Source organism: Somniosus microcephalus, chromosome 7 (assembly GCF_052327205.1).
Source record: "Somniosus microcephalus isolate GS21.2 chromosome 7, FLI_Smic_1.0, whole genome shotgun sequence".
Classification (NCBI taxonomy): domain Eukaryota; kingdom Metazoa; phylum Chordata; class Chondrichthyes; order Squaliformes; family Somniosidae; genus Somniosus; species Somniosus microcephalus.
In genome coordinates this window covers 92,113,567-92,185,655 of record NC_140993.1, presented here as the reverse complement: position 1 = coordinate 92,185,655, position 72,089 = coordinate 92,113,567, and the positions used below count along the sequence as shown (strand labels likewise).

Below are 72,089 nucleotides of genomic sequence, written 5' to 3'. Positions count from 1 at the left end.
AGACATCCTTGTTCCTGTACTCAAACCCTCTCGCTACGAAGGCCAACATACCATTTGCCTTCTTAACCGCCTGCTGCACCTGCATGCTTACCTTCAGCGACTGGTGCACAAGGACACCCAGGTCTCATTGCGCTTCCCCTTCTCCCAATCTATTGCCATTCAGATAATAATCTGCCTTCCTGTTTTTGCCACCAAAGTGGATAACCTCACATTTATCCACGTTATATTGCATCTGCCATGCTTTTGCCCAATCACCCAACCTGTCCAAATCATCCTGGAGTTTCTCTGCATCCTCCTCACAGCACACACGCCCACCCAGCTTTGTGTCATCTGCAAATTTGGAGATATTACATCTAGTTCCCTTATCTAGATCATTAATATATATTGTGAATGGCTGGGGTCCAAGGACCGATCCCTGCGGTACCCCACTAGTCACTGCCTGTCACTCGGAAAAAGACCCGTTTATTCCAACTCTTTGCTTTCTGTCTGCCAACCAGTTCTCTATCCAAGTCAATACCTTGCCCCCAATCCCATGTGCCTTAACTTTACACGCTAATCTCTTATGCGGGACCTTATCGAAAGCCTTCTGAAAGTCCAAATACACCACATCCACTGGTTCTCCCTTATCTATTTTACCAGTTACATCCTCAAAAAATTCCAGTAGATTAGTCAAGCACGATTTACCTTTTGTAAATCCATGTTGACTTTGTCTGATCCTGTCACTGTTTTCCAAGTGCTCTGCTATTACATCTTTTATAATGGACTTTAGCATTTTCCCCACTACCGATGTCAGGTTTACTGGTCTGTAATTCCCCGTTTTCTCTCTACCACCTTTTTTGAATAGTAGGGTAACATTAGCTACCCTCCAATCCATGGGTACTGTTCCAGATTCCATCGAATGTTGGAAGATGATCAGCAATGCATCTACTATTGCTAGGGCCACTTCCTTAAGTACCCTAGGATGTAGATTATCAGGCCCTGGGGATTTATCGGCCTTCAATCCCATCAATTTCCCTAACACCATTTCCCTACAAATACTGATTTCTTTCAGATCCTCCCTTTCATCAGACCCTATGTTCACCGACATCTCTGGGAGGTTATTTGTGTCCTTCTTTGTGAAGACAGAACCAAAATATGTATTTAATTGGTCTGCCATTTCTTTGTTCCCCATTATAAATTCCCCTGATTCTGACTGCAAGGGACCTACGCTTGACTTCACCAATATTTTTCTCTTCACATATGTATAAAAGCTTTTACAGTCAGTTTTTATGTTCCCTGAAAGCTTACTCTCATATTCTATTTTCCCTTTCTTAATTAATCCCTTTGTCCTCCTTTGTTGAATCCTAAACTGCTCCCAATCCTCAGGTTTACTGCTTTTTGTGGCCAATTTATATGTCCTCGCCTTGAATCTTATGCTATCCCTAAATTTCCCTTGTTAGCCACGGTTGAGTCGCCTTTTTTGTTTTATTTTTATGCCAAACTGGGATGAACAAATTCTGTAGTTCATCCATGCGGTCTTTGAATGTTTGCCATTGCCTATCCACCATCAACCCTTTGAGTGACATTCTCCAATCAATCCTACCCAACTCGCGCCTCAGACCATCGTAGAGTATGGGAAGTCAACATAGGTTTTCGGGCCGGGATACACCCCACAGGTCGCAAAATCTATGTGGACGGTTCCAGCACAGTATCTGCTGGGAAACGACTCACAGGGAGTGGAGTTTATGACCCAGGGGCAGACATTGCCCTGGCAATTAAACTCCCCGGCACTATGAGCGCCCAGCAGGCTGAACTGGCCGCGGTAATGTACGTGGTTACACACCCAGAGAAATTCCCTACCCCATACACGATTTGCTCGGACAGCATGTTCACGTGCAATTTGTGTACGGAATACCTTGCCATCTGGTCCCATCGGGGCTACACCTCCGCCGACGGGAGACCCCTGGCAATCAAGCCTTGCTGGAGAAAATCATGACAGCCATAGGGGAGGAAGGGAAGGTCTATATCCATAAGGTTAAGTCCCATTCAAAGACAGAACTCATGAGGGAGGGTAACCAAAGGGCAGATGAATTGGCCAAGCAGTGAGCTAGGGAAGGAGAGTTTTGGGACCCCTACCAGACAGGTTCGGTAGCCGCAATCCGGGACAAGGGAGGCACACAAGAGGTAGCCTTGGTCCTGGACCTAAAGCAGGCCCAGGTAAGGGATCCCATCCTCAGAGCCGTCTTGAACGCGCTCACAAAAGGGGAAAAGGTAGAGGGCCCGTACGGTACTGCAGCCATCACCGTCAAGGAAGGCATGCTGTTCAGGGGGGAACAATGGGTAGTGCCGCAGCAGCACCAAAGGGAATTCCTCCAACTGGCCCATGAGGGTCCAGGAGCGGGGCATCCCGGGCCTGAGGCCACCTGGCAGCGGGTGGAACAGGCAGGATGGTGGCCAGGACTGAGGGAACAGGTCCGCGAGTTCTGTACCAGCTGTCTGGTGTGTGCTGCCAATAACCCTGACCCCCAGAAAAGGAAGGTATCTTTGGGACACACCAGGAGGATAGAGGGACCATGGCAGTCAATCCAGATCGATTACATCGGGCCCCTACCCACTGCCCAGGGAGGCTACAAGTACTGCCTAGTCCTGGTGGATGTGTTCTCAAAGTGGGTCGAAGCTTTTCCCTGCTGTACAGCTACCGCATTGGGTACAGCTAAGATCCTGGTCAGGGAAGTGTTCTCACGATGGGGACTCTCACAGTATGTGGAGTCTGACCAAGGGAGTCACTTTACCGGACAGGTCATGCAAGAGACCCTCATGGTACTCGGCATTGAAGGGAAATGGCACGTCGCCTACAACCCACAGTCATCGGGTCCTGTGAAGCGTTTAAACCGCACTATAAAGGAAAAGCTGCGTAAGGAGGCGGGAGACTCACCCAAGAAGTGGGTGGAAGTCTTACCGTTGGTCCTAATGGGGATCCGAGCCAGCCAGTCAAAAAGCACGGGGTATTCCCCACACGAGCTGATGACTGGCAGGGTTATGCAGACTCCCACCCATGTGCTAGCCCCGGTGCTCACAGAAGGTCAGCTCAGAGAAGGGAACCGGGACAGTTTTGTCAGGAATCTGTTTGAACATCTTAAACAGATTCACTGGCAGGCTGCTAGCAACATGGGAAAACAGCATCGGAGTAACCGATTGCTGCTGGAACCCAACAGGCACCACGAGTGGGAGATAGGGGAGTAGGTCATGGTGAGGAACTTTGCCTGGTTGGGAAGTTTCGAACCATTGTATCTGGGGCCGTACAGCATTGTGGACAAGGCAAGCCCCATGGTGTATCTCATCAAAATGCCCCGCTGCACAAAGTGGTTCCACATTAATCAATGTAAACTGTTTAAAACTGAGAATGGAGAACGGCCAGCAAGGGCGAACCGTGTTAAAGTTAGAGAGCAGCAGCCTGCAGCTGTGGCAGACTCACAGACCGCAAAGGTGGGGGCAGTGACGTGTGTGACTGGAGAGGCCCTCCCACCAATTAAGTGGGATTCAGGTACACACCCAGTAGCCGGAGCCTTAAGAAGGTCTCCTCGCACACCACAGCCTAGACTACTTTGGTCACCCGAGTATCATTTTAAACGGTCCAGCCCCAGGAGAACCCTTAACAAAAAGGGAAAACCAAAGGTCAGGGACAAGTCTAAAGATACGGATCCCCAGCCTCCAGCCTCAAAGGTGAGGGACTCACAGGAGAGGTAGTGTTGGGCAAAGAGAGAAGGGTCCCCAGCCTGCGGCATCAGGCTGCGGGGAACCCACAGGACAGGCTAGGGACTCGGCAGCCACACCGAAGGGGGTAGTGTGTTGCAGCACAGGAGGGCACACTCCCCTGGTTAACTGGGAGTCAGGGAAACTCCCAGTTGTTTTAAGGAGGGCTCTCCGAGTCCGGTGGCACAGGTCACCTTACGCCCAGGCGTACAAGCTGCCCAGATTCCATAAAAGGCAGAGGCCTAACAGGAATTAGCCTGGCCGTCCGGAGACGGGCGGTAGATGTATATAGCTTTCTGAAGTATTTTAAATGGGGTTTTTTCAGTTTCTTAAGTTTGGGATTTTAGTGGTTTAATTTTGGTTTAGTATAAGTTGAAGTTTTGAATTTTGATAACTGTGTCAGACCAGAGAACCTTCTCAGGACATGGCTATTTTGTTTGCGTGTCCCTGCAGAAAGGAAATCGGGATGAGAAACATTCTGCTCCTGCTCGCCCTGGTAGGGGTGAGCATTGGTGATCGAGGAGACGTGGAGAACTTCCACATCTATGGTTGCTCAGGAGAAAGAGCACCGATCGTTACCGCAGGGGGTGGCGAACGGGGTGTGGAGGAGCTCGCCATCTACTTCCACGAGGGAAGGTGGCCAGGGTGGCTAGGGTCTAACTCGACTCAGTACTCCAGCCAGACCGGGTTCACGTATGGGGAGGACTCCATCCCGTGCCCCAGGGTACAGGTCGTTGCCACAAGGGTCAGTGTCACCGTGGGGAAACGTGTGTGTTTGACATGTAAGAGACGGATTCTTTGGATAGGTGGTGGTGGCTCAGAAAGCTGAGCAAGGATATAGGAAACCCCGCAGTCGATTGGGAACGATTGGGGAACAATACCCATCGGACGATTACAGGGACCCGAGGGAGATAGAGTGTGTGCTGGGACAAGTGGTGGGAACCGGATCAAGGGATTTATGTCTGTATGTGGGGTTCAGAGAAGGTCTGCCCCACAGGCATATCCATCATTTTCCACCGGCAATGGCAAGATGCCGGGGAGGGGATGGAGTGGGATTCCAGCCTGCATGCGTGTGCGGTCCCACACTCCCTGATCCCAGTGAATGCCACCGAAGTTGTGACCCGCCCCCGAAAGCCCCTGCCCACGACCATGACATCACGGACTATAGTCCAGAGGTGTCCTACCACCACCAAGGGACCAGGGAATGGGTTAGTCCTAGTGCCAACCGATAAGTTGCTGTACCAGGGGGTACACTATGCAGTGGCCTCAGTGATCCTGACCTGACCGAGGTGCACTTACCTGAGTGGTGCCCTAAAGAGACAGAACGGTTGTACCAAACCCTGTTGAAGGAAATATTTAGAACATTTTATGAATTCGACTTTGCCAGGGTAGACAAAGCGAAACTGTACAGTTTAAATCCTGAACATAATATGGGCATGGGGAGACAAAGAAGGGGGACCTGGAGTGATATTTTCACCGCTTATAGTACAGGATCCGCAGTGATAAACAGCCTAGACGATATAGAGCTGCAAACCCAGATAAATGGTTTAAAGACCCAGTTAAGAAAACTCCTAGCAGAGGAGAGCACAGTGGTCGGCTCAGAGCTTCATGAGGACCAGGCCATGACGGTCCATTTAAAGGAGATAATAGCCGAGCTGGAGAGACACGTCAAAACAGTAAATGCACTTATATGGGAGGACAGGAATGCTTCGGATCAAGCTGCATAGAATGAGGTGTGCGTGCTATACGGGGCATGGTTGCTGGGCAAGGGCCGCAGCAACCTGGAGGATTTAAAACAAGGTTTAGTCCCCTCCTGGATTAGCAACAAGCAGCTCGCAGCTCTCCACCCGTTTAGTAATTCGCTGAGCCCGTGTCAGCTCCGTCCAGCCTGTGAAGCCTACCCTGTCCCAGTGGATTGTGGATGTTCCAATCACACTATCATGGGGATAGTAGTGAGGATGCCGGTCATGGGTGGGACAGCCCGACCCGCACCGATATACAGGGTGGAGAACATTGGGATCATTCAAGGGGGTGCACACATCCGCTTTGCAGAGGTCCCACCTTATGTCATAAAGTGGGAGCACGCTATGACAGGTACAGACCTCTCCGGGTGCCGGAGCCGGGGAGCACACATAATACTGTGTCCCCAGCACTTGAATGCCTATTTGAGACCACAGTGCGGGTTTAAAGCTGCTGGCGCACAACCTGTGAACTGTACCATGGAGGTAATGGCACAAGACCATGTTTCCCCACAGGTAGCATTCATAGGGGGTGGGACATATTGTGTCACCACAAGTGCGCCCCACTACCGGCATGGACTGCACATCTGGTGTCCAGTGAGTGACAGCAGTTTCTGTTTTAAACCCGAGGCAGAAGTTCAAGTGACCCAGGAACGGATTGTACCCATTCCTGAACCCTCAACTGTTCACCTCACTGTCAGGGAAAACATTACCAACCTGCAAAATTACGTAACACATTTCGGCTATGAAATTCCCCCTCTACCAGAACATCTTACCGCCCTATTAAAAGCAGTGGTCATCTCACAGAAACATTTCTATACATTAGAGCAGAAGACAGTCGAGATAGGGGCCAAGATCTTGGACATTGTAGTTCCATCCTGGTGGGACATTTTTGAAAATATAGAGGTCCCTTCGTGGATTAGACTGGCTTCACACATTTTAGTGGTTTGCCAGCTCGGCAAAGTTTTCTACCTGTTGTGTACAAAGTGCAAAGGAAGGGACCAGATGCTCCGCTCTCAACATGAGGGAGCATGGGACAAAAACAAAAATAAAGTCTATGACCAGGTATAAAACCAACCTTGACCGTTATTAAAAATAAAGTTTGACGAGTGTGTGTGTCATTTTATTTTTTCTGATGTGTATGTAACTTTCTTCCAAGTGGTACAGGGGTGTTGGACCCCCTCCGTGCTTGGATGTGAATGTAATAAAAGTTTTCGTATTTTTGTTAAACACTACACCTAAAGGGAACGGGAGAGAGTGTTTTGTTTTGGGTTTTAGTTTAGATAATACAGGGGAAGGTTGGCTCCCGAGGATCAGAAAATTTTGCTCACAACTGCATGATACTATAGTGATAAAGTATCACAGGGGGGTGTGTAAAGCTCGCAAAATTACACAATTACACAATTTCCCCCAAAGTAAGAAAGGAGAGATATTGGACTGTTTGAATTAATATTGGGCCAAAGGGGCTTAAAATCAAAACCCCAGGAAGATTTGGCTAGTTTTAAAAGACATGTTCAGGCCTGCGAAAAACTGTGACAAAGGGGAGGTGGGATGGGCCCCACGAAACACAGACAGTTTGAGTATTGGGCCGTCTGGGAATGTTCTGGGCCACCCCAGCCTTTACATAAAGACAATAAAAACTGTTCCCGCCGAAACTCACAGAGCCACCAAGAACATGAATAAAACAATACATGCCAACAGTCAACAAAAGAAAGAACATGGCCCCAGCAGGAATAAGCAATCAAACAGCAGTTTAAAACCAATCAGAGAGACGTCCAAACGTTTTACACATTTTAAACTGGTTTCAAGGCAATCCTGAAACCAGTTAAAAGCCAATTAAAAATAGATGGACCATCCCCGAAGCTCGTTAAGGATTTAAAACATATTAAAAATAACGAGCCTGCCAAAATTAACAAAGGAACCAGAGATTTGGCGGTCAGATAAGCCAGGCCTCAAACCAGTATAATTGAGGCCTGCTTGTTGAGTGAAACAGTACAGGCAGCATGTTCACGCTCAGTGAGATCAGAGCACACAGTCAGCACGTCAAGTTCAGTACAGGAGAGACCAACATCACCGTTGCGACAGCACAGGAGAACCGGAGACTTGAAGAAAGAAGAAGAAACAGAAGAAAAGGAAAGTTGCGGCAACCAAAGGCTGCAAGAAACCAACAACTACCAATATTACCACCAACCAGGTAATATTGGGCCACCGCGACCAACAAGAAACCAACCACCGAAAATTCGAAAATCAAAAACTTGTTTCCACTCTACAGGCTAGTCTGACTTACCCCTGGGTAAGATTTGACACAAAAGACCCTAAAAACTTCACCTAACCAAAGAAAATTGGGTACTTACCCGATAAATCCAACTACGCAGCTAACCGCATCAGTGGACAAACCTAGACTGAAGACCCAACGCAGGTGCAGTCTTCTACCACGTCCGGGGTATGGCAGGCCCGAACCGCCACAACTAAAGAGAACCCCGAAATCGCGAACCTCTACAATCTGTCAAGAAAGTCGTTTGGTGAGCATTTCCTAGTCCTCTGGATTTCAACCTAGTTAGGATAGTGGGGTTGGGAGGGTAAGGGATTTTGTTTATTGTAATTCTCCCTCGCATATTCCGAGTGTTCCCCACCCTTTTAGAATATAAGTTTTATTGTATTGTATATTTTCCTGTCTCAAAATAAAGATCTCAATTCTTTTGACCAACCCAGGTGTCTGTTGCAATTTCATTACAACCCTCAAATAAGTCCAAAGTCTAGAACCAAAGGAGTGGGAGCGATTCGAACCGCGCAGGGAGTCAGAGGTAAAGCTGACCCCTTACATGCTGTGAGGCAGTTTACACTTAGTGAGCCTTCAATCTTCGAATCCTCAAATCCCCTCTACAGTGGTTGACACGGCCCTTGACCGTGTCCGTTCTATCTCCCGCACTTCTGCCCTCACACCTGCCCTTCCCTCCCAGAACCACGATAGAGTTCCCCTTGTCCTCACCTTTCACCCCACCAGCCTCCACATTCAATGGATCATCCTCCGCCATTTCTGCCACCTCCAGCGTGATCCCACCACGAAACACATCTTCCCCTCACCTCCCCTTTCAGCATTCCGTAGGGACCGCTCCCTCTGTGACACCCTAGTCCACTCCTCTATCACCCCAACACCCCTTCCCCTTCGCCCGGCACCTTCCCGTGCAAGCACGGGAGATGCAACAGATGCCCTTATACCTCCCCCCTTCCCACTGTCCAAGGCCCCGAACACCCCTTTACTTGTACTTCTTGCAATTTAGTATACTGTATTTGCTGCTCACGATGTGGTCTCCTCTACATTGGGGAGACCAAACGCAGATTGGGTGACTGCGTTGCGGAACACCTCCATTCAGTCCGTAGGGGGGACCCCGAGCTTCCGGTCGCCTGTCACTATAATTTACCACTCCACTCAGACCTCACCGTCCTCGGCCTCTTGCATTGTTCCACGGAAGCTCAGCGTAAGCTCTGTAAGATTCTCAAAATTCACAGATCCCCCAAAGCTAGAAGAAAACCCTAAGGAAAATGACTTTGGACTCTTTCTAAACAAGTTTCAGGATGATAAAATAAAAAGGCATGTTTGGACCTGTTGAGGGAGAAAAGGCTGCAACAGGAAATGGGATCAATCTCTGTAAAGACAGTTTGGATATTGGAGTAAATCAAATTGTCTGGGGAACTGTGTAACCTCAGTCTTTACAGTAGAAGACACTAAGAATATCCCAACACTGGACAAACAGGGGGCTAAAGGGGGGGAGGAGCTAAACACGATCAAAATCACTAAGGAAGTGGTACTCGGTAAAATAATGGGACTCAAGGCGGATAAATCACCTGGACCTGATGGCTTACATCCAAGGGTCTTGGGGGAAGTGGCGGTAGGGATTGTGGATGCCTTGGTAATAATTTTCCAAAACTCCCTGGACTCAGCAAAGGTCCCGGCAGACTGGAAAACTGCTAATGTAACACCCTTATTTAAAAGGGATAGTAGACAGAAGGCTGGAAACTATAGCCTAACATCTGTGGTAGGTAAAATTTTGGAGTCCATTATTAAGGAGACAGTAACAGGACAGTTGGATAATCATAATTTAATAGGACAAAGTCAGCATGGTTTTATGAAGGGGAAGTCATGTTTGACAAATTTGCTGGAGTTCTTTGAGGAAGTAACATATAGGGTGGATAAAGGGGAACCAGTGGACGTAGTGTATTTAGACTTCCAAAAGGCATTTGACAAGGTGCCACACAAAAGATTATTGCTTAAGATAAAAAATCACGGGATTGGGGGTAATGTTCTGGCATGGATAGAGGATTAGCTATCTAACAGAAGGCAGAGAGTTGGGATAAATGGTTCATTCTCAGACTGGCAATCAGTAACTAGTGGTGTTCCGCAGGGGTCAGTGCTGGGTCCCCAACTCTTTACAATCTATATTAACGATTTGGAGGAGGGGACCGAGTGTAACATATCAAAGTTTGCAGATGATACTAAGATGGGAGGGAAAGTAGTGAGTGAGGAGGACATAAAAAACCTGCAAGGGGACATAGCCAGGCTAAGTAAGTGGGCAGAGATTTGGCAGATGGAATACAATACTGGAAAGTGTGAGGTTATGCACTTTGGCAGGAAAAATCGTAGAGCAAGTTATTATCTTAATGGCAAGAAACTGGAAAGTACTGAAGTACAAAGGGATCTGGGGGTCCTGGTGAACGAAACTCAAAAGGTTAGTATGCAGGTGCAGCAAGTGATTAAGAAGGCCAATGGAATGTTGGCTTTCATTGCTAGGGGGATAGAATATAAAAATAGGGAGGTATTGCTTCAGTTGTACAAGGTATTGGTGAGACCGCACCTGGAATACTGCGTACAGTTTTGGTGTCCATACTTAAGAAAGGACATACTTGCTCTCGAGTCAGTACAAAGAAGGTTCACTCGGTTAATCCCGGGGTGTAGTGTATGTACCCGTCTACCTTTAAGGGAACTATTGAATGTAACCGTTCACCTTTAAGGGAACTACTTTAGGTGTGGCACTATTTGTTTGGCTTCTGTATACTGTAATACCGATAGTGACCACACCAGTGTATAAGTGTTGTAGCAGGATTTCTGGGGCAGATTCGCCCGGACCTTCGAATAGTAAAGACCTGTTTGTTTGTTACTTCTGAAGTCTGTGTATTTATTAACTGCACAACCCACAGACTTTACAGTGGCGACGAGTCCGATCGTACCCTGCGGCAAGATTACCATAAGCAACGAAGAGCGTCGAAGAGAGACAACCGCCCTCGTCGTGCTACCAAAAGAAAACACGAGGCTGCAACAACAGGAAGCAGGAAGACTAACAACAAAAGCTGTATCAGCAACAGGCACTGACTACCCTTCTGCCACGGTGCGGAGTGAGCCGACCAGCAAGAAACAAGGCGGCCGAAGAGACTGTGAGTAGGGGAAGGTGTAGAAGCATCCGGAGGATAAGGGCAGAGCACTCGACCTTGGTCGAGGGGGAGCTGTGCCGGCCAACAGTCGGGTCCAACGGCGTCGGGTGACAGCCGGACCGCGATCGGCGGGACAATCGGGGCAGCGACCGCAGCCACGAAGCGCTGAGCCTGCGAGCAGGCGCGGGAAGAGAAACCCAGCCGCAGCCGGGGAGGGAAACACCGGTTTGCGAGAGGGCTGGGGGAGGCGAACGGGAACCGTGCGGGTGAGAGCCGGGTGCGGAGAGAGAGACTGCGAGGAGCCGGTCCAGCGGCTGAGCTGTTCTCCACCAACGGGGTACTCAGAGCCGGCAAAGCCGAACGTGCGGGAGTGGGTGAGAGACACAGCCGAAAACGGGGTGAGAGACTGCGCGAGAGCCAGTCCAGCGGTGAGCTGTTCTCCACCAACGGGGTACCCAGGGCCGGTAGCATCGAACGTGCGGGTGAGAGAGACAGAGCCGGGTACGGAGAGAGAGACTGCGCGAGAGCCAGTCCAGCGGCTGAACTGTCCTCCGCTAACGGGGTGTACCCAGCGCCGGTAGAGCCGTGCGGGCGGGAGGAAAAGACATAGCCGAGTAAGGGGAGCTGTGCGGTAGCCAGCCAGCGGCTGAACCTGTCCGCTGAGGGGGAAGCGTACCCCTTCCACCGGGAAGCCGCCATTAGGCGGAGAAGACGCCAGAAGCGGGAAACCGCCATTGAAGTGGGCGGGGCGAGAAAGGAAGAGCGGGAAACCGCCATTTTCGCGGGAAAACCGCCATCTTGATTGGCATACCGCCATTGAAGTGGGCGGGGAGAGAAGGAAAGAGCGGGAAACCGCCGATTTCGCGGGAAAACCGCCATCTTAGAAACAAATAAATAAATAAGAAATACTGGTGCTGCTCCCAAGGGAAGAAAGATGCCTAAGCGAGGGAATATTAACGACTTTAATTCTGAAATAGAAGACTGGGCCACGTACGTGGAACGCATAGAGATCTATTGCGAAGCCAACAAAATAGAGGAAGACGACAAGGCGATAACATTGCTAAACTCGATGGGGGCAAAAACATACGGGCTCTTGAAGCATCTAATAGCACCAAATAAACCAGCGGATCAGACCTTCGAAGAGATTGTGGCTGTGCTGAAGGACCACTTGAACCCCACAGCTGATGCTGGCTGAACGATTCAAATTCTACGCAAGAACGCAGAAGAAAGACGAAAGCAATGCGGAATACTTGGTCGAACTGCGTAGGCTAGCGAAATACTGCCAGTTCGGAGGGAATCTGACAGAAGCGCTGCGGGACAAGTTCGTATGCGGATTGTCCAAAGAAGGGACGCAGAAGCGACTACTGGAAGAGAATGACCTCACACTGGACAGGGCTGTCCTTATAGCTGCATCGCATGAAGCCGCAGCGAAAGGAACGGCGGAAATGCAACTAAAGGCGGCGGCACTCGGGGTGGACCAAATTACTTCAAGCACAACAAAATGCTACCGTTGTGGGAAGACAACGCATGACCAGAATCAATGCTGGTTTAAGAACCAAGAGTGTAGGAAATGTGGCAAACTGGGTCACATCGCGAAGGTATGCCGGTCCGGGAAAAAGATCAATAATCAAAGGAAGCCACCACCAGAAAAGTACAACAAGGTACACAAGGTGGCTGAGAAGAGTTCAGACGAACAGAATTCAGACTCAGACCCAAACAACCAGGAGCTGGGTAGTCTGAGAATCCACAATGTGGGTAAAGAAACGGATCTACAGGCCATCTGGGTCATACTAAAAATAGCTGGAGTCCAAATAAGAATGGAGCTGGACACTGGATCAGCTCTATCAGTCATCAACCGAAGGGACTACCACCGGCTATTCTCTCACATACCTTTAAGAAATACCAAGTTCGTATTACAGACATACACGGGGCATAACGTATACCCCATGGGGAAAATAAGAGTCAAGGTGAGGGATAGGGGTAAAGAACACCCAAGAATGAGCTTGTACGTATTACCTGAGGGAGGACCACCACTTCTAGGACGGGAGTGGATTAAGAAAATAGACATGGAATGGCATTACCTAAAAGCCATAATGAGGGAGGACTCGGTGCAAGCTATTAGCTCAGATTCTGAAATGGATGATGATAAGACCAAGTCGAAAACGAAGACAGGCAGAAGGACTTATGGTACCAAGAAGAATAAAGCTGCAGAGCAGAACTCCAGGTTGACAGAGAATTCTGAGCCTGTTCAAGCAAAGGATTCATCCATGACGGAAGAACACCGAGCTCGGACGCAAACTTATGTCAAAGTACGACAACAATTAGAACAGTTGAGTGATCGTCTCGTACAGGAGATGAAAAATATGGAAAAGTTCTGGGACACCGAATGGGGGAACCTGGAAAGACTACAGAGACAGCTAGCTCAAGCAGAGAGCGACCATAGAGCCATCATGGTCAAATACCAATCACATTCCCCTGATGCTGTTCAGGAACTAGAATATTTACAGAATGAACCAAAGGAAGAGGAATCTTCAGGGAGCCAGGATTTTATTCCAGTTCTTCTTTACGACTCCTTACAAGCAGAGTGTGAGAAGTTGAAAGAACAGTATGAACAGGCCCAGGCTACAATTCAGAAGGGGGTTAACTCGGCAGCCTCCGAAAAGCTAGTTTCAGTAGAAGCATATGAACAACCAAAGGTTGAACGTGAGCAAGAAGTCCAAAGGCTGCAGGAAATTCTTGATGAGCTCAAGGCCAAGACAGACTCATCGATAGGAGCTCCATCCATAGATGAGCAATTAGAGGTGAAAATCATGGCAGAGCATGAAAGACAGGATGTCCAAGAACTTATAAAAACATTGAAGGACACCCAAGACAAATATGAGGCGGCAATGTCTGAGGTTCAACAACTTGAAGAACAGATTCAACTGGGAATCCTTGCAGTGGAAGAACAGGACACTGTAAGAATGGTCCCTGAACATGAACTAGAGAGCATCAGGGCGCAACTTTTCCGAGCGCTGAAAGCCAAAGTTCAAGAGGAACGTAAGGTGGAAGTATTGGAGAAAGAGGTGGATGAAATGGAGAAGACTCTGATCCACCGTGTTCCCAGGGAAGAGTTAACGGTCGGCCAACTCCTTCATATGCTGAAGGACAAGACTCTACAAGGGGAACAATCTGAACACGAGCTTCAATCTTCAGGGGGAACGAGTTCGGAGCTCTCAAAAGTCACGGAGATAGCTGAGGTGGCAACACAAATTTTACAAGGATGCCAAAAGTACATTGAATCATGTCAAGGTGAACAGAAGAAGGTGGAAACCGTTACTTCAGTAGAAGGGTTAAATAGCCTGATAACGCAATTACCGGTGGAAAGGAAGGTATTGAACTCACAAATGAGGTCCGTCGTGAAGGAATGGCAGATAACCCAGGAAGAGCGGGATGAATATGAATGCATGAAGAAGGCTTTTCAAGAAAGATGTTTAGGGAAGGAACCACCGTCAGCTAACGTCCAGACGGGTGAGGAGGAAGAAGAAGTCTCTCTCGCTGGCCTAACTCAGGACGAACCTGAATATTACCATGACCTGTTGAGTGACACTGAATATTATGAGCATGTGGTCTACCCAGCTTGTGATGAAAACTCTCAAAGTGCTGAAATCCGGATTAAGCACTTAAGGTCTAAGGAACATAGAGAGTTGGTGGCCCTACAGCTGGCAGCCGAGAAAGGAGCTCCGAGAGTTTCAAAAAGGCAGAAAAGAAAAAGAAGAAGCAGAAGATAATAACTGTCTAAAATATTAGCACTTCTACTATTCCAGGCGGGACATTACGAAAGGAGCTAAATTAGTTGAAAAACTGGTAAATGTCAAGACAGCCAGTTGGTTGTCAAAGTCCGCACTGCTGGTTCAACAGGACGAAAGTTCAAGCTGCTACATCAAGAAAAAGGCTATGGAGGAGTCACGCTAGCCAGGTGAACCGGCTACCCCAAAGAAATGTTGTTCGGAACGAGTCAAGATCAGAGACTGAATCTATGAACTGTTTCCGCAGAGACGGAACCTGTGAACTGTTTCCACCGAGATTATAGCTGTAATTTGTTTTATAGGAAGTTGAAGATATGTATGTTTAACGGGGACTCTGTAAGTAATAAGCTAAAAAGGGAGGATTGTAGTGTATGTACCCGTCTACCTTTAAGGGAACTATTGAATGTAACCGTTCACCTTTAAGGGAACTACTTTAGGTGTGGCACTATTTGTTTGGCTTCTGTATACTGTAATACCGATAGTGACCACACCAGTATATAAGTGTTGTAGCAGGATTTCTGGGGCAGATTCGCCCGGACCTTCGAATAGTAAAGACCTGTTTGTTTGTTACTTCTGAAGTCTGTGTATTTATTAACTGCACAACCCACAGACTTTACATGGGGATGAGGGGATGGACATATGAGGAGAGGTTGAGTAGATTGGGACTCTACTCATTGGAGTTCAGAAGAATGAGAGGTGATCTTATTGAAACATATAAGATTGTGAAGGGGTTGGATCGGGTGAATGCGGGGAGGATGTTCCCGATGATGGGTGAAACTAGAACTAGGGAGCATAGTCTTAGAATAAGGGGCTGCTCTTTCAAAACTGAGATGAGGAAGAACTACTTCACTCAGAGGGTGGTAGGTCCATGGAATATGCTGCCCCAAAAAGCTGTAGAAGCTACATCATTACATAAATTTAAAACAGAAATAGACAGTTTCCTAGAAGTAAAGGGAATTAAGGGTTACGGGGAGCGGGCAGGAATTTGGACATGAGTCTAGGTTCGGAATGGTCATGGCCCTGTGGGTAGCGGAGCAGGCCCAGGGGCCATGTAGCCTGATCCTGCTCCTATTTCATGTGTCTAATTCTGTTAGATTCAGGAGATGGCTCTGTGATAGTGGATTGGCGGTTAGGATCAGATCAGCCATGATCTTATTGAATGGCGGAGCAGGCTCGAGGGGCCGATTGGCCTACTCCTGCTCCTATTTCTTATGTTCTTATTAATTCATCCTAACAATCGATCCATGAAGGAGCAGTCCCCACCCAAAACACAGGACCCATCCAAAACATGCATAATGCAAATCACCTCGCCAACCTACATTGAAATCTCAGGCTCAGACAGGATACTTGAAACCTGAATATAACTATGACAATGAACTAGGCGATCAACAACTCATTGACTAAACAGTACAACATCCCGAAACCATTTTTCACATTATTAATCAAGTTACCTTAACGAGCCCACCCAAATCAAACAATAAACCGGGACTGATTTGGCGCGCAGATTAGGAGGCCCCAATTAGTATAATTAAAGGCCTGTTTTCTAAAGAAAGTCAACTCTCCAGAAGTTTGAGTCAACTCTCCAGAAGTTCGAGACAACTCAAGAAGTTCTCTCTCAGAAAGCTCGCCCCAGAAGCAACACACAAGAGAAACCGAAGCATCGAAACGGGGCAGCATTCTACCGTATACCCAAGTTCAACAGCTTCAGTGACCCAGGACATCGTCAGACACCCCGTGGCAACAAGAGCCTTACGAAACTACCAACAAAATATTACCACCAACCAACCCGGCAATATTGAGCCACCGCGACCAAAGAAAAACTCAGGAGAAAAAAAAAAGATTCGAAAGTTTCCACTCTACAATCTATTCCTGACTTACCCCGGGTAAGATTTTTACTTAAAAGGAACTCTAAACCCTATCTCTACCGAAGAAAAGTGGGTACTCACCCCATAGATCCAAAACGCACCCTACCGCATCAGCGGACTCGCGAAGACTGACCAGCAGATAATCGAAGTCCTCTACTGCGTACGGGGTACGGCAGACACCGACCAACACATCCAGCGAAACCCAAAACCGTGTACCAGCTCAACTGTCAAGGATTCGTTTTGGTGAGCATTATCCCTGGTCCTCTAGAGTCCAACTTAGCTAGGAAGTGGGATTGGGAGTGGTGAGGTATTTTTCTATTGTATTTTCCCTCGTATGTATCGAAGTGTTCCCCATTTTCATTAGAGTAGAAGATTGCTGTGTTATATTTTCTTTCTTGAATAAAGATCGAAGTTTCTTGCACCAAAACCAGTTGTCTGCTGCAATTTTGTCACAACCCCCAAATAAGCCCAAGGTCTAGAATCAAGGGAGTGGGAGCGATTCGAACCGCTCAGAAGCCAGAGGGGAAGCTGACCCACACACCACCCCCTACAGCTTGAGGAACAGCACCTCATCTTTCGATTAGGCACTTTACAGCTGATGCGCCATCAATTACTCAAAAGACTGAGGTTAAGCGAGTAACAACCAGGCTTTTATTAACTAAAGAATGAAGGTCTTGTCTCGAGTGGTCGACCCGTCCAGAATACTAAGGGACTGGGAGGTAGTCACTTATATACCTGGAATAGTGGGAGGAGTCAGCCGAGGCATGTCCAGACCTGTACCTAGTGGAATACACGTACACATACAGACAGGTATACAGTGGTTCACCACATTCACCCCTTGTTTAAAAATGAGTCCGGCGGGGTGAAGTGTATTTAAAAGTTCGTGTATTGGAGTCTCTCTGGAGGTCTTGTCTGCCGCTGTGATCGACGTGGCGACGGCAGGGGTGGTGGAGCTTCCGGCGTCGCGTCCCGTGTAGGCTGGGGCCCTGGAGTGTAGTCCTCGTGGGTGACGGTCCAAGGCGAGCCGGCTGCTGGGGTTGGATATCGGGTCGTGGGGGGGGTGGTAATGGGTAGTGGGTTACAGCGGTCCCCGAGGGTGCGAGGTCTCGTATGGAGACTGTGTCCTCCCGTCCTACAGCGGTCCCCGAGGGTGCGAGGTCTCGTATGGAGACTGTGTCCTCCCGCCCGTCCGGGTACGCAATGTAAGCGTACTGGGGGTTGGCGTGGAGGAGGTCGACCCTCTCGACCAGGGGGTCCGTTTTATTGGCCCTCACGTGTCTTCTCAGTAGTACCGGCCCTGGGGACGTCAGCCATGGTGGTAACGATGTCCCCGATGTGGGCTTCCTTGGGAAGACAAACATTTTCTCGTGAGGGGTGGCATTGGTGGCAGTGCAGAGCAGTGACTGAATCGAGTGGAGCGCATCGGGGAGCACCTCCTGCCAGCGGGAGGTCGGAAGGCCCCTAGACTTTAAGGCTAGTAGGGCGGCCTTCCAAACTGTTGCATTCTCTCTTTCCACCTGTCCGTTCCCCCGGGGGTTGTAACTGGTGGTCCTGCTTGTGGCTATACCCCTAGCGAGCAGGTACTGGCGGAGATCGTCGCTCATAAACGATGAGCCCCGGTCGCTATGGATATAGCTGGGGAAACCGAACAGGGTGAAGAGGCTGTTCAGAGATTTAATGACCGTGGCACTGGTCATGTCCGAGCAGGGGATAGCGAACGGGAAACGGGAGTACTCGTCAATGATGTTGAGGAAGTACACATTGCGGTCGGAGGAGGGGAGTGGCCCTTTAAAATCGACGCTCAGGCGTTCGAAAGGGCGGGTGGCTTTTATCAGGTGGGCTCTGTCTGGTCTATAAAAGTGCGGTTTGCACTCAGCGCAGACTTGGCAGTTCTTGGTCATGGTCCTGACCTCCTCGATGGAGTAAGGCAGGTTGCGGGCCTTGATGAAGTGGAAGAACCTGGTGACCCCCGGGTGGCAGAGGTCATTGTGGAGGGCCCTCAGCCTATCGGTCTGCGTGCTGGCGCAGGTGCCACGCGATAGGGCATCTGGGGGTTCATTGAGCTTCCCAGGCCGGTACAAGATCTCGTAGTTGTAGGTGGAAAGTTCGATTCTCCACCTCAAGATCTTGTCATTTTTGATTTTGCCCCTCTGCTTGTTGTTGAACATAAAAGCAACTGAACGCTGGTCAGTGAGCAGGGTAAATCGTTTTCCGGCCAGGTAGTGCCTCCAATGATGCACAGCCTCCACAATAGCCTGGGCCTCCTTCTCGACCGCGGAGTGTCTGGTCTCCGGGCCCTGGAGGGTTCGTGAGAAGAATGCCACAGGTCTCCCCGCCTGATTAAGGGTGGCGGCCAGGGCGAAGTCGGACGCATCGCTTTCCACCTGGAAGGGGATGGATTCGTCCACTGCGTGCATGGTGGCTTTGGCAATCTCCTCCTTGATACGGTGGAAGGCCAAGCGGGCCTCTGCCGTCAGGGGAAAAGAGGTGGATTTGATCAGCGGACGGGCTTTGTCTGCATAGTAGGGGACCCACTGGGCGTAGTAGGAAAAAAACCCTAGGCACCTCTTCAGGGCTTTTAGGCAGTGGGGCAGTGGGAGTTCCATAAGGGGAAGCATCCGGTCCGGGTCGGGACCGATGACCCCATGTTCCACAACACAGCCAAGGATGGCGAGGCGGCCTGTGCGGAATATGCACTTCTCCGTGTTATATGTCAGGTTCAGGAGTTGGGCGGTGCGGAGGAATTTCTCGAGGTTTGCGTCATGGTCCTGCAAGTCATGGCCGCAGATGGTCACATTGTCTAGGTAAGGGAAAGTGGCCTGCAGCGCGTTTTGATCGACCATCCGGTCCATCTCCCTTTGGAAGACGGAGACCCCGTTGGTAACGCCGAAGGGAACCCTAAGGAAGTGATAGAGGCGGCCGTTTGCCTCAAAAGCAGTATACTGGCGGTCTTCAGGGTGGATGGGGAGCTGGTGGTACGCTGATTTCAGGTCAATGGTCGAAAAGACGTGGTACTGCGCGATCTGGTTGACCATGTCAGCTATGCGGGGGAGTGGGTAGGCGTCCAGCAGGGTGTAGCGGTTTATTGTTTGGCTGTAGTCGATGACCAGGCGTTGTTTCTCGCCGGTCTTAACGACCACAACCTGGGCTCGCCAGGGGCTGGAGCTGCCCTCAATAATCCCCTCCTTTAGGAGCCGCTCCACTTCGGTTTTGATGAAAACCCTGTCCCCGGCACTGTATCGCCTGCTCTTTGTGGCGATGGGCTTACAGTTGGGGGTGAGGTTAGCAAACAGTGGGGGGGGGTGGGACTCTGTGTGGAGAGGTTGCATCTGGCGCACGGCGGGCAATTTGGAGGCTGCTGGCTGCGGACTGTGAGTGGGGGGAGGGGGCCACCGTACACCATCGTAATGCTTTTGAGGTGGCACTGGAAATCTAACCCCAGTAGGACGGCAGCGCAGAGGTCGGGCAGGACCAGGAGTTTAAAATTATTGAACACAGTCCCGTCTACTACTAGTGTCACCACGCAGTAGCCGCCAATGTCCGCTGACTGGGACTCGGAGGCCATAGAAATCCGCTGGTGCGCAGGCAGGACTGGGAGAGAGCAACGCCGCACCGTGTCGGGGTGGATGAAGCTCTCTGTGCTCCCGGAGTCAAAAAGGCAGTTTATTGCATGGCCGTTTACCTTAACGTCCATTTTGGACCGAGCTAGTTGGTGCGGTCTCGTTTGGTCCAGCGTAACAGAGGCCAGCGTAGGGGTCGGTGTGTCGCTGCGGGTATCAGATGGGGGGGGGGGTTGGCGGTCTGCTGCGTCCCGGCTGGTGTCCAAGATGGCGGCGTCCATGATTCCCATGTGGCTGGAGTCGTCCAAGATGGCTGCTGCTGCGGTGGTTTGCACATGGCTGGGGAGGCCCAAGATGGCGGCCCGCACGGCCCACACGCGGCGCTGTTGGGGGCCCAAGATGGCGGCTCGCCCGGCCCACACGCGGCGCTGCTGGCGTTCCGGGTGGCTTTGGCCTTGCAGACGCTGGCGTAGTGTCCCTTTTTCCCGCAGCCCGAGCAGGTCGCATTCTTCGCCGGGCAGCGCGCTCTGGGGTGTTTGGCCTGTCCACAGAAGTAGCATTTCTGGCCTTGGGGTACTGCTGTCTGGCTTTGGGACACTGCTGCGGTAGTTGGGCCGTTGTTGGGCTGTGGCTGGAGTGGCACGGTGCTATGGGACTGTCCTACCGTGTCCCAGGTTGTCGTTCCCCGCGGCGTCCACGGTGTAGAGGAGTAGGCATCCATGCCCCGGTAGGCTGCGTCCAGCGTTAGAGCGATTTCGGAGGCTTTGTCGAGGGTGAGGTCACTCTGCTCCAGCAGTCGCTGTCGGGTGTAGTTGGACCTGTGGCCCGCTACGAAGGCATCCCGGATCAGTTCCTCCGTGTACTTAGCGGGCGTTACCGCCTTACACCCACAGGCCCGGCCAAGCACGGACAGCGCTTGGAGGTATTCCTCAGTCGATTCCCCAGGTTGTTGCTTGCGACTCCCCAGAAGGTGCCTGGCGTATACTTCGTTCACAGGGCGCGTGTACTGGGTCTTGAGGAGCTGGAGGGCGGCTGTGTACGAGGTCGCGTCCCGGATGACTGAGTACACTCGGTGGTTCACCTTGGAGATCAGGACAGACAGTTTGTCCGCATCCGTTTCGACCGCAGTGGAGGCAGTCAGGAATGTCTCGAAGCACGTGAGCCAGTGAGCAAACTTGTTGGAAGCGTCCGCTTCCCGACTGTCCAGGTCCAGGCATGCTGGTGTGAGGATCTTCTCCATTATAAAAAATTTAGTTAATAAAATTGATGCGCCATCAATTACTCAAAAGACTGAGGTTAAGCGAGTAACAACCAGGCTTTTATTAACTAAAGAATGAAGGTCTTGTCTCGAGTGGTCGACCCGTCCAGAATACTAAGGGACTGGGAGGTAGTCACTTATATACCTGGAATAGTGGGAGGAGTCAGCCGAGGCATGTCCAGACCTGTGCCTAGTGGAATACACATACACATACAGACAGGTATACAGTGGTTTACCACAACAGCCTTCTGGACTCAACATAGAGTTCAACAATTTCAGATCATAACTGTTGTGTATGTAATATGTGTGCTACTTTGAACCTATGGACAGGACTGCACTACTTGTTGGGCGTAGTGATACGCAGTACCACTCCTGGCCATAGGGGTATAAATAGTACTGTGGGTACTGATCTCCCCTCAGTTCCCGCCTGTGGGCATGAAGTAAAGACCTACGTATAGTCCCTACCTCCAACCAGTAAAGACCTGTTTTATTGTTACTGATTAAGTCTGAGTATTAATTACTTGAACAACTCACAGATTTAACACTGGCGACGAGTCTGATTCGGACCCTGCGGCAGTCACTCCACGGCAGCTTCGTCCACAGCCAGGACGTTGCAGAGAGGTTTCCACCCTCTCCACCCCACTGGAAGACATCCTGACCTCGGAGCCTCCATCGGCGACCGTCAGCTTCTTCTCCAGCTTGGTGGTGGGTAAGCCGTTGTCTGAGCCGGGCAGCGACGCGACAGGCAGTCGACCGCGTTGGCCGCACGAACGGGGCTGGGGGAGCTGGAGGAATAGGGCGCGAGAGCCGCTTCGAGCGGGAGGCGTTTCAACAGAGCGATCGCATCTCCTGATAAGAGCTGAGAGCCGCTTCGCGATCCAGCGATCGCATCCGCTGATAAGGGCCGCACTCGGGCGATCGCGGCGAAGATAAGGGCCGCACTCGGGGGCTGAAGGGAGACGGCGTTGGGGGACGGGTGAAGACCGCCAAGCGCGGGAAAACCGCCATTTTGTGGGTGGAGGACGACGGCAAGAGCGGGAAGCCGCCATCTTGGATAGCAGTAAAAAAAAAAAAAATCTGAGAAATTGCAAATCTACAATGCCTAAACACGGGAATATTAGCACCTTTGATAGTGACCTCGAAGATTGGGCCATATATGTTGAAAGAGTAAAAAATTATTGTAAGGCCAATAAAATTCGTGACCAAGATAAAGCTCTAACATTATTAAATTTAATGGGTGCGAAGACATACGGGCAATTGAAACACCTGTTATCACCAGATGAACCGGCGGATAAGGCGTTCGATGAGATTGTTACTGTCCTGAAAGATCATCTAAACCCCACGCCGCTGATGCTAGCGGAACGATTTAAATTTTACGACAGAAGGCAGCTACAGCATGAAAGCAATGCTGAATATTTGCTGGAATTGCGTAAATTAGCGAAATATTGCCAGTTTGGAACGGGACTGACAGATGCACTACGAGACAAATTTGTGTGTGGTTTATTTAAACAGGATACACAAAAGCGACTGCTCGAGGAGAATGAGCTGACGCTTGAGAAGGCGGTCACTATGGCAGCAGCACACGAAGCCGCAGCGAGAGGCACGGCAGTAATGCAGCTACGGTCACCGGAGCTCAGTGCACACAAATTGGGTGTGAGTTCTGGCAAATGTTATCGTTGTGGAAAGACAACGCATGATCAGAACCAGTGTTGGTTTAAAAACCAAGAATGTAGAACTTGTGGTAGGCTTGGACATATAGCTAGAGTATGCAGGTCAGGGAAGAAGACCAGCAACAAGAAGTCACCGCAAGGAAAATACGCAAAGGTACACAAGGTGACCGAACAGGAGTCCGATTCAGACGCTAGCAGTAATGAACTGGCTAGCTTAAGCTGTAATGAACTGGCTAGCTTAAGAGTACTCAACGCTGGTAAGGGTGCAGACCTCCAGACAATTTGGGTCACTCTTCAGATAGAAGGAGTCCAAGTAAAACTGGAATTGGACACTGGATCGGCATTGACGGTCATAAATAAGAAAGATTACGGAAAGTTATTCCAACATATTCCCCTACAGGATACGGGGATTATATTGAAAACATACACGGGGCAAAGAGTGTACCCCATCGGGAAAATAGAGGTTGCAGTGGTCCACAAGGGCGAAGACAGTCAAATAATGGACTTATATGTGATATCTGAAGGAGGTCCTCCACTACTAGGACGGGAGTGGATTAGGAAAATGAATATGGACTGGCATTTCCTACAAACAATAACGAGTGAGAACTCGGTGAAGATAGTCGGCCCAGACTCTGGAACGGATGATGGTAAGCCCAACTCAGGTGCAAAAGACAAAGTTTCAGCACAGAATTCCACTGAGCAACAACAACATAGTTTAACTGTGGATTCTGAGTCTGGCAAGTCTACTGATGTGCCCATTTCTGAGGGACACCGGGCTCGAACTCAACTCCATTTCAAACTACAACAGCAATTAGAACAAATGCTTCGCCGTTTTGAGCAAGAGTTGAATGCAACGAAAGAGTTCTTTGATATAGAGTTGGAGAATCTGGAAAGACAACAGAAGCAGCTGATGGAGAAAATGGAGCAGGAGCACACAAAACGTCTGATGTCAGAGGAGTTAACGGTCAGCCAACTCCTGCATATGCTGAAGGACAGGACTCTGAAATGGGAAAAACTTGAACACGAACTTCAATATTCAAACGAAAGGGGTTCGGAGCTCTCAAAGGTTATTGGAAGAGCTGAGGTGGCAACACAGACTGAGATGACTGCAACAGAGCAGCCCTTGGATGCCAAAAGTACGCTGACTCACGTCAACGTAGAACAACAGACCGCTGAAACAGCTGCTCCGGTAGAGGGATTGAATAGTCCGATCAATCAATCTCCAAAAGAAGTTGAAGTAGTAAAATCTCAAATGAGGTCATTAGTAAACGACTTGCTGAAAGCCCAGAAAAAGCTGGATGAAGAGGTACGCATGAAGAAGTCTCTTCAGGAAAGATGTCTGGACTTGGAACAAAAGCTGGCTAACGCCCAGCTGGGTATGGAGGAAATAGAAGACCCTCTCGCTGGCCTAGATCAGGACGACACCGAATATTACTACGTCCTGTCCTGCCCAACTTGTAACTTCGACTCCCACCATACAGAAATCATGGAGGAGCACCGAAAGTCTACGGAACATCGGGAGAAGGTGGCTCTACTACGGAAAAAGGAGGGAGAGAAGGAGGAACTGCGCATGCAGCTGGCAGCTGACAGTGGAGCCCAGAGAGTCTCCAAGAAGCAGAAAAGGAAAAGTCGAAACAGAAGATGACCCATCTGAACCATTATTACCTCTACCAGATCACACACGTGGTCCCTCCGAACGGAGCCAATTCAGTTCGGAAGTTCAAACTGTTAAATCCATGGAAGGACTATTGAATGAGTCACTCCAGCAACGTGAACCGACTCCACCACAGAGATTGAATCTGTGAACTGTTTTCCGCAGAGACTGAATCTGTGATCTGTTTTGACATGAAGTTATCTATGTTATTCTGTTATGTAAACCTGAAGTTATATATGTATATATGTTATTACGTTATGTTAAATGGGGAGATGACTGTAAAGCTAGGAAGGGAGGAATGTTGTGTATGTAATATGTGTGCTACTTTGAACCTATGGACAGGACTGCACTACTTGTTGGGCGTAGTGATACGCAGTACCACTCCTGGCCATAGGGGTATAAATAGTACTGTGGGTACTGATCTCCCCTCAGTTCCCGCCTGTGGGCATGAAGTAAAGACCTACGTATAGTCCCTACCTCCAACCAGTAAAGACCTGTTTTATTGTTACTGATTAAGTCTGAGTATTAATTACTTGAACAACTCACAGATTTAACAATAACCTGGCCCCTATCATATATATAGTTTTTATCCACACTTTTTGTTTGTGCCTTCTGTTCTTCTCTCCCACATGGCAGCTGTCTTTCATTCTGCCAGCGCAATTTACACTTCATCTAGAGCCATCGTTTGTTTCTTAACCTGTCCCATTACCATCTCCTTTTGCCTTGAATATCTCTTAATGTCTCTTAACTTCTCCTGCCTTCTATCCTATCACAGACCTTCCCTTTTGTTCTTTCATCCCCTCTCCCATTTCCCAGCCTCTACACTTGCTTGAAAACCTGTTCCATTTCCTGCTTTATTCCAGTTCTGACGAAAGGTCGACTTGAAACTTTAACTCTGTTTCACTCTTCACAGATGCTGCCTGACCTGCTGAGTATCTCCAGCATTTTCTGTTTTTATCTCAAATCTTCATCACTGTATTAGCATTTCCCTCTAGATGGCAGTAAAGTAATGGCTTATGGTTGTCAAGTCATCAGTGGATGGCAATGTATTTAAATTATTGTTTGCACATAATAAACAAGCATGGTCAATAAATGATTTACTAGTGAACCTAGGAAAACCTATCTCAAAAGGCGATTATGCAAACGACGAACTGTTATCTACACCACTCTCATTAGTCACAAATGACATATTTTTGACTGTGACAAAGCTAAACTATCCTTCCTCGTCCTTCTTGACTTGTCTGCAGCCTTTGACACGGTTGACCACTCCATCCATCTCCAACTCCTCTCCACCATCATCCAGCTGGGTGGGACTGCACTCGCCTGGTTCCATTCTTATCTATCTAATCGTAGCCAGTGAATCACCTGCAACGGTTTCTCTTCCCGCTCCTGCATCTCTGTTGTCCCCCCAAAGATCTATCCTTGGCCCCCTCCTATTTCTCATCTATATGTTGCCCCTTGGCGACATCATCCGAAAACACTGTCAGTTTCCACATGTACGCTGACGACACCCAGCTCTACCTCACTACCACTTCTCTCGCCCCTCCACAGTCTCTAAATTGTCAGACTGCTTGACCGACATCCGGTCTGGATGAGCAGAAATTTTCTCCAATTAAATATTGGGAAGACCGAAGCCATTGTTTTTGGTCCCCGCCACAAACTCCGTTCCCTAGCCAGTGACTCCATCCCTCTCCCTAACATCTGTCTGAGGCTGAACCACACTGTTCGCAACCTTGGTGTCATATTTGACCCTGAAATTGGCTTCCGACCACATATTTGCAGCATAACTAAGACCACCTATTTCCACCTCCGTAACGTTGCCCGTCACCACCCTTGCCTCAGCTCATCCGCTGCGGAAACCCTCATCCATGCCTTTGTTACCTCTAGACTTGACTATTCCAATGCACTCCTGGTTGGCCTCCCACATTCTACCCTACGTAAACTTGAGGTGATCCAAAACTCAGCTGCCTGTGTCCTAACTCGCACCAAGTCCCGTTCACCCATCACCCCTGTGCTCACTGACCTACATTGGCTCCCAGTTAAGCAACGCCTCGATTTCAAAATTCTCATCCTCATTTTCAAATCCCTCCATAGCCTCACCCCACCTTTTCTCTGTAATCACCTTCAGCCCCATAATCCCCCAAGATATCTGTGCTCCTCTAATTCAGCCCTCTTGAGCATCCCTGATTATAATTGCTCAACCACTGGTGGCTGTGCCTTCTGTTGCCTAGGCCCTAAGCTCTGGAATTCCCTGCCTAAACCTCTCTTTCTTCCTTTAAGATGCTCCTTAAAACCTACCTCTTTGACCAAGCTTTTGGTCACCTGCCCTAATTTCTCCTTATGTGGCTCAGTGTCAAATGTTTTGTCTTTTAATGCTCCTGTGAAGCGCCTTGGGACGTTTTACTACATTAAAGGCACCATATAAATACAAGTTTTGGTTGTTGTACACCAACCTCTTCAGTATGACAAAATTCATCCAGTGCCACCTTTCACTTTTTAAACACTTAGGCCTAGAAATTCACTATGGCCCCGCCAGCTGGCTAGCGCCCAAAAGTTAGCGCTGGGCGCGGAGCCATTTGCGACCGTCAGATATTCACTTTTTGCGCCCCAAGTCGGAACCGGGCGCTATTCCAGGGTGTGCCCGCCCCCGCTTGGGGCGCTGAAACTGAATTTCAGCGCTCTAGGTGCCGCTGCGCCACCCGATGCGGTGCGGCAGGCTGCGGTACTGCAGGCCTCCTCCTTCTCTTAAGGTGGAGGTGCCTGCAACGGGGAGATCGCCGCTGGATTGTGCCGGCAAATGAGCCCGGCACCACGGAGAAGTGCCGGGCTCGCGGAAAGCAGCCAGCAATGCCGCGGGGGGGGGGTGGTGGAGGAGGCCGGGGAAGGAGGTGCGGGCAGGCGGCCGCCGAAAAAGCGGTCGGCCGCACCTCCACCTTTATGCGCCCCACTAAGGCTGCAGTAAGGCCCTGGTCTCCGGATGTTAGTAGCGGCCGCCACGGAGGAGGCGGCGGCAACTGAATATGGGCGTCGGGCCGGCATCGGGGCGGAAACGGGGCACTGCGCACACCGATGACGTCATCGGTGCCGGCGCAGCGCTACCGGCTACCGCCGCCATTATCGCCGAGCTCAATATCAGCGCAACCTCCTCTACTGGCGCAGAAGCCCTCTTTAGGCGGTAACTGGGCGCAAAGCTTGCAGCGCCTTACTGAATTTCTAGGCCTTAGAACCCACAAAATTGGCAAGTAGTTCTAAATGTTTACTGTTAGGCGTGTGGATGTAAATACTACCTAATACCCAGTGCATCCAAAGCTGCACTCTACGCTATGTAATAAAGCATGACAGATCCTATATGCCTCATTCAGATCATTTGCAGGTACAGACAGTTCAACTCAAAAGAGAATGGTTGGGAATAAGATTATATCATGAACTATTTAGGGATTCATAATCACCTATTAGCTGACGATTAACAAACAAAAACTCCCGAATCTTGTACTGCAATGTTAACACAGTAAACGCGATGTACAAAAAAAACCTCTCCGAAATCAAGACTATCAGCCTAAGGTGAAGTAGAAGATGCAGTTCGGATTAGACATGTAAACCGAGGCAACAAGAAGATTTCTATTCGCCATCAACATTCCAGGGAAGTGCACTTTTGCATTTGTTGCGCGCCCCCTGTACCAGGTGGGTTGCTGCACAGATCTAGGTCGGATCATCACAGTGCTGCCGCTGCCGGGAGGAGGTTGCATGCAGCTGTCAACTCAATGCAGGTGCGGCGGGTATAGCCCCTCGGATATGGTCAGACATGGAGCCCCCTCCCCACCCGGGCTGGTGCAGTAAGTGCCTGCGGGTGGTTGGGACCCACAGCTTTTGCAACAAACTCTGCCAGCAAACCGGGGGAAGACACGTAATGCAAAAAAAAATGCGCACGTTTCTCAGCCTCACCACCCCCCCTCTCCCTCCCTCCTCCTCACTCGTCCTCCTTTTGCATTACTATTGGTGACATAAGGGACACCAAAGTCCGCTGATCCAATGATAGGGAACCGTGCAACCTATAAAAGCTGGTTCAGCGCCAACCCTCCCGACAAGATATCGGCTTCAGTCATCAGACCAACACATCCAGGGGTCGCGCTTGACGTCCGGATTCAGGAGCTGCAGCGATGGCGGGATGCAGCTGGGGCTATGGACCGAAAAACGGTGAGATTTGCTCGCATCAGGGTGCTGGCCCGGGGCACAACTTCTCCCCTCCCGGGACAGAGCCGGGCTACTTGCAGCCTGTAACTGGTGACCCTGCCACAGTCGGCTCAGCCCTAGCCCCGGCTCCAGGCACAGGAGGAAGTTTTACATTGAAGGAAGAGCGCAGCGTGTTGCAATGCAATCTCTTGTGACATGCTGGGCTTTATAGTTTTTTTAAAACGCTTTCACAAGAGTGGCTTTCTAAAACTGCGTAAACAAGCTAGTTTTGCAGCTTGGCATCAGGTAAAAGGTTATTTGGTTTAAGATTAATCATTGGTGGAAGGAAAGTAATTATTTCGGGCAGCCTTTCCTCGCCCCCCTGCATTTCTAAGTTACACTTGATGCAAATGACTTGCTGTCAGATTTGCAATGCACGACCATAAAAAAAAAAGTCTCAGCTTTCCGTTTGCAGAAACGAAACCCTCCTCTCTTCCACTCCCGCTGCAGCCTTTTAAGAAGGTGCAATGGACCTTGGTGGATTTAGATTACCCGGCTCTTATTTCATGTTGCAGGTCCATCCCATTGGCACGAACAGTTTCCCATAGCGAAGGAAGGTTCCCGCCAGTCACCCATCGAGATCAAGAATGCGGAAACCAAGTACGACTCGAGCCTGAAGCCGCTGACTCTCCGCTACGATGCATCCAGCGCAAAAAGCCTCACCAACACCGGCTCCTCGGTCCAGGTGGATTACGAGGATTGCACCGACCGATCAGGTGAGTAAAGAGCATGTTGTAAGTTGAATGAGATGATTGCCCCTCCAGCCTTTCATTATGAATGTTGGCTGCTGCTGTGGATTTGGTAGGAAGTGAAAGGCTTTTGCAGGTATGAGTCCTGGGGCGAGGGGACCTCTAACCAGCCGTTGTGTATTTCACACTAGGATTACACTCGTGGAAAGTAGCTTCTAAATACTCACTTTGTAAGTCGAGCATATGGGGAAATTCCACCTTTCGATCAAAGTGCAATCCTTGTGCCGTTGGTGCCGGGCTGGGGGGAAGGACGGTGTGGATGGCGAGTGCGCCCTGCGTTTATTAAAACAGATTTGGGCAGAACTTGCATTGCAGCCCGGTCGAAATGCAAAGACGGTCTGACGGTGTCGGGGTTGCAAAAGTTGCATCGGGGAATTTAAGGGAGGGGGATCACTTTGATTGCCAGAGGAGCTGCTAAAATGAAGAGATCAGTTTGAAGGTTCGGCTCGTGTGACAAGGCTAGGTAGTCTGATTTGACGCATGTGCAACTGAAATAAATAGCAACCGATAGAAAGGGACCTTTTTAATTCGAGCAAAGCTTGGCTGCTTAACCAAATTGTAACATTACAACAATGAGTCATCGTACTCGACCTAGATTTTTAACCTATATTGCAGGGAGTCTTTTTTTTTAATCCTCTTTCATATCTCCCACCCCATAAGGATATGCAAATTGTATTACTTTTTACGGTAAAGTCATAGTTTATTTACATTGGGAGCACTGAAATTTTGTAAAACTTCCTTTGAGATTAAATAGTTTAATTTAAATTTTATTTTTGGGGACAATCGTGTATGATTTTGAGGAATTAATAACCGTTTCTGGTTCTGTGCTTTCATATGGTCTAGTGATTTACACTATAGGGGAAAACTTGGAAAAAAATACCTGAAGCAGCAGAAGGTGCACTGCAATGGGGAGAGTGGGGTAGTTTTGGAATCCTGCACTTTAATACCCAAGTTATACTGCATCACTGCAAAGTGGTTTTTGCAGTGATACAAAATATACAATGTATATAAGAATAAGAACAGCATCAGTTTGATCTTCTGCTCTACTTTATATTTGTGTATAAAGTGACATTCTTCACTTTAATCCCTACATTTCTTGCCTGTGTGTGTGTGTATATACATAATGTATATATGTGTGTATATTGTGAAGTTACAAATACAAACTCCTATCTGTGCTTTCTTCTGACTTGAATGCAGTTTGGATCGGCTTGTATGCAACCATTACAATATATGATGCTGCGACTTGCTATGGAGGAGCACACTCATCTGATTTCCTCTGTTTTCGACTCCAGTACCATTCTCCTGCTGCACTCCTTCTGGTTCCTGGTCCCCTGCTCACTGACTGACTGCACGGTATCTGTTCTCAGCTCAACCACCACTGTTGCTGTGTTCTACCACAGCTGGGGAGTGGGATAGGGGACCTGGAGCAAGAAAAAAGGTGCTAGGAAACTGAAATTAAACAAAGTGAAGTGGGAAACTGGGAGCCAGTGAGAGGAGCTGGAAAAGGGAGACCACTAGTTTCTGAAAATTTCAGTTGAAATTTCATTTTGCTTCTGTTTGAAGGTGTGGCTGCTTCTGTCATCTGCTGCTGTTGGACCCTTTCCAGTGTTTGGTTTCCCATTCTTCATTTTAGTTTGTCTTTTGCTGCTTGGGGTGTCATGGTGGATAATAAAAGACCTAGCCATTTCCACTTCTGTACACCTTGATGGACCAGATGGTGTTCTTGCCTGTCATGTTTTGTTTTTATATAACTGGATGGGGCTAGAAGTGGTATCTATTTTATTTTATCGGCTGAGAAAGGGATAGCACAGCTTCTAAGTATTTCAGTCCACAATCCAAACACTTGCAAGGAGCTACAATATATGACACAATTTATGTACTACTGGTCCGATAATAATTTATCAAGGTCTGAAAACACAAACTGCTTACTGTCCTTCATGTTATAAATGTACATTTATTGATTGAAATGAATGCATAGTTTAATATGAATAGAAATTAATTATAGAACTAGTTTGTACTGTCTTTGATACTATAACTTGTTTTGCAATGTCAACATTGACACTTCTTTTGTATGACAGTGCTGACTGGTGGCCCCCTTTGTGGAAAATATAGGCTACGTCAATTTCACTTTCATTGGGGAGCCTGTGATGATCATGGCTGTGAACATATAGTTAATGGAGCAAATTATTCTGCAGAGGTAAGAACATGCATTTATGTGTGGACTTCTAAGAAAAACAATATATTTTTGGGAGAGGCACATTTAGCGTATTAAAGAATAAATCGGGTAATTTTTGTTTCTCACTAGTCCGGTTCTGCTACAGACATGTTGTCAACACAAATGTTGTAGCAAAAGGCAACCCTGAACAGATTGAACTTTTTATGCAAGTGGATGTGCTCAGCTGAGATCAGCTACAAGTATTCTCCAAGAGTATTTTTACCATGATGAAATAATGCTTATTCCTGGATGCTTCAGGTCACATTCTGACCCAGTATTGGCTGAGTTTTGCTGTTGGTTATATATGATAAGAAAATTCCATTCTTTTCATATCAAGACATTAAACCCAGGAAGGAAAGGAAACCTATCCCAATCTTTAATGATAGTGGAATGTATCTGAGGTATTTAAAATGGCGAGCTAATGAGAAGATGAGCTTTTAGGTTAATTAATTTTTAAAAAATGTTGGACATACTCAACCAGTCAGGCAGAATCTGTGGAGAGAGAGAAACCGAGTTAATGTCCAGCATCTGCAGAATTTTGTTATTGTTTAATTAGTTGGGACTGACTGCTTTAGTCACATGTGTTTACACAAAAAATATCCAGTGGGAACTCTGTTAGTAAGCTACAGCGTGAAGAACTTAAACCAAGCTTGAGTACTGGCAGTTAAGTCCTTTTCTACTATGTTAAAAAAAATTCTGACGTCTGTTCAGTGCATCTGGTCTTGAGCTTCAGGCTGTGGAGCAGCCTTTTATTAAAAAAAATATATATTCAGTGAACGAACCAACAGAAACATAGATAGGAGCAGGAGTAGGCCATTCGGCCCCTCGAGCCTGTTCTGCCATTTAATGAGATCATGGCTGATCATCCAAATTCAGTACCCTGTCCCTGCTTTCTCCCCATATCCCTTGATCCCTTTAGCCTTACAAAATATATCGAACTCCTTCTTGAATATAGTTAATGAATTGGCCTCAACTGCCTTCTGTGGTAGAATTCCACAGGTTCACCACTCTCTGGGTGAAGAAATTCCCCCTCATCTCAGTCCTAAATGGCTTACCCCTTATCCTTAGACTGTGACCCCTGGTTTTGGACACCCCCGCCATTGGGAACATCCTTCCTGCATCTAGTCTGTCTAGTCCTATTAGAATTTTATAAGTTTCAATGAGATCCCCTCATTCTTCTAAACTCTAGCGAACATAAGCCTAATCGACCCAATCTCTCCTTGTATGTCATTCCTGCCGTCCCAGGTATCAGTCTGGTGAATCTTCGCTGCACTCTCTCCATGGCAAGAACATCCTTCCTCAGATAAGGTGACCAAAACTGCACACAATACTCAAGATGTGGTCTCACCAAGGCCCTGTACAACTGCAGCAAGACATCCTTGTTCCTGTACTCAATGAGACAAGTATAGTAAATTTGGCAAAGGGAAGGCCTCTGCAGCCCAGGAATGTGGTGGAAGAAAGGCAGTTGGATTGTCCATGTTTCCTTCCCCTCTGCTAGCCTGCTGTAACCATTTACACCTCCTCTGAACCCATCTTTTTGTTTCTATACTTGTCCCATTATCACTTGTCATTTAATCACTCCTGCCCTTCACCATATCACAGGCCTTCCCTTCTATTCTTCACCTACCCCCACCTCTCCTTGTTTAAAAGTTGTTCATCTCTAACAAAGTTATGATAGTCATAGACCTGAAATGTTAACTCTGTAGCATGTGCTAAATTTGATAAGCCACCAAAATGGAAGTAAAGCTTTCATCAACTAATGCTAGAAAGACCAAACTGAGTTTTTCCAATGGGACATGGTAACCTTTGTGATTGCTCTGCTGAAGAATGGTTATTTTCAACATTATCAGCCAGCCAAACCTGAGGTTAGTTTAGTGACTCTACCTGCTAACAGCCCAGCTCTAGCAGAAATATCAGCAGACTTGAGTTTGATCAAGCATATTCTAGTCAACATGTGTGATGTGACCCAAAATTCCACTTCTTTGGTTTTGATGTGTTTACGATACGAATGTGCTTTAACTGAGCCTATTGTGTTTTGTTTCTAGCTTCACCTGGTGCATTGGAATGCAGAAAAGTATAGTGATTTTGCTGAGGCTGCTAAAGCACCTGATGGTCTGGCTGTAATTGGTGTCTTCCTCAAGGTATGAACATTTAATTAATAAGCTGGCTTTATAATATGTGCAATAATGGTCCTTGCATTTTTCATTGATTCTATAAAGAAATCCATTTGCAAGTATTACACACCATGTGTACTGCGTAGATCCATGGGTGGTAAAATTGGACATGAGTGGGGACACAAAGCAGGTGGTATCGAATCGGTCGCCTGTTAGGCACTCTTGACTTTAATAGAACTGAATATTGGGGGTGTCTTAATGGTCAGCAAATGCAATTTGCCTGTTTTGCACCCTCGCCCGTGTCCAGTATCACCCTCATTATCTCTATCACCCTAGCTATGCTATGATCAACTGCCAATGTAGAAATAGCCAAATACACCAATAGATACCCAATCCCTATTCCTATACTTGCAAGTTAACTCGGTCACCAATTTATACACGTGTACTGGCACATATAAACAGGAACTAACTAGGATTACAGAAACTGGGTGGCGTCAGGCAAACTATACATTCTATTCTCAAAACCGAATAGGCATGGCAACAAAATGAATATTGTTAGATACATTTACTGATTTTTTTTTTAATGTAGTACACCTTCTATAACCATACCAATAACTGGGAAAATTCTACCCATTTTGCTTGCAGCCTTCCTACCATGAGGGATGTGTTTATGAAATTACATGTGGTGGTTCTTATTGTATTTTAATATAATGTACTTGTGATTTTTATTTTCATGAAGTGTGCCCAGCATTGTAGTTACATGCTCAACAACAACTAGTTACTTTTATATAGGGCTTTTGATGTTGCAGAACATCCCAGGTGCTTGACAAGACTGGAAAATTGGCAAAGGAAGAACTTTGTATTTATATAACATCTCATCTCTTCACATAGAATTACATTGTGCAATTAGTGATCCGTGGAAAAACACAACAGCAATTTTGCACAGAGCAAAGTCCCACTAACAGCAGATAATCTATTTGGCAGTGTTGGTTAGAATCATAGAATGATACAGCACAGAATGAGGCCATTTGGCCCATCGTGACTGTGCTGGATCTTTGGTAGAGCTGTCCAATTCGTCCCACTCCCCCTGCTTTTTCCCCATAGCCCTGTAAATGTTTTCCCTTCAAATATTTATCCAATTCTCTTTTTTTTTTTGAACGACACAATTGAATCTGCTTCCACCACCCTTTCAGGCAGTGCATTCCAGATCACCACTCGCTGCATAAAAAAAATGTTTCATGTCACCTCTGGTTCTTTTGCCAATCACCTTAAATATGTATCATCTGGTTACCGACCCTTCTGCCACTGGAAACAGTTTCTTCTTATTAACTATCATAACCATTCATGGTTTTGGTTTTGAAACTCTATCAAATCTCTTAAACTTTCTCTGCTCTAAGGAGAACAACCCCAACTTCTCCAGTCTCTCCGTAACTGAAGTCCCTCATCTGTTACCATTCCAGTAAATCTGTTCTGCACCCGCTCAGGGCTTGAAATCCTGTGGGGTTTTTTTTTTGCCTAGTAAAGTTGCTACCAACTGAGTGAAGGTGCATATCAGTCCATGTTTGGGTTCTGCAGTCTGCACTTGCTATTTTATCGCTTGGAAATTTAGCTTGAACTTCATGAGCTTCAGAACCAGCAAAGCTAAGTCTTGGTTCACTTGCCGTTTAAAAAACCATTCATCCACCCTTCGTGACTACTGTAATCAACACACATGCTTTCTTCAACTATCCAACCAGATTTACCGTAGATAATGTACAGCATTAACACAATTCACCGACAAAACTCAATTTGAGAATGAGAAGAATGCTGTAATAAATTATGCAGTTCAAATATTTTAATCTGCTGAAATCTGCACCAAACAATTTCCCTGTATCATTTTCAAATTAACCAATGGATTATATTTCATAATCAATGCATAGAAATATTTAAATACTTGACTAATTTTAGACCACAACAACTTCATTCACCATCAGTTACATATATGCCTTCAGTTCAGCAATTAGATGGACACATTTGTAACGGCTATATGACGTATTCATGTTACATTGGTCCAAATGCTTTTAATTGTCATTTTGTAAAAGGCCATAAATATCTGATGCAATGTATTAATGTGGGCACCAAAGTCCAATCACTAACATTAGAAGGCACTTTGACTGTGGTCTGAGTGACAATGCAACAGAAATTGAGATCCTGGCGCAAAGGAAAATGATTGTGGCGGTTGGCAGCCAATCATCTCAGCCCCAAGACACTGATGCAAGATTTCCTCAGGACAGCATCCTAGTTTCAACTATCTTCAGATGCCTCATCAATGATCTTGCCTCCATCATAAAGTCAGAGGTGAAGCTGTTCACTGATGACTGCAGTGTTCATAGAAACATAGAAGATAGGAGCAGGAGTAGGCCATTTGTCCCCTTGAGCCTGCTCTGCCATTTAATGAGATCCTGGCTGATCATCCAAATTCAGTACCCTGTCCCTGCTTTCTCCCCATATCCCTTAATCCCTTTAGCCTTAAGAAATATATCCAACTCCTTCTTGAATATATTTCATGAATTGGCCTCTACTGCCTTCTGTGGTAGAGAATTCTACAGGTTCACCACTCTCTGGGTGAAGAAATTCCTCCTCATTTCAGTCCGAAATGGCTTACCCCTTATCTTTAGACTGTGACCCCTGGTTCTGGACTCCCCTGCCATCGGGAACATCCTTCCTGCATCTAGTCTGTCTAGTCCTGTTAGAATTTTATAAGTTTCAATGAGATCCCCTCTCATTCTTCTAAACTCTAGCGAAATATAAGCCCAATCGATCCAATCACTCCTCATACGTCATTTCTGCCGTCCCAGGTATCAGTCTGGTGAATCTTCGCTGCACTCCCTCCATGGCAAGAACATCCTTCCTCCGATAAGGCGACCAAAACTGCACACAATACTCAAGGTGAGGTCTCACCAAGGCCCTGTACAACTGCAGGAAGACATCCTTGCTCCTGTACTCTAATCCTCTTGCTATGAAGGCCAACATACCATTTGCCTTCTTAACCGCCTGCTGCACCTGCATGCTGACCTTCAGCAACTAGTGGACAAGGACACCCAGGTCTTGTTGCACTTCCCCTTCTCCCAATCTATTGCTGTTCAGATAATAATCTGCCTTCCTGTTTTTGCCACCGAAGTGGATAACCTCACATTTATCCACATTATACTGCATCTGCTCAATCACCCAACCTGTCCAAATCATACTGGAGTTTCTCGGCATCCTCCTCGCAGCACACACGCCCACCCAGCTTTGTGTCATCTAGTTCCCTCGTCTAGATCATTAATATATATTGTGAATAGCTGGGGTCCTAGCACCGATCCCTGCGGTACGCCACTAGTCACTGCCTGCCACTCTGAAAAAGACCCGTTTATTCTAACTCTTTGCTTCCTGTCTGCCAACCAGTTCTCTATCCAAGTCAGTACCTTACCCCCAATCCCATGTGCTTTAACTTTACACGCTAATCTCTTATGCAGGACCTTATCGAAAGCCTTCTGAAAGTCCAAATACACCACATCCACTGGTTCTCCCTTATCTATTCTAACAGTTACATCCTCAAAATATTCCAGTAGATTAGTCAAGCATGATTTACCTTTTGTAAATCTATGTTTTCTTTGTCCGATCCTGTCACTTTTCCAAGTGCTCTGCTATTACATCTTTTATAATGGACTCTAGCATTTTCCCCACTACCGATGTCAGGCTTACCAGTCTATAATTCCCTGTTTTTTCTCTACCACCTTTTTTGAATAGTGGGGTAACATTAGCTACCCTCCAATCCATGGGAACTGTTCCAGAGTCTATAGAATTTTGGAAGATGACCAGCAATGCATCTACTATTTCTAGGGCCACTTCCTTAAGTACACTTGGATGTCGATTATCAGGCCCTGGGGATTTATCAGCCTTCAATCCCGTTCAACTCCATTTGCAATTCATAAGAACATAAGAAATAGGAGCAGGAGTAGGCCAATCGGCCCCTCGAGCCTGCTCCGCCATTTAATAAGATCATGGCTGATCTGATCCTAACCGCCAATCTACTATCACAGAACCATCTCCTGAATCTAACAGAATTAGACACACGAAATAGGAGCAGGATCAGGCTACACGGCCCCTGGGCCCGCTCCACTACCCACAGGGCCATGTCCGATCCGAACCTAGACTCATGTCCAAATTCCTGCCTGCTCCCCGTAACCCTTAATTCCCTTTACTTCTAGGAAACTGTCTATTTCTGTTTTAAATTTATGTAATGATGTAGCTTCTACAGCTTTTTGGGGCAGCATATTCCATGGACCTACCACCCTCTGAGTGAAGTAGTTCCTCCTCATCTCAGTTTTGAAAGAGCAGCCCCTTATTCTAAGACTATGCCCCCTAGTTCTAGTTTCACCCATCATCGGGAACATCTTCCCCGCATCCACCCGATCCAACCCCTTCACAATCTTATATGTTTCAATAAGATCGCCTCATTCTTCTGAACTCCAATGAGTAGAGTCCCAATCTACTCAACCTCTCCTCATATGTCCATCCCCTCATCCCCGGGATTAACCGAGTGAACCTTCTTTGTACTGACTCGAGAGCAAGTATGTCTTCTCTTGTATGGACAGCAAAACTGTGTGCAGTATTCCAGGTGCGGTCTCACCAATACCTTCCTCAGATAATGAAGTACCAGGCTGGCAAGCAGCAAGACCTGGAAACCATTCAGGTTTGGATTAATAAGTGGCAAGTAACATTTGGGGCACAGAAGTGCCAGGCAATGACCATCTACAAGAGAAAGTCTCACCGTCTCCCCATGACATTCAATGACCTTTTCCCCCACCATCAACATCCTAGAGGTGACCACTGACCAGAAACAACTGGACCAACTACATAAATGCTGTGGCCACTAGAGAAGGTCAGACTGGCTATTCTGCAGTGAGCTGCTCACCTCCTCACTCCCCAAAGCCTCCATGTACATGGCACAAGACAGGAGTGTGATGGCATACATTCCATGTGCCTGGATGGGTGCAACGGCAACTGCACTCAAGAAGCTTGACTCCACCCAGGACAAAGCAGTCCACTTGATTGGCATTTCTTCTGCTAGCCTAATCATCTATCCCCTCCATCCCAAGTATACCATGGCTACAGTGTGTACTATCTGCAGCATAACGCCAATGCTTCTCTCTCAGCACCTCCCAAATCTGTGACCTCCACCACTTAGAAGGACAAGGGTAGCAGTTGCATAGGAACACCATCATCTCCACGTTCCCCTCCACACACACCATCCTGCTTTGGGCATACATTGTTGTTCCTTCATCACTGGGTCAAAATCCTGGAGCTCCCTACCTAACAGCACTGTAGGAGCACCATTCCCACATAGACTGCAGTGGTTCAAGAAGTCCCATAACCACTTTTTCTCAAGGGCATCTAGGGATGGGAACTATAAATGCTGGCCTTGCCAATGACTCTCATATCCTGCAAATTTTTTGTAAAATCCAGTGAAGCAAGGCTCCAAAGCAGTCAGTGTGATTGGAAATAATTAAATACTTCAGATTTGTAGATGATAATGGAATCCATGGAAAACTAAGTGTGCAAAATTGTGTAGATTTCCAGTGACCTCATAATTGCACAACTCACTATTGCTTGCAAGTAAATTGGGTCAACTTTACCAAGTGTCCTGTTACCCAGCATAATGGTTCCTTTCATCTTTGTTGTGTCTTTACTTAATGATTTTTTTCATCCAATTTGTGAGCATTCCTCAGTGCATTGTCATGTGAGCAACCTTTAGTTGAACTCCATAATAATACCAGTCATTACTGCAGTGATTGCTCATGGTTGTTACAAGCAGAATTCTCAGATGTGAAAAAGGAAATGGAACATTCTGTTATCCAGGGTAAAATACAATTACTATTTGGTGAATAGTAAAACATGAGCCTAGTATTGGTGGCCTTTAGATTCCTTGGTGGTGCAACTTCTTGTAAACTTAAATGCAAATCTGAATAACCACAGGGTCCTGTGAACTTCCTTGAACTATTTTTTGTGACTTTCAGGTATGTAATGAAAATCCAGCCCTGCAGAAGATGCTTTGTTCTCTGGACGGCATTAAAAAAAAGGTACTTGAATCCTATTCTATACAACCATAGTGTATATAGAGGTAAATACAAATTTGCACCTAATTTAAATGTTAACTTTTTTTATATTACAGTTGTTTCCTTAAATGAAAATGACAGTTGTTTCCTTAAATGAAAATGTCTGAGAGAAGCCTTTACCTTCCATGTTTTGCATGAAACCTCTGTTCTGTTGCCACAGCCAATGTAAATAGTACAGATGCTGGTTAAGAATTGAAATCCTGCTTTGTGATATTGATAACATGTATTCACTTTTGTCAAATTATCTACATGCCATTTTAACAAAAGAATTTAACTCATTTGAACAGGTTAACCCCTTGTTAAAATAGTGGACAAATATTTACTCTTAACATCACAAACTTCAACACATACATGTAGCATTGTAACATATGCAGTGTGTTTTTAGCATATACCAGTGGTTACTTCTAAGGGGTTTAGGCCTCCACTAGAATATTCTCTTCAAACCAGAAGGACAAGTGTTGTTCCTTTTCTGTAAATCATATTGTCTGGCTCCACGGCCTGATTATTTTTACATTATATTTTACAAAACCTTTTTTATTGTGTTCCAGGTTAATTCAGCATGTGTACTACTCTGCAGCTCTATATGCATCCCTGTTAATAAGGTTGAAGATCTTAAACCCAAGACATATTTTTATAACTAGTGATATTGCACATAGGGAATGAAGACTTGGCAGCCTGTTTTTATACCCTACCCAATTTTCTTTTTCATAGTGGATGGGGTGTAATGTGGGCTGTCAGTTTGCTACAGTCCATTTGACACTACCACCCAAAACCAATTCCTTCCCCTGCCCCCCAAGTGTAGTCTTGAGGTGAAAGGGACTTTTGAGGGCAGGGGATAATTGTACTTGGGCATGCAGATATAATTCAATCCCCATTTTAAAGTCCTACATTCTGTCCTTATTACATTTCCATTATAAAGTCCTATGTCCACATATATACTGGAAACTGCATGCTTTAATTACACCTTCCTGCCAGTGGTAACACTGCAACACCTACACTGGGGGAGGCTGTTAATAGTGTGACAAGCTGAGACAAAGGGGTCGATTTTCCCGAAGCTGCCGGGAAGAAGGCGGGACTACAACTTTCGGATTTTAGTCCCGCCTACATCGACGTCCAGCCAATCCGTGCGATTTTCCCTTGATTGACCTTGTTGAGCCCGCCTAGCGGGCTCAGCAGGCCAATTAAGAGCCACCCGGCAACAGGTGACGTCAGACTGCAATTTCATCTGTCAAGAGTTCTTGACAGATGAAATATCAGTGTTTCACAGCTGTTTCAAGCTGTGAAACACTGACAGTCTGAGTTCTGACATGAGTCCTTCTGCACAGACTCAGTTAGAACTCACATCGGCACTCAAAGCTGAAGGCTGTCACTTTTCACAGATCGCAGCCGTTCAACTTTAAGTGCCGGCTGAGTGATGGGCTCCCGACGGCTACAGGAAGAAAGGCTGTGAAGGGAAGTACAGGTAAGTAAAAGTTCTTTACACACTTTAGACACACCAAACACACTTACCTTTGCACTCATACACCCATCACTCACCTGAGCGCCGACATCGCGACCCCCTCCAACTCCTTCAACCCGACGGTCCGCCTGCTCTAACCTGGCGTGGTTTGGAGCCGTCGGGAAACCCACACGAAACCCCTCAAAATAGGGATTAGGCCAAAAACTGCCTGTTAACTACCTGTTAATTGGCACTAATCCCTTCCCGCCTGGGGTCGGCGGGTCCCAGTGTGGGGCGGGTACCCGCTGCCTCTGAAAGTTGCATGGAGCGGGGTTTTGGGCGGGATGGTGTCGGGACCCCCGAAATCGGGATTTCCCCCCCACACACGCCTGAAACCCTGCCTGACAGCTCCACGAAAATCGACCCCTGAGGAGTGGGAATTTTAACCCCTAAAAATGGGTGGGTTGGCATCAGCTGGGAGGTTGGAGCTTATTTAAAAAAAAAACGGAATCCCAACTCCAATCAACCCACTTCTAGTTTTAATGGGGTGGGGGGAGGGGGCAGGCAGCCAACCTGCTGCCAGAAGGTGGGTTGTCCATTTAAATATAATGAGGCTTCAGGCATTCACATTACAAAATTAACTCTGGCTGGTAGAATTTCCCAGGCCTCTGGGAACCCACCAACTAAAGGAAGGCAAGGACTGCTGGAACCAGGAGGTAAGTGCCTTTGTGCCTGCCTCACCCATCCCCCGTGCTCGGACACCCACCTTGAGGCCTCTGACCTCCCCTCCCCGAGGCGCCTCTTTTATTCCACTCTTGATACCTCCCTCACTGCCTCTGCATCTGGCTGACTGCAGGCAGGAAAGAGAGCTTTGAAATGTTAATCAGGCCCTGCCAATAAATTCGGCAGGTCCTATGGGGAAATCTGTTCTCCTGGGTTTCCCAACCGCTTTCCAGCATCACCACCCCCTCGACCTGCCTCCAGATTAAAATTCTGGACAGGTAGTTTTCTTTATAAATATAAACATTGAAATTTATAATGGGAAATTTGACAGGAAGTACACCAGACATAAGTTTTAAAAAAATATATTAATAAATTGTCTGCTTTGTGTGGAGATAATGGGGCTGAAATTGGTTTTTGGTGATGGCACAGAACAATTGAAAGCCGATCAGCAGCCCCTTTTTACACCTCGCCCGAATTTTCAGGCAGTGTGTGAAATGGGCTGCTGATTTGCTATCGCCCATTGTGTTACTGCCAAAGACCAGTTTTGCTCCCAGTATGTCAAGAGGCTACAGTCATTCACCATGGCACATGCATCACTTGCAGATAATGGTTGGCCTCATACAGAGGCTTGTTATCCATGAAGCTCGAGTCACCAATACCTGATGCGGACTACTTCATTTTCACTTCTCATCCAAACTGATGTCATTTATCATGGCGGACTGTAAGCTTTTATTCATTACTTGAGTTCTAATCGCAGTTCTTTCTGTTTTTTAGGGTTCTAAAGTTGAATTCAAAGACTTTTCCCCTTGCGCCCTGCTGCCTCCTTGTCTCGATTATTATACTTACCTGGGATCCCTCACCACTCCTCCTCTGTACGAGAGCGTCATCTGGATTGTGCTTAAGGAGCCTATCGCACACAGCTCAAAACAGGTAAATAAGTAAGCATGGATTGTCCAAAAATAACAGTCCTAAGTGTGATTATTGTTTAAATATATTTTTGAAACATTCAGCAAAAGGTCAGATAGGTCAATAAAAACTTTATAAAATAGCCAGAATATCTGAATAGAATGCTTCTGAATATTTAAATATTCATAGACAATTGACTGAAATAAAAATCTAAAATACTTGCAACTTTATTAAATGAAATATTCCCAAATATTCAGAATTTTTATCTTGGAAAATTGCATCAGATTTTAATGCAGTACTATTCCTAACATAGACATACTGCTAAATTATAAAATATTTTAAAAGTGCATCAAAGTAATAGAAAATTGCTTTAATAAAGTTCATTGGAGGTTGTGTGCACCATAGCAGAGTGATCTCTGATTATCATACCACAATTATATACTAGATAGTTCAGGCTAAAAGCAAATTCAATTTTGTTGTAAGATATAAAATTATGCAAAGTGTTCTGCTAGCAGATGCAAATATTAATACTTTCACTGGTACACTAAACTTTTACTGAGCCCAAAATAGCAACAGTCCTTTGATATGTTGTTTACACAAATTTATCTGCCAGTGTGGTCCTAGTTCCATCTCGCCATAGTGATTTTAAAATACAGTTGATCCTAGTGAACTGCTGAACTAGCAGTATGTCTGTTTGGAAGCCTCAGCATATAGTTGTCAATTAAAACCAACATCAAAGACACACTGGAGCACCTTGGCCATGGCACCAGTTTGATTGGATAATGGTTCATATCTTGTATACATAAGTGTTGTCTTTTCAGAAGATATACTATTTGACTACCTAAAGCTCAATGATTACTGGCATCCCAAACAAGACAACATGTATGCTTGCACTCAAACTCTTCTTTCTGAGCCAATGAAAGCCACTTGAAATTGTTCAAGACTGAAGAATGGCTGCAAAAAATTCTTATAAATTGAAATAGAACATATCCTAGATCTATCACACGGGTTTTAAATGTTCTGAGCAGCTATTGGCTGTGAATTCTGTTTTCCTGGGTTGTGGATGACTTTTTGGCAGCAGGTGGTGGGTGCGGGGTATAATTCAGCCAGAGTTTCACAGGTGGGTGAGGAGAATCCAGGCTGGCATCTAGAATAGGAGGAGTTGCTGACAGGGCTGCAGACCTGAATTGGGGTGCATGAGGCGATTGTGCCAGGGGAAAAAATGCAACACAAAGGGAGTGGTCCTCTGCAGCACAGTACTTTCTATCTTGGAGAGGCAGCTCAGGAGCCTGAAGGATAGTTTATGGGAAACTTAAATCTCTGCCCACCCCATCTGGCCTTCAACCACCCCAGATATTATTTGCCACACCCTGCAATACACCAAGTACTTAAAAAAATAAAAAAATAAATAAAAAAAAACCGGTTTCTCACCTTAATGCTCAAAACCAAACATTTACATTTTAAGAGATACACGAGTTGGGTGAAGGGTGCACAAAGAAATCAGTGAGGCTCAGACATGAAGGCACTAAGCCTAGGCTGGACAACATTGATATAGACGTATACATCCAGCAGCCGATTTCCCCCCCCCCCCCCCACCATGGTACTGCACATAGGGAATCGAGACCAAGACCAATCGTAGTCTTCAGGTGAAGTGGTGGTGAAAAGGTGGACCAGGGTACACCAGATGTAATTTAGTCTTCATTTAAAGTCATTTATGCTGTCCTTTATTAAATTTCTATTTTCTAAATTCCTACAAAAACAACTTAGTACTTGAAAAGCGCTATATAAATAAAACATCAGTTGCTTCACAGGAGCATTATAGAACAAAATTTGACACCCAGCTGCATCAGATATTGGGGCAGAAAGGTAGGTTTTAAGATGCATCTTTAAAAGAGGTAAGAGAGGGTTGGGGAGGGAATTTCAGACCTTGGAGCCTTGACAGCTGAAGGCACAGCCACCAATGGTGGAGCAATTAAAATTGGTGTTCAAAAAGCCAGAATTAGAGGAGCGCAGGTGTAGGGCTGGAGGAGATTAGAGTAGGAAGGGGTGAGGCCCTGGAGGGATTTGAAAACCAGGATGAGATTTTTAAAATCGAGGCATTGCTTAACCTGGAGCCAATGTAGGTCCGCAAGCACAGGGGTGATTGATGACCAGGACTTGGTGTGAGGTAGGATACAGGCAACAGTTTTGGATGACCTCAAGTATAGTGAGGGTAGAATGTAGGAATAGTCCAAGTCTAGAAGTAACAAGGCATGAATGAGCAGCAGATGAGCTGAGTCTGGCGATGTTCCGGAGGTGGAAATAGGCAGTCTTGGTGATGGCGTGGATATGTAGTCTGGAGCTCATTTCATGTAAACTTACCACATGTAAATACATGCTCTAGCCAGTTGAGATACTACTGTCCTCTGGGGAGGACTTTCTGCATTGGTTTGGCTAGATTCTGTACCCACTAGTGCACCCTAATCTAATTTCCGATACAGAGGCTCTACTCGGGGGCACAAACCAAGGTATCTTGAGATACCCAATCTTTTAACATTTTTTAAAAATACTGCTACTGTAGTTGGGTTTCAAATATTAATAGTTGTATTTTAACAGGGTAACTGAGTTACAAAATACATTTGTTAGCAACTCCGTTGCTAACATTAGTTCTGCTGGTTGCCAAAGCCAGTTAGCTTGTGACTTGAGAGGAAGTGAAAGGACACATAGGGCACGTAGCTATGTCTAAAATTGGGAAACTTCCTCTTTAGAGTAAGAGACTGATCATGGAAACTGATTAAATGAGCAGTGGCGCCACTCCAGCAACAGGAAAAGAATACATCGGGATGGATCTTGTCTGGAATCTCTGACCTTTGTTGCCTGGGTGAAGGTGAAATACAGAATCTGAAAACTCACTAGGAAGCAAAACATTTTCAACTCGTGGCATATTTCAACACTTTTTTTTAAAAAAAAATTAAAATGTTTAAATTTTACAAAGGTGTGATCATCCAATGATGTATTGATACCTACATACACTGCTGGAGATAACATCAGCAGTTTAAGTATTTGCATAGAGTTCTCCCATGTCCACACAAACCTTAAATGATAGCATCCAATAAAATTATTCTCCAATGCATTTTAGTTACAGCGCAAAATAAATTAAATTCATGCAGCAACCTTGAAGTTGCCAGTTGACTGCTGCAAAATTTGCCCTGTGCTTCTCCATGTATTTATTTTAGTAAAGAATAGAGTTGTTTGTAAATTTATTATCCTTATCACACTTGTATTTTCCAGATAGCAAAGCTCCGCACCTTGGACTTCACCGGGCCAGATGATCCCATGCAGGACAACTACCGACCTCCCCAGCCTCTGAAGTGCAGGGCGATCCGAAGAAACTTCCAGTAAGGATTTGAAGACAGCCAGCCTCCCTGAACTATCCCTGTCTAATCTGAGTAGCAATAAATAATCCCTGCCACTGTTCCCGCTAAGGCGCACGGCCGCACAATATTCAGAAAGGTGCCGCACACTAGCTTTTACATTGTAAAAACCACACATGAGCAGAAATTCAAAGGGGCCGCGCATTAAAAGAAACAGGCCACACAGAACAAAGTGCAGTTTACAGGAATCATTGATCCTTGCCCCCACCGCCCGGCAAGAGTCGGAATGGACAAGCAATCTTAGGAAGGCATCCAATGTCTTTAAGCACAAATTAATAAAACTGGGTCACCCAGAGAGGTCTGAGCAGCCACTGGATTATTATCATGTTCCTGGATCTCAATGAGCCTAACTGATTATCAAAATCAGAAGCAATTATTTCCTCTGTTGAAAATAAAGGACTTGAAGGCAGTCTATAATTTTTTGAAGGACTAATCTGTAGCACTGGATATATTGTTTAAGTTGTAAGTTTTTTTTTAGTGATCACTGTAAAGCAGTTCCTAGTTAAAGTTAATTATATTGAATATTAATTTTCAGGAGCAATAATTCTGCAATTTACTCATTCATGGTATTGTCTTTTAACCAATGCAATAAGAGTTATAAGCCATAAGATTTAGTAATTAAATAAATAAATGTTTAATTGACTTACTATGCCGTCTCTTTTTGAAACCAATGCATCACCATGGGGCAAGAGTAGATTTCCAGTGCTGTCTTAAATGATCTAGACGAGGGAACTAGATGTAATATCTCCAAGTTTGCAGATGAGACAAAGCTGGGTGAGCGTGTGTGCTGTGAGGAGGATGCTGAGAAACTCCAGTATGATTTGGACAGGTTGGTTGATTGGGCAGATGCATAGCAAATGCAGTATAATGTGGATAAATGCAAGGTTATTCACTTTGGTGGCAAAAACAGGAAGACTATTATCTGAACGGCAATAGATTGGGAAAAGGAGAAGTGCAATGAGACCTGGGTGTCGCTGAAGGTAAGCATGCAGGTGCAGTTAAGAAGGCAAATGGTATGTTGGCCTTCATAGCGAGTATTCGAGTACTCCTGCTCCTATCTTCTATGTTAATCTTTGACTGCTATTTTTGACTCTTGCTGCTGGCAACTCCAAACAATTTTGTACTTCCTCCGACAGGCATTTACCTTTCAGCTCACCCAACATGACACTGAAAAAAAATCCTCTCATACTGCATTGAAGCTTCTCATTGCATTAATGTTCTATTACTAAAATAAGCACTGCAAAACATTTAAATATAGAAGTCTTTTTATGAAAGGGACATCGTGTTTGATCAATCTAATGGTTTTTTGAGGTTTTGGAGTTTCAGAAAGCATTTGATAAGGTGCCACACCAGAGGTTGTTACACAAATTTTGGATTGGGGGTAATATATTAGCATAGATTGAGGATTGGCTCACCAGAGAGTAGGAATAAACAGGTCATTATCACGTTGGCAGGCTGTAACTAGTGGGGTACCACAAGAATCAGTACTTGGGCTTCAGCTATTTACAATCTATCAATGACTTGGATGAGGGGACCAAGTGTATCTTAGGTAATCCCTCGGAACAGAGTATGACTTGCTTCCACACTAAAAATGAGTTCTCAGGTGACTGAGTCCAATGATGACTAAGAGTAATGTATCCAAGTTTGCTGACAATACAAAACCAAGTGAGAAAGTAGTTAAGAGGCTGCAAAGGGATATAGACAGGTTAAGTGAGTGGGCAAGACCATGGCAGATGGAATATAATGTGAAGTTATCCACTTTGATAGGAAAAATAGAAAAGCAGAATACTTTTTTACATCATGTTATCGGGAAATGTTGGTGTTCAGAGGGACCTGGGTGTCCTTGTACATGAATCACTGAAACATGCAGGTACAGCAAGCAATTAGGCAATTAAATGGTATGTTAACTGTTTGTTATTTACCCTTGTACTCCAATCCTTTTTGTAATAAGTATTACTGCAGTTATATTGCCAGTGACGCCCTGATCCCATAAAAAACGAATTAAAAAAAATATAGGGCCTTAGTAAGACCACACCTGGAATACTGTGTACAGTTTTGGTCTCCTTACCTAAGGAAGGATATACTTGCCTTAGATTAGAGGGAGTGTAATGACAGTTTATCAGACTGATTCCTGGGGTGAGGGGTTGTTCTGAGGAGAGATTGTGTAGACTAGGCCTATATTCCCTAGAATTTAGAAGAATGAGAGGTGATCTCAAACATATAAAATTCTTGCAGGGTAGATGCTGGGAGAATGTTTCCCCTGGCTGGGAAGTCTAGGACTAGAGGTCAGTCTTGGAACAAGGGGTTGGCCATTTAGGACTGAGATGAGAAATTTCTTCACTTAGAAGGGTTGTGAATCTTTGGAATTCTCTACCCCAGAGGGCTGTGGATGCTTAGTCATTGAGTATATTCAAGACAGAGATCGATAGATTTTTGGATATTAAGGGAATCAAGGGATATGGGAATAGTGTGGGAAGGTGGAGTTGAGTTAGAAGATCAGCCATGATCTTATTGAACAGCAGTGCAGGCTCGCAGGCCTGAATGGCCTACTCCTGCTCCTATTTCTTAGGTTCTTACAAACTTCACTTCTATTCTGCCTCCAGTTTCTGTCTCCTTTAATTTCTCTGCCTTCTCTAATTTCTTTCCTAATTTAACTTGAATTTTGTGTTATTTTGATTAATGGCCAATGCTGTAAAGGCGATAGCTGTTATTCATACTTGCTGCAGAGGTGGCACTGTAACCGTTCTCAGCCAGTTACAACAAACTCAGCTAAAGGACATACCTCTCCTATATTGTATAGTGGAGGAAAATCAAGCAGACAGGCCAATTGCTGGATCTCCACCCCAACCTACACTTTCATCTTCCCACCCCAACAGGGAAGGCTGCCGACCAGCCTTTTACTGTTGGAGAGGTGGGGGCCTAGCAACCTGCCTGATTTCCCTGGCTATTGCCACTGATATTGATGACTACAGCGATCACCAGAAGTGGGGTGGCGGTAGACTCTGGCGGCAGTGTAAGGCCGACTTCATTTTCTTGCCCCACAGTTTTAGCCTTCCTCTTTGTGGTGGATGTCCTGTTGGGAGCTTGCCCTGCACAGCAAATGACCCTTGACCCAGGGGGTGGGGTAGTGGGCGGAAGTCATCCCCTGACCCTCTTCATTGGGAGGAGTGGAATCCAGGCCACCATTTCCTACAACTAACAATGAGCAATGCCAGAGGAGATTCAGTAGTAACATATGAAGATCAATAATCGCAAGTAAACTTAAGTAAAACATGTGTCACACTTTGGCCTGATTGGATGAAATTACATATTTATAGAAGAGCAATTAGCACATTTCTTGTTAGGTTTCAAGGCATCAGCCTGGGCTTAGTGGTAGCACTCTTACCTCGGAGTCAGAAGGTTGTGTTCAAGCCCCATTCCACAGACTTCAGCCCATAATCTAGGTTGGCACTTCTGTGCAGTACTGAGTGAGTCCCGCACTGTTAGAGGTGCTATCTTTTGGATGAGACATAAAACAAGGCCCCATGTGCCATCTCAGGTGGACATAAAAGATCCCACAGCACTATTCAGTGAAGAGCAGGGGAGTTTTCCCAGGGTCCTGCCAATATTTATCCCTCAACCAACACCTAAAACAGATGGTCTGGTTATTTATTTAATTGCTGTTTGTGGGAGCTTGCTGTGTGCAAATTGGCTGCTGCGTTTCCTACATTACAACTGTCACTACACTTCAAAAGTACATCATTGGCTGTAAAGTGGTTTGGGACGGCCCAAGGTCATGAAAGGCACTATATAAATGCAAGTCTTTATTTCTTGGTCATGATTAATTCAATCACAATTCTCTTAGAAAGGAAAAGAGGAATCGCTCAAATTGTTCAAAATACATTCCCATTAAACTGTTGACCACTCACCTTCCCTTCCTGACCCCTATGCTAGTTGACATTGTAAATGGTGCCCCCTCCTTTCAAAACTCTCATCACCCTCAAACTCTCTCCTTGCAAACTATTGCACCATCTCCAATCTCCCTTACATCTCCAAAATCCTTGAACGTGTAGTTGTCTTCTAACTCCATGCCTATCTTTCCCGTAACTTCATGCTTAAATCTCTTCAATCAGGTTTCTGGCCCTGGTGCATTTTCCCTCTTCAACCTGTCAGCAGCCTTTGACACAGTCGACCACATCATCCTCCTCCAATGCTTATCCTCCATTGTGCAGCTCAGTGGGACTGCCCTCTTTTGGTTCTACTCTTACCTATCTGGTCATAGCCAGAGTATGTCTGGCAATGGCTTCTCTTCCTTTCCGCCCACACTGTTGCCTCTGGAGTCCCCCAGGATCTATTCTTGGCTTCCTCTTCCTCCGCAGCTACACGTTGCTCCTTGGTAATATTCGCAGACTTTGGGTCAGCTTCCAATGTACGCTGAGAACACCCAGCTCTACCTCTACCACCTTGCCTGACCTCTTCACTACCTCTATGTTGTCAGACTGCTTGTCTGACATCCAGTCTTGGATGAGCCACAATTGCCTCCAGTTAAAGATTGGGAAGCCTCAACCACCAACTCTGTTCCCTCACCACCAACAACCCCTCCCTGACCATTATCTCAGGCTGAACCAGACTGTTTACAACCACGGCATTCTATTCGACCTGAGCTGAGCTTCTGACCCCATAGCCTCTCCATCACAAAGAATGCTTACTTTCACCTCCGTAATATTGTCTGTCAACGCCCCATCTCAGCCCAGCTGCTGCTGAAACCCTTATCCAAGCCTTGGTTACTAACATCTCTGCAAAACACTTCCACACTGGAGAATGCCAGCAATCAGCCTGCTTCACACCAGAAATCTGCGTGCTACAGTAATACGCTGTTTAAAACTCTCACACCTCCCTTCATACTGTAAATCATAAAGTCAATTATCAATTCCATAATCTGTAGAAAACAAAAATATTTCCAGATACTCATATGAAATAAAGAAGGAAACAAATGTTCATACTAACATCAGACAATTGGAAATGGTAAAATTGACCAAAAAGTTTAATGAATTAAAAGTAACTGCAACCAAATCATGAATTAATTTAATTTTCAGCTAGCAGGCTACCTGGGTGGGTGGATTAAGTTCATTATTGATTTACACATTGGCGTGGTGTGGTCAGGTTCTCATTTAATTTTATACTTCCACATTTAAATGTTCTGAGTCAACCAGGCAGCCAGTACATCAATTCAGGAAGATTAAATGCATCAGTACACACCTGCAGCACAAGCATTTATTTAACTTTTTGGCCAGCAGATTGGGTAGATGGACAAAATTAATTATTTGCGGACATGTCAGCTTTGCATGGTCAGAAACTCACTTAATTTTGTATTTACAAATTTAAAAATTGTGGCCTTCCTTTCCTGAAACCCATTTCCAGAAGTGATACAGAATATGTTACTACCAAAATAAAACCTTGTCTGAAACGGAGTGGTTTAAAAACGTGCATTATTTCAGTGGAGTCATTAATCTATTTATAATAAAATGTACTTCTGCAGAGTGATACCAGAAAGATGAAGGTTACATATATTTCCTGTTCTGTAAAATATCTTTTTTTTAAGCATTTTCTTTGCATAAACCAATTATTTAAGTATTGTTTTAATTTATTTTTGTTCTTCCCCTTCCCCTTCCCCCAAAGGTGCTGCCTCTTGCTGGGATGCGGTTCCATGGGTGTCAGTCACACTCTGTTACCTTACCAAAATGGCCATTCTGTTAGCAGACTACGTGACCATGGGGTCCAACACAGCCAAACCCAATTGAGTCTTCACCCAACACCAAAAAACACACTTTCCAGTAGGGATTGTTGAATAGTGATTAGGGGCTGAAATTCTGCTTGAATATCCCTTCCTTAGCCCTGGATTGACTGAGTTTAATTGCAGCACCTTAACTGTTTCCCTCTTTGAGATAGCCAATTCAGCATAGACTGGGAATCAATTATGCAAACAGACAGCATTTAAAACCCAAAAGGGAACTTCATGTGGAACAGAATTATACTTGAAGCTGCAGCATATTAAGCTAATGAGCTTTTAATTCTTCGTTAACTAGTTCCTCCAGGCCCTTTGCTGCACTCAGCACTGAGTACACATCTCAAAATGAAAAACATGTTCTGTATATGCTTGGAGAAAAAAGGACTTACATTTATTTAGAGACTTACCATGTCTGTCAGAAATATCTCAAAGAATGAACTACTTTAAAATGGTGTGACTGTCAATATATCGGGAAACAGCCGTCATTTTACACACGGAAAGACCCACAAACAGCAATGAGATGAATGATCAGTTGAGGGAGTCCAGGACTTGGTACGATTAATAGGACCAAAGTTACAAGGCTGTGCCACTGGTGCAGCTCGTCATTGATGGTGAGCATACCTCCTCACACCCTCAATTCGCACAACGCCAGTTTCAAGGGGTGTGATTTTGCCGACCCAAAAAATCACTGCTTCAGCCAAGAGGAAGCCTCATTTAAGCAATAGAATTAGTTAATTTCATAGTGTTATGTATTGTGTGTTCTATTGTGTGTTCTCCTCCCACCTGTGGTGGCGCTGTCACAGGAGATAAATGGGTGGGTATTCTCTCGGTTAAGTTTAGCTCTCTTTGTTCGGAACTTCCCAGAACTTCCTTTCCTTCCAAAAAAGCACTTCATATTTGAATCTCTGAGTTCTGAGTCCTAAATTGTGTCTAGGTAGAAAGGTACCGACACAACAAGTGGCAACGAGGAGCGGATGAATCTGCATACGTTACGGGTGCAGTGAGTAAACAGAAAATTTAATTTGAACCGTGAGATGGCTACTATATTAGGAAACATTGGTGATTTTGATGAAAATGTGGAGCAATGGAGCGCATATATGGAACGTTTTGACTATTTTGTATTGGCGAATGCGGTGGCAAATGAAAAGGTCGTGCCTACCTTTTTGAGTGTAATCGGGCCAAAGACTTTCAATTTACTTTGCAGCCTTGTGCAGCCAGATAAGCCAGGAACTAAAACATATAAGCAACTAGTGGAAATTCTTGGAGCACATTTTTCACCAAAACCTCTGGTTATTGCTGAGAGATTTAGATTTCACAAACGGAATCGAGAGGAGGGGGAATCAGTGACGATGTTTATTGCTGCTTTAAAAAGGTTGTCGGAACACTGCCAGTTCAAGGAGGTGCTGAATGACACCATTAGAGACAGACATGTGTGTGGTCTGCAAAATGCAGCCACACAGAAGCGCCTTCTTACTGAGGACAACCTTACTCTTGAAAAGGCCATTGAAGTTAGTGTCTCCATGGAGATGGCAGAAAAGGAGGCTCACCAGTTGAGTTCAACAGGGAGAGTTCACAAGGTGTCGTCTGAGCCTAAAGGTGCGCGGAACGGCACATGTTACCGTTGTGGGAAAACGGGCCATCGCGCTAATGACTGCTGGTGTACGGAGCTGGAATGCCGAAATTGTGGCAAAAAGGGTCACATTGAACGCGCCTGTAGAGGTAAAAAAAGAACAGACAGAGCTGGGAAGCATGGAAGCAAAATGTCTGTATTTGGACAAGAGAGGAAAAAGAGTGTTCATTCAGTGCAGTATGATGGAACAAGCAAAACAGAGGGGAGCGACACCTCTGAGAAGGAAGAGGTGCATATACTGACGGTTGCAGGTGGTTCAAATGGCTACTGGGTGTCACCACTGGTGGAGGGACAATCAGTGCGGATGGAGGTGGACACAGGCGCGGCTGTGTCCCTTGTTTCAGACACTGTCTACAACAAAATGCTAAAGCATCTTACCCTTCAGCCAACAAACATTGTGCTAAAGATATATACCGGCGAACCTGTGGCCATGAGAGGCGTCATTGAGGTGACAGTTAAATTGAACGGACAGACTGCAAAACTGCCACTTTATGCGGTAAAGGGAAATTACCCATCGCTACTGGGACGTGCGTGGCTAGAGAAAATCACGCTGGACTGGCCTGCAGTCCGCATGATGTCAAAAGGGGAGTCAGGTATGACTGGAGTGTTAAACAAACATGCAGAACTCTTCAATGGGGAACTTGGGAGCATGAAAAAGATCAGCGTGAGACTGGACATTAAACCTGACAGCAAGCCGAAGTTTCATAAAGCCCGACCTGTACCCTACGCAATTAGGCCAAAAGTTGAGGCTAACTTGGAGGCCTTAGCCGAGAATGGAGTCCTGGAGCCTGTGAGCGTGAGCAAATGGGCCACACCCGTTGTTCCTGTCCTGAAAAAGGATGGATCTGTTCGAATCTGCGGGGATTTTAAAGTGACTATTAACCCGGTGCTGTCTGTGGAACAGTACCCTCTTCCCCTCATTGATGATCTTTTTACGGGCCTGGCCGGAGGGCAAAAGTTCAGCAAAATAGACTTATGCCAGGCTTATCTACAAATGCATGTCGATGACAAATCAAAGGAGCTGCTGACAATTGTGACACACAAGGGGCTATACAGGTACTGCCGCCTTCCGTTTGGAATTACGTCGGCCCCTGCTCTATTCCAAAGGGCAATGGATCAGATTTTGAGTGGACTGCCAGGAGTCCAGTGCTACCTGGACGACATCTTTGTCACTGGGACAAATGAGGAGGATCATCTTCTGAACTTGAATGCGACACTACAACGACTGAAAGTGTACGGACTCACAGTTCGTAAAGACAAATGTGAATTCTTTCAGTCTTCAGTTGAGTACCTGGGGCATGTGATTGATGCTACTGGCCTGCATAAGGCGCCATCAAAGGTCAAGGCGATCGTGGAGGCCCCAGCACCCCAGAATGTGAGCCAGTTACGTTAATTTCTGGGGCTACTTAACTACTATGGGAAGTTTATTCCAGACTTAGCAACATTGCTGAAGCCGTTACATCAGTTGCTATGTCAAGGCAAAACATGGAAATGGACTGAACTGTGCAACGAAGCTTTCGCCCAAGCAAAGAAAGCATTGCTGAATTCGGAGGTCCTGACACACTTCGACCCAAAGCTACCCGTGCTGCTAGCATGTGATGCATCACCATATGGTGTGGGAGCAGTCATATCCCACATCATGCCTTCGGGTGAAGAGAAACCTATCGCCTTCGCATCACGCACCTTGAACAAGGCCGAGAGTAACTATGCGCAGATTGAGCGCGAGGCCTTGGGAATTGTTTTTGGAATTCGAAAATTTCATCAGTACCTGTTTGGGAGAAGGTTCACACTCCTGACGGACCACCATCCATTGACTTCAATCTTCGGGCCCCACACCGGAATTCCGTCTCTCGCTGCAAGCAGGATGCAAAGGTGGGCTTTACTGTTGTCAGGACACACATACGGCATCAAATATCGCAAATCAGACTTGCACGGCAACGCAGACGGTCTCTCGAGGCTACCCTTGCCTGTTACTCCCCCAGAGCCTCGTCAGATAGACATCTTCTACTTTAGACAAGTGGAGGGAGCACCTGTCACTGCAGTTCAGGTGTGAAGGTACACCCGCAATGATCCAGTCCTGTCTGAGGTAATGGACGATGTCATTCAAGGGAGAGCGATAGGAGATTCTCCTAGTTTGAAACCTTACGTTTCAAAAAGAAATGAGCTCTCCGTCCAGGCAGGTTGTCTTCTTTGGGGACGCCGTGTCATCATTCCGCCACCTCTGAGGGAACCTATACTGCAACAACTTCATACAGGCCACAGTGGGATGGTTCGGATGAAGGAAATGGCAAGAAGCTACTTCTGGTGGCCAGGTCTCGATGGGAATATTGAGGAGAAAGCCAAAACATGTTCCCCATGTCAAAGGGTCCGGAATGTTCCACAGCTGGCAACCCTACACCCCTGGGATTGGCCTGCAGAAGTGTAGCAGCGAGTACATGTGGACTTCGCCGGTCCTTTCGAAGGGAAGATGTTTATGGTGGTTGTGGACGCTTGTAGCAAGTGGCCAGAGGTCGCTGTGATGAGGTCTACCACGGCAGAGAAAACAATTGAGAAACTTGGTGAGATGTTCAGCCGTTATGGCTCACCGGAACAACTCGTAAGTGACAATGGTCCACAATTTGTATCACAGGAGTTTGCAACCTTCCTGCATGTGAATGGTGTCCAACACATCAGGTCTGCGCCCTATCATCCCTCTACTAACGGCCAGGCAGAAAGGTTCGTGCAAACTTTGAAGCACGCCTTGAAAGCGTCGCAAGGTCAGGGCTCAATCCACCAACATCTGAACAGCTTCCTGTTGTCCTACAGGAACGAGCCGCATGCCACAACCAAAACTTCCCCCGCTTCGCTCATGATGAAGAGGCAGTTGTGGACAAGTTTTGACTTACTCAAACCTCCAAGGGCAGAGCAGGTTGTCCATCATCAACAACAAGCTCAAGTTGAAAAGAGAGAGAAAAGAGCCAAGGAGAGACGGTTTCATCCGGGAGAGCACGTCCTAGCTCGAAACTACAACACTGGACCGAAATGGATTCCTGCTATGGTGATCGCGCAGACGGGCCCTGTGTCTTACACGGTTGAGACTGCTGAGGATGTCGTCTGGAGAAGACACACAGATCAACTGTTGCTAGGAGCAGAGACAGCCACAGAGGCTCCAACGGCTGGTTGGCCTGAACTGTTTCCGAATGATACCGCAAACCAGCATCCTTTCCCACTGTGCTCTTCTCCAACACAGGAAGTCAAAGAGATGGTTCCACCTGTGCAAACTCCTGACTTTCAACTGACACAGGCACCTTCTCCATCCAGGCCTGTGTCAATGCCTACTGCTGTGGAAGCCAGCGATGACCGCCGGTATCCTGTCAGAGAGCGGCGGCCTCCAAGACGCTTGGATCTGTAGGCTTAGTGACTTACCCACAAGACTGGGGCAGAATAAATCCCAGGGTAAAGTCAGGGTTTGAGGCAGTCTACCTCTACCCTAGGTTAGTTGAGTGTATTGAAAGTAACTTGCCTATTGAGGAATAATGTGGACCTTCCATTTAAGAGGGGAGGAAATGTTATGTATTGTGTGTTCTATTGCGTGTTCTCCTCCCACCTGTGGTGGCGCTGTCACAGGAGATAAATGGTTGGGTATTCTCTCGGTTAAGTTTAGCTCTCTTTGTTCGGAACTTTCCAGAACTTCCTTTCCTTCCAATAAAGCACTTCATGTTTGAATCTCTGAGTTCTGAGTCCTAAATTGTGTCTAGGTAGAAAGGTACCGACACAACACATAGGTTTCAGAGAATACCACACCCAGCACATAATGCACCCATATAAAATGAGCACTTGACTAGAGAAATTGGGGTGGTTCTTCTTAGAGCAGAGAAGGCTAAGAGGTGTTCAAATTTATGAATGGTTTTGATAGAGTAAATAGAGTGATAGCGTAAATGCAGGGAGGATGTTTTCACTGGCTGGGGAATCTAGAATCAAGGGTAACAATCTCACAATAAGGGTTGGCCATTTAGGACTGAGATGAGGAGAAATTGCTTCACTCAAGAGGGTGGTGAATCTTTGGAATTCTCTACCCCAGAGGGCTGTGGAAGCTTAGTCGTTCAGTATATTCAAGACAGAAATCGATGGATTTTTGGATATTAAGGGAATTCAGGGATATGCGGATAGTGCAGGAAAGTGGAGTTGAGGTAGAAGATCAGCCATGATCTTATTGAATGGTAGTGCAGGCTTGAGGGGCCGAATGGCCTACCCCTGCTCCTATTTCTTATGTTCTTACATATGTTCATATAAACAGGAAGGGATACCACTGCATAAATGTGCGGGTGATAGCTCATCACAGAAACTTGATACTGCACATTACTGTATGTTATCTAGAAAGCATTCATGATGCTTTCATTATGTAGCAGTCTCGAGTGCCTGCATTACTTGAAGGTCCCAAGAAAATGAACAGATTGCTGTTGGAAGACCAGAATGATCCTTTCCATCCATTGCTGATAATGGATTTAATCATCTCAACTAGAAGCCCTCATACAACAGCAGGGTGCATATATAGCGAGGCCTGTGCCATCACCCAGGTAAATAAGGACATGTTTCTGGATTTTTTTTGACCATTTATCCACAAAAAGGAATTGAAAAAATAATTACTTTCAATGCTAATTTTTTGAAAGCAATGTATACTTTCATAAATTTAAAGAAAGAAGCACCTAGACAAAAGGCGGTTAATATCTAATTGAAAGTTTTTGTTTTTTCTAGAGATTAAATTGTCTGGGTATTTGGAAGATAGCTTCATCATTGTGCTGGAAAACAATTTTTTTTCACCCAGAGAGTGGTGGGGGTCTGGAATTCACTGCCTAAAAGGGTGGTAGAAACCCTCGCATTTAAAAAGTACTTGGATATGCACTTGAAGTGCTGCAATCTACAAGGCTACAGACCAAGAGTTGGAAAATAGGATTAGGCTGGATAGCTCTTTCTCGGCCGGCACAGACACGATGGGCCGAATGGCCTCCTTCTGACGTAAATTTCTATGATTCTAATTTGATCTCTCAGTCTGTGAGGCAAACAGGCTTTTTGACACAGATTGAGAGGCTTTTAAGAACAGAACACGGGCACACATGGAGGTTGTTGGGCTTTTGGGAAACAGGATACTGCACAGATAGGCAAGTAGAATAGCAGAGGGGGAGGGAAGCATGGAATATCTGGCAAAGCGGAGAGGGTTGCTCTGGCCTGGGAATGTGGCCCCAGGGGTGCGCACCACCCCACCAGCCATGCACCAATAGGTGATCCCTAACTTAAGCACCAGCCCACACCTCCTCCACTCCCAGTGGATCTGGTGCAGCCATCCTCCATTACCAGCACCTGCTGTATGAGAGAAAATGGGAGCAGTGGTTAAGATCTATGAAGCGCCTAGTAGAGAGGGATTTAAAGCAGTGTTTTAGGATCCTTATTGTAATGACCCTAGTGGCTCTATACACCTGGTTGTATCAATTTTCAACTGGAAACCATAGATGATTCACAAGTGTTGTGTCTGTGTATAATAAGACACAGACTGCAGGAGAAACGGTACAACAGGTGTTTACTGAATGAGGGTTACTCGAGAACTAACTGTACAGATCACTACTCAGGGTTTATATACAGGTGTGGTCACTGCCGGTACTACAGTATACAGGAGCTGTAAAAAGTAGTTCTCCCCTTAAAGGTACATACGTTACAACAAGCATCATTAGTCAAGGCTGCAAAAGGTATCCTAGAGGCCAACCCTACAATCTTTGTGATTCAAATAATGTAGGCAGCCTTGATTGCCTGAGGATGAAGTTTGTTTGTGACCATTAGCAGAAAATTATGCATGTAGCATTTACATGTATAATTTTGTGCTAATTGTCACATACAAGTTGCATGTTGAGGGAGATTTATCCCTTACAGTCTCTTAAGTGCATAGGAGTTGTGTGCTGGTGCCTGTAAAACCATGTGGGTTCCAACTACCAACTATGACTACTGGATTTGAAGAAATTTTGCTATGGGGGTAGAAATTTACAGTGTGCTGCTGATTCTCCTTGGGGAAGGAGGTTTGGTTGATTCCTCCTTCACCTGCTCCATGCTTATGTCTTTTTGAATGGAAAAGTTGTGCAGCAAATAGCACTGCTGCTACCCAGAGGAAACAGAGATGAAGCTATGTACGGGCATGACAGTGTGTAACAGTCCAGCACAATGCCTAGGAAAGATAAATTGCCTGGGTATAAACTACATTTGTCATTATCAATCCCATGCCTCTTTTTTTAATCAGACTACTTTCTATCCATTTTTGTGACTGAACAGCTTTTCCTCTGCATTGCCTTCTTTCCAAGGGTTTTTTCAATTGTTACAATATAATTACCTAAACAGTCTCAAATATTTACCAAATTGAACCATCCAAATCAAATAAAACTAGCAAGAGGGGAGACCTACTTATTAACTCTTTACAACAAGTTAACCAGAGTTGTCCCTTCAAAATAACAAGTAACAAAAGCAGGTATGTACTAGCATGGAGTAAGTGTAGCAACTGCTCCTTTTAACATGGCTACATTCAACCTAACAGACACATCAAGATAGCTACTTCAAACAAGTACAGAAAGGTAGTAGTTGTCCTTTGACTGGGTAGGTGATTTCACAGCCATGCACAAAGGTTGACCATGGGAAGATATTTTCTTCCCGTTGGTCACTTGGAAGTCATCCTTCCTCTTGGGTTTGGGGAGGTGAATCGCAGCTTACAACTAATCCTGCTCGGTTGCTAAGAAACTAGCCTTCAGCACAAGTACTCCTTCTGGCACTGGGGTGGGGGGGAGGAGGGAATTTTAACCAAACTGGCCTGGTGGGAACGGGGTGGATGCGCAGTTAAACTAGCTCTGCAAAGACTTACCGTCCCATCCTCGCTCGATTCTCACCTGCCCCATCTTAACTGGGCTCTTATTTAGGTGGCTGAGGCAGCCACCTGACTCAGGTGGGTGCCTCATTAATACATGCAATCCTATGATGTCAGTAGGACCCCGATGACATTTTAACAGGTACCCAGCTTAGTAAAACCTGGTGGAGAGGAAGAGGAGACCCTCGACTGTCAAAAATTACCTTAATGAGGCCAGGAGGAGCAGGCGTGCGCAAGGCAAGTCTGAGTCTTTGCTGCCCCAGGCTCCCCCCTTTCCACCCCCAAAATGGCCCCAATCATCCCCCTCTCCCGCAACCAACCTTGGTGCCAACGGGCAACCTCTGGGCCCTGCGATTTTGGCCTGCCTGTAGCTGCCTCTTTCCGCCGGTTTCAGGCAGGCAGCTGGCTGGCTACGGGCAGGCCAAAATCGCAAATGAAGCTTCCAAGGAAGCTGAGCCATTAGGCCCAGAACTCCCATATAGTGGCAAATTAAAATGAAGCACTACTCCTCCAAAACCTGCCACAGAGTGGGCGTGTTTCTGGAAGGAAAACACAGGGATTCTGCAGAGGTTACAAGCCTTCCTCTTCAGGAGGATGGTCAGTGCATCCATATACAGACTCTGCAGACATACCATAAGAACATAAGAAATAGGAGCAGGAGTAGGCCATATGGCCCCTCGAGCTTGCTCCATTTCAATAAGATGGTAGACAAGCAATGGCTAGCATTTAAAGAATTAATACATAATTTACAACAAATATACATTCCTTTAAGGTACAAAAACCTCACAGGAAAAGTGGTCCAACCGTGGCTAACAAGAGAAGTTAAGGAAGAGGTTTATAATGTTTCCAAAAAGAGTAGTAAGCTTGAGGATTAGGAGGATTTTAGAAATCAGCAAAGGAGGACCAACAAATTGATGAGGAAAGAGAAAAAAGAATATGAGAAATTAGCAAGAGACATAAAAACAGATTGTAAACATTTCTGTAGGTATGTAAATAGGAAAGAGATTAGTGAAAGTAAACACGGGCCCATTAGAGGCAGAGACAGGAGAAATTATAATGGGCAATAAGGAAATGGCAGAGACATTAAACAAATATGTTTTATCTGTTTTCACAGTAGAAGACACAAAAAACATTCCAGAAATAATGGGGAACCAAGGGTCTAGAGAGAATGAGGAACTTAAAGAAATCAATATAAGTAAAGACAATGGCCCAGAAATTCGGGTCGGAGGCTTCCCGCGGGTGTAAGCCTCCGACATGCACTTACCTAGTGCGCTGGCCGTCGTGCTGTGGGCCCGCGTGGGATTCCGATCCAGGGCCTGCTCCAGGGCAGTGCTTGCGTATCCTGGGGCGCAGTTTGTTCGAAGCGTCCCCTGGGATCACGTGGGCCATGGAGAGCCAATGGTAGCAGAGAATCTGTATTCATAGATTTGACAGGAAGACCTGTCAAATCTATGAATACAATTCAGCCCCAAAACATAACTAAAACTTCAAATACATTTTTTTTTAAAAATCACATTTTAAAAATAACTATAAATTACATAAAATAACTATTTTAAACAATAATTTAAATTTTTGAAAAAATTAATTACATAAGAGCATAAGAAGTAGGAGCAGGAGTAGGCCATACGGCCCCTCGGGCCTGCTCCCCCATTTAATAGGATCATGGCTGATCCAAACCTAGACTCACGTCCACTTCCCTGCCCGTTCCCCATAACCCCTAATTCCCTTATCAGCTAGGAAACTGTCTATCTCCGTTTTAAATTTATTTAATGTCGCAGCTTCCACAGCTCTCTGAGGTAGCAAATTCCATAGATTCACCACCCTCTGAGTGAAGAAGTTTCTCCTCATCTCAGTTTTGAAAGGGCAGCCCCTTATTCTAAGATTATGCCCCCTAGTTCTAGTCTCACCCATCAGTGGAAACATCCTCCCCGTATCCACCCAATCAAGCCCCCTCACAATCTTATATGTTTCGATAAGATCGCCTCTCATTCTTCTGAATTCCAATGAGTAGAGGCCCAACCTACTCAACCTTTCCTCATAAGTCAACCCCCTCATCTCCAGAATCAACCGAGTGAACCTTCTCTGAACTGCCTCGAGAGCAAGTATATCTTTTCTTAAATATGGAAACCAAAACTGTACGCAGTATTCCAGGTGTTACAGTTTCTAATGGGGCTAATAATAAACTGACCTTTCTTTAAAGTATTTACAAATAATAAACCTGTACAAAAAATGTTTTAATTTTACTTAATTCACCACTTACCTTGTTAAAAGCAGGCCTTACGACTGCTTTTTATAAGCGTAGCTGCTGGAGACTTACCCTCTCGGAAAAACCTGGAAAAAAAACGGAAGTTCCAGGTGCATGCGCTGCCTCTCCGGCGCACACGTTCGACCTGTGAACCCCTTCCTTTAAGGGAATGGAAGTTCCGGTTTCCCGCACATGCGCAGTGCATGCACAAAACCGGCACTTTCATTGGGCCTTCGTGTGAGTACCCAGCGTGTACTCACCCGTGGGGATCCAAACTTCTGGCCCATAGTACTGTATAAATTAATGGGACTAATTGGCAACAAATCCCCTGGACTTGACAACCTGCATCCTAGGGTTTTAAAAGAGGTAGCTGTAGAGATAGTGGATGCACTGGTATTAATCTTCCAGAATTCCCTAGATTCTAAAACAGTCCCCAAGGATTGGAAGGTAGCAAACATATCCCCGCTACTTAAGAAAAGAGGAAGAGAAAAAAACGGGGAACTACAGGTCAGTTAGCCTGACATCAGTAGTAGGCAAAATGCTAGAATCTATCATTAGGGAAGTGGTAACAGGGCACTTAGAAAATCATAATATGATTAGGTTTTATGAAAGGGAAATTGTGTTTGACAAATCTGTTTTTTAAAGATATAACTAGTAGGATGGATAAGGGGGAACCAGTGGATGTAGTGTATTTGGATTTTCAAAAAGCATTCTATAAGGTGCCACACAAGAGGTTATTACACAAAATTAGGACTCATAGTATTGGGGGTAATATATTAGCATGGATTGAGGATTGGTTAATGAACAGAAAACAGAGTAGGGATAAACGGGACTTTTTCAGGTTGGCAGGCTGTAACTAGCGGGGTACTGCAAGGATCAGTGCTTGGGCCTCAGCTATTTACAATCTATATTAATGACTTAGATGAAGGGACTGAGTGTAACGTATCCAAGTTTGCTGATGATACATAGTTAGGTGGGAAAGTAAGCTGTGAAGAGGATGCAAAGAGGCTGCAGAGAGATATAGACAGGTTGACTGAATGGGCAAGAACATGGCAAATGGAATACAATGTGGGGAAGTTTGAAGTTATCCACTTTGGTAGGAAAAACAAAAAAGCAGAATATTTTTGAAATGGTGAGAGACTGGGAAATGTTTGCACTCAGTGGGACCTGGGTGTCCTTGTACATGAATCACAGAAACATGCAGGTACATCAAACAATTAGGAAAGCAAATGGTATGTTAGCTTTTGTTACGAAGGGGTTAGAGTATAAGAGTAAAGAAGTCTTACTACAATTATACAGGGCATTGGTGAGACCACACCTGGAGTACTGTGTACAGTTCTGGTTTCCTTATCTAACAAAAGACATACTTGCCTTAGAGGGAGTGCAGCGAAGGTTCACCAGACTGGCCTATATTCCTTAGAGTTTAGAAGAATGAGAGGTGATCTAATTGAAACATATATTTTTAAGGGGCTTATCAGGGTAAATGCTGGGAAAATGTTTCCCCTGGCTGGGGAATCTAGAGCACGGGGTCACAGTCACAGAATAAGGGGTAGGCCATTTAGGGGGTTGTGAATCTTTGGAATTCTCTACCCCAGAGAGCTGTGGATGCTCAGTCGTTGAGTATATTCAAGACAGAGGTCGATAAAAGTTTTGGGAACAAAGGGAATTAAGGGATATGGGGATAGTGCGGGAAGGTGGAATTGAGGTAGTAGATCAGCCATGATCTTGTTGAATGGCAGAGCAGGCTTGAAGGGCCAAAAGGCCTACTCCAGCTCCTATTTCTTATGTTCTTAAGATCATGGCTGATCTTTTACCTTAACTCCACTTGCTCGCCCTATCCCCATATCCCTTGATTCCCTTAGTGTATCAAAAATCTATCATACTCAATCTTGAATATACTCAACGACTGAGCCTCCACAGCCCTCTGGGGTAGAGAATTGCAAAGATTCATAACTCTACGAGTGAAGAAATTTCTCCTCATCTCAGTCTTAAATGGCCGACCCCTTATCCTGAGACTATGACCCCTAGTTCTAAACTCTCCAGCCAGGGGAAACAGCGTTTCAGCATCTAATGCCAATAGAGAATCCTCCAAAAGTGAAATTGATGTTGAATATCAGCCATGGTCTTATTTGTAATGTATTATCACATGGTTTAGCACATGGTTTAGTATGAGCATGCTCAGTTCGCTCTGGCCTAGTAAAGCAAGCACATTGACTAGCAACTCATCTTGTCTCTGTCCTTCATTTGTTCTATCCACGTATATTACATTTTTGGCGATGAGCATTGTAGGGGGATGGGGCTCTGCTCTGCCCAATTGCAGGGGTCTTTAGTGCCTGTTGATGTATTGGGCCTTGGTCTCCTTTATACCCTTGCAGCTTATGTTAGCCTGTAGGTCGGGTGTCACTAAACACCCTCTAAGGAGGTAGAGAACAGCAGCTTATAGAGGAGGACTAAAATACGGTGGCGACCCGCACAGTTTATACCTAATCTGTGGGGTACTCTTGAGCCCAAGTGCTCCTGGAATCCTCTCTCTTTTCCCTAGTCTGCTGTTCCCTTGTTTGGCGGATTCGAAGCACCCTAATGCCCCTATCTGGTTCTAACTCCAGAATTTGGGTGGAGAACGATGCACTTTAAATAGACACTCGGAGACAAGTAGTCCTTGGAAAAAGAACAGGTGACAACCAATTTTATTTGCCAAGGTAAGTTCTACCACAAACGTAATAAACACACACACACATTTATAACTATAAATAAAATACGAGAGAGAACGGACACAACGAGAATGTTTACACAGTTTTATCTTTACCAAGTCCAATCCCACCAACCCACTTTCCTACCTAAACTAGACTGACAGTTGCAAGCCCTTGGATTATACTCACAGCCTCCTCCCTTGACAGATGGAATTTTGAGTGCGGTTGTTGGGTTGTTGTTGTCGCTGTCATCGTCAGAATTCGACCTGTGCCTCTGGGTTCGCCGTACCCCGAACCTCGGAGAGGACCTTGCTGCGTCTGGTCGGGTTTTCTCGAAGTTTGGTTTTGTTGATTGCGCTTTCGTTGGTTGGTTGGTTTGTGCTTGATGGAAAAGGTTCCCGAAATGACTGGAGTGAATGCCATCTTCCACAGCCACTTTGGTCGTTGGTGTCTTCTTGTCGAGGTCCCCGGAACGGGAGTCGGTATACGGTACGGCTTCTTGCGGCGATTTTGCGCCATCTGGTAGCGGAGTAAACCTTCAGTATACCGATTGAGCCTGATGGTGGAGTTCTTTAGATGTTAGTTCGCCCCAGCTCGTCCCTCCCGGGCTCGTCTTTTCCCTCAGCATTTTAACTCACTCTCCTGTTCATTCTTCTGGTAATAGTTCTCTCTCAGCGTTGGTCCTTCTTGTGTTCCATATTTATACAGGTAGGTGTGAGGACAGAGGTATTGTTTTGAGTGCAGATCGGCTCCTCCAAGTCTGCTGCCCCATTGTGTCAGTCCTGGGACTTGATTAGTTTGGGCCACCTCTTAACTGTAGTGATCCCAAGACTATTGTCCCTAGTCCGAGTTGATTAAGGTGATGATGGCTTATATTCATAGCCCGATTAGGGGTGAGTCACATATTCAAACCCGGACCGGGTGGTCCCCATTGGCCAGGGGTTTCCTTGCTTCAGGTCTGATTCGGTCCCCTGATTGGCCTTTGAGAATGCACTCTGCTTCGATTGGCTGACATCTATGGCTCACCTCTGAGCCACAGTCCCCTGTATTCGGATGTCCCAGGCATATCCCAGCCTGCTTGTTGGGACCTCTGCCTTGGCCGAAAATGTTGGTTTCAAACTGTATAGGGCAATCCAATTTTTGGTAAAACGTGGTTGCGGATTTTTGAACCCTATAGCATGGGATCCCAAAGCCATTTTTAGGGATCATGGAAGGACACAGTGTTCAACCTTTGAGTGGAAAAGTTTAAGGTGAATTTGTGACACCTAAACTGAATTTTTGTGATGTTTTACTGTTACTGCTCATGCCTAATCGTTTGTGCTTCGTCTTCATCTGTATGTTAACACAGCAACAGTGGTGTTGATTCTCACAGGTACACAGGTAGCGTGCTGAGTCACTGTTCAATGGGATCGGGACAATCATGGTCGCGCCTATGGGATTCATCGGAAGCCTCGGCATGTATTACCAAGCTCGCGAACCATTCAGTTATTACATTGAGTGGATGGAGATTTTCTTAGGGCCAATCACATTATTGAGATCGAGGGTGCAGATGAGAATGTTCAAGCTCAAAATAAAGTAATTCGTGAATGGAAGAAAGCAATTTTACTTACGGAGATCGGGCCAGATGTCTACGGAACGTTGACAAACCTACTCGCCCCAGGGAAAGCGAAGGATGTGTCGTTTGAAGACATTGTTGAGAAACTTGAGGACCATTTCGACCCAAAGCCATTAGAGATAGCAGTGAGCTATAAGTTTGGTACCAGAAACCAAAAACAAAGTGAAACCGTCAGTGAATACATTGTAGCTCTTAAGAATCTGTCTTTGCAATGTAACTTTGGCACATTTTTGGATCTTGCGTTGCGAGATAAGTTTGTGTGTGGATTGGTAGATGAGCGCACACAGCCCAAGTTACTGAACACTCTGAACCTAACATAAAATAAAAACAGAAAATGCTGGAAATACTCAGCAGGGCAGGCAGCTTCTGTAGAGAGAGAAAGAGTTAACATTTCAGGTCGATGACCCTTCGTCAGAACTGGTTGTGTACCTTGGTCTGAAAGTTGATGCAAATGGCTTGCAACCAGTTAATGAAAAGGTTGCTGCCCTCAACTTTTTTGCCTCTGGATCCTTCCAGAGCTCTGCCAGAGCCATTTACAGGATCCCAGTTGGCAGCCCACAAACGCATAAGACAGGTGACTTTTTCACCAGGGCCGCCAATTATGTCAACATTGCCTGCAATGATGCACAGGCAGAATGAGCGGGCACTCAGGTTTGCGTCTCTGGCTGGCTTTCCACAGGTGCAGGGTGTCATCGACTGCACACATGTGGCAATTAGGGCACCCCCAGATCACCCAGGAGTATTCGTCAACCACAAGAGCTTCCACTCCATCAATGTGCAGCTGGTGTGCAACCACAAAAAGATCTTTATGCAAGTGTGCACAAGATTCCTGGGCAGCTGCCATTATGCTTTTGTCCTGTGGCAGTCCAACATCCCTGACGTCTTTGGACCTGGAAGCAGAGTTAACGAATTGCTGCTCGGAGACAAGGGATACCCACTTAAAACATGGCTGATGACACCTCTCAGAAACACGAGGAATGACGCCCAACAGTGCAACAAGATGTGTCATCGAACAAGCCATCAGCACACTGAAGATGCGCTTCAGGTGCCTCAACAGATCTGGTGGCGCCCTTCCGTATGCATCAGCCAGGATGTCCAGAATGGTCATGGGGTGCAGCGCTCTGCACAACATTGTGTAGCAGTGAGGTTTGGACCTGCAGGAGGACCAAGGCGCAGAGAGCAGATCCTCTTTGGAGGATTTCGAGGAGGAAGATGAGGAGGAGGAAGATGAGGAGGAGGAAGGTGATGAGGGCAATGAACCACTGACTGTGCACATTGCTGCCCGGAATACCCTGATTATTATGAGATTCACTTAGGTTCCACCAGTGGACCCATCTCACAACCACATCCAACAGTCACTTTTCCGCCCCCTCCCCAATGCCACTAACGCAAAGCAGTCCTGCAAACAACCAAACACCCCTTTCACATCCCCCCCCGCCTCCACATTGGTCGATGTCAATTCAAGTATTCCCATTCATCATCAAAGAACTTAAAAGGCCACTTGCCAGCCAGCTGCCCAGAATGGGCAAGACTGGAAAGTGGTGCAAAATAATAATGGGCCATATTTTGCGACCCCCCCTACGGGTACGAGATGTGAACGTGCCCGTATGTGCCGCGTAAGTTCCGGGTTTAGGCAGGCGAAGCACGTGCGCTAAAACCCGAACTTGCGATCTGTCAGAATTGACAGATCCTCCGCATTCCCGGGAGAAGGGCCTCTGCGGGTGGAGAGTTGCGCTATTTGCCCAACTTCTGCCCACTGAATGCCTGTGAAATTTTTACATTTGGTAAAAGCAGGCATACGGCCTGTTTTTACAAGCATAAGAGTTTTATAAAATAGAAAAATAAAATTTTACCACTCATTTATACATTAAAAACTCTGTCCAATAAGGTAAGTTTATTTTAGCCCGTTAAAACATATAATTTTTTTCCCAAAAATTAAAATTTTTGTTTAAAATATTTAATTAAATGGCATTTTAATTAATTTAAAATATATAATTTAACTTTTTATTTTATTTTGTGTGTTCGTGTATTTTTTAAGTGATCCACATTCATACTTATGGGAGTTCCGTACGTACGAAACTCCCATAAGTATGAATGGGGATTTCCTTCTTTTATTGGTTGAGCCGGCCCACGTGATCCCAGGGCGCTTGTGAACCACATGCGCCCCTGGGATACGTGGGCCTCTACCCGCGGATACCCGGCGAGGTCCAGGATCGCAATTCTCCATACCTCCCGGGTCACCAGGTAAATTCGTAGATTTTTTACAGGTCGGAGGCATCAGCCTGCGGGAAGCCTCCGATCACAAATTTTGGGCCTATATTTACGTGCTTCAAGGAAAGAATAGAAACTTAACAACATAACAATATCTAAGACACCCATGTGCATACCCTTGTGCAGCTACAAATCTTTAATCTTCCTTTTCCTAGCATCCCTACATAGTGCAATCCCAATGGTTTCAGCAGAGGTAGAGACAAGCTGCTCAGATCTATGCTCTGACTGTTGAAATGCTCTTGGCCGATGTCCTCTGGGTGCTGGAGCCTGTGAGGGCCCTGCCGAAGACTGCTTCACCTGCCAGGTGGGCAGAGGAAACGCTTCAAGGACACCCTCAAAGCCTCCTTGAAAAAGTGTAACATCCCTACTGACACCTGGGAATCCCTGGCCCAAGACCGCACAAAGTGGAGGAGAAGCATCCGAGAAGGCACCAAACACCTCGAGTCTCTTCGCCGGGAGCAAGCGAAAGCCAAGCACAAGCAGCGCACGTCAACCCAAGCACCCCACCCACCCGCCCCTTCGACCACCGTCTGCCCCACCTGTGACAGACTGTAGGTCCCACATTGGACTAATCAGCCACCTGCGAGCTCATTTTTAATGTGGAAGCAAGTCCTCCTCAGTTCCGAGGGACTGCCTAAGAGAAGAGAGAGAGGCATCCAGAGTCTGCAAGCCCTGAATAAGGCTTGCATGGACTCATGTGGTTGCCGCATTTGATGTTCCATGCAGTTGGTCCCCGTCTATCTAGGCAAGAATATGTCATTGAAATGCCATTTGGCATCAACACGCTCATTCTTGAGGCAGACTCCTCCAATCCCTCTGCAATTGTGGACAGTGTGCTTGGAAGGCCTGTCAGTACATCGCACATTCTCTGCTGTTGCACAATGATTATCTTCTCGACGGCCCCTGGGATACAACGTCTGTGTCCAGCTGAGCAGAACTTGGGTAGGGCTGCGATGCAGACTCTCTCCATTGGCTGAACCCATGCCATTACATTCACTCATAAGTCTGTTCTTTCCCTCGCTGCAAGAGAAGAGAGCACAGACCAGGGAGAGGCAGAGAACGGCGCCACCATCTGCTCTTGCTCACTTGTGAAGTTTGAGTCACCAGGTGAAAACCCAACTATCTGCCTTACTGGTCCTACCGAAGTGCGAGTATCTAAGCTGGTGCATGGTCTGCATGAGTAGTGTAAAGGTGCATCCTCAGAGGGATTGAGCTCCTCTGAGGAGTCATCGTCGGCGACCTCGACCAACTTTTGCTGCACTCGTGAAGGCCCTGTGGGAGATAAAAGACATGAATGAGTACTGTCCAGGTAAGCTGTGAAATAATCATTATGAAGATTATCATATTTCACTCACTGTTTAAATCACGCCAACATGACTGAGTGCCGTATGACATATGGGTCGCTGATATTTAATTGTGCCACCATGTAGCCGGGAGCTCCCCATCTCTGGTGGCCAGGCATGCAGAGACTCCACTGATTTCCAATGCCGCCTCCTCTGCGCTTGTAAGTTGGAAAATTTGTGGAGGGCCACCTTGCCGTTCTCTGCCTCTCCCTGGTGTTTTGTGCTCTCTTCTCTTGCAGCGAGGGAAAGAACAGACTTATGAGTGAATGTAATGGCATGGGTTCAGCCAATGGATGGAGTGCATTTGGTGGGGGGTGACTATGAGGGAGAGGCATCAAATTGCATAAGGATGAGGGTGAGTGGGAGTGGTGGATGGTTAGTTGGGGATGTGAGGAACTGCATAGAAAGAGAAGGATTGTGGGCGTGCAAGGTAAGTGGGTGTGAGACGTGATGTGATGGAGTAGGCTTGAGAATGCAGCGTGAGTGTATGGGGTGATGCACACAGCAAGATGTAGGTGAATGTGCAACTGTACTAACGTTTCCTGACCTGTTTCAGCCATTAAAGCGCTTCCTGCACTGAATCCATGAGTGTGGCACTAGGCTCCTGCTGCTGACCTCCGGTGCCATTTCCAGCCATCTTTTTGGCAGTCCCTTGGAGCTGAGGATGACTTGCTTCCACATTTAAAAATTAGTTCTCAGGTGACTGATGAGTCCAATGTGGGACCTACAGTCTCTTTCACAGGTGGGGCAGACGGTGGTTGAAGGGGTGGGTGGGTGGGGTGCTTGGGTTGTCGTGCGCTCCTTCCGCTGTTTGTGCTTGGCTTCTGCTTGTTGCTCCCGGCAAAGAGACTCGAGGTGTTCGGCGCCTTCCTGGATGCTTCTCCTCCTCTTTGTACAGTCTTGGGCCAGGGATTCCCAGGTGTCGGTGGGGATGTTGCACTTTTTCAAGGAGGCTTTGAGGGTGTCCTTGAAGCGTTTCCTCTGCCCACCTGGGGCTCTCTTGCCGTGTCGGAGCTCCGTGTAGAGCGCT

At 46.2% G+C, this 72,089-nt stretch overlaps 1 protein-coding gene across 1 annotated transcript; it reads left to right on the top strand.

The window, feature by feature from the left end:
• Positions 1-28,688: 28,688 nt before the first annotated feature.
• LOC147114795 (carbonic anhydrase 13-like) lies at positions 28,689-47,264 on the top strand. Its single transcript, XM_085992745.1, has 7 exons — positions 28,689-28,887; positions 29,439-29,639; positions 31,751-31,869; positions 33,933-34,028; positions 40,043-40,105; positions 43,077-43,232; positions 46,479-47,264. Exons 1-7 carry the CDS (start codon positions 28,851-28,853, stop codon positions 46,587-46,589), a joined length of 783 nt encoding a protein of 260 aa, XP_085848871.1. The 5' UTR covers positions 28,689-28,850; the 3' UTR covers positions 46,590-47,264.
• The last annotated feature ends 24,825 nt before the right edge of the window (positions 47,265-72,089 follow it).

Coding starts and splice junctions, on each gene's coding strand:
- LOC147114795 (XM_085992745.1), top strand. CDS start 28,851: ATGGCGGGATGCAGCTGGGGCTATGGACCGAAAAACG. Junction 28,888..29,438: donor GGGCTATGGACCGAAAAACG/GTGAGATTTGCT, acceptor TTCATGTTGCAG/GTCCATCCCATTGGCACGAA. Junction 29,640..31,750: donor GGATTGCACCGACCGATCAG/GTGAGTAAAGAG, acceptor TTTGTATGACAG/TGCTGACTGGTGGCCCCCTT.